Raw genomic sequence first — 60,948 nt, forward strand, 5'->3', positions numbered from 1 at the left:
AAATCCTCCAAAATGCGACAAGCTTCTTATCAGCTCATCCAAACCATTGCTGATATGTGACTGTGATAAACAGTTTTTTTTTTTTTAAATACGGGAATGGCAGGTATATCATAATAATCCAGACTAGGATACTGTTATGAGCATACACAGTAAATGTTCATTATCTCAAATGACACTTTCACCCAAGGCAAAACAAAAACATGGACAAATATTCCAGATCAATGATAAAAACACAGCATATTTAAAAATATTTTTTTTGGATATTATAGGACCCAGCTCTAGTCAAGTCCAACTTGTACAGTAATACTGGCAAAGATACCAAAGTAGAAGGTAAATGGGATTTTAATCTCATTTTTTAGAATACTACTAGAGCAAACAAGGCTAACCCACAGAAGTTCACCATTCTAAAACCAAAGCAAAGTGCTTTTTTTCCATACAGTACTTTGTGTTCAAATTATGTCTGAAAGGCACCACACAAATAAAAATACACTTAATACTTCAGAGACCCAATGCTAGGGATTTCACACAAACAAGCGATTTTTCTTTTAGAAAGCAATTATGGTGTGAATAAAGCAAAGGCGAGGAAAAAAATTGTGTTTATCTAAAACATCAATGTGTAAATGTTCTGTTATTTTGCAGGCGCTAAATATGCAGCCGTTCTTTACAGTCATCCGCGGGAAAGTGCTTTTCAAGAAAAGTTTTTTCTGATACGCTTTAGCACCATAAAGTGTTTCTGTTGGGATTTTTTTTCCTCCAGTTCCTTGATTTTTTAATTCCAAGCTCTTTTTTCTTTCTTTCAGAGCGAGCTGGCATTTATTAAAGGAAACTCTTCAAAAGGCACTTTTGCGCAGGCAGGCAGGGAGGGAGGCAGGCAGGCAGGCAGGAGCCCAATCTTGACAAGGAAACGGTGCTCATTTGACAGTTTGGCTGTAAAGCTGAATTCATGAGGCGCCATTATCTCCTAATTATAACAGATGTATCAGGGCTTTTACCCTGCGAGAGCTAGAGAGCACCTGCTGGCTCAATGCACACCCCTCAGGCCCAACCAGCATGCAGAGCAGACAAGCTGAATGGTGACAATTGGATTACTCCAACACCTGATTTCCTCCCACTGTGACAATTCAGTCCACTGTGATGCGCAAGTGCGTGCGTGCGTGCGTTGCATGCGTGTGTGCGTGTGTATTAAGATTGTAAAATAGGTTCTATAGGGGGGGAAAAACTGACCAAGAAAGGATATTGAAAAAAACAAGACTGCAGATTAGCTTTCATAAAGGAACAGGGCTACGGTAACTCCTCTGTTTTGCACTTACTGAACTGCTGCTTTGGTTCATTGTTTGGAATGATGTCATCATTTGGAATGGTCTGCATGGCTCACTGCATTCAGTCCCCACTCCGCTCCAATGCCCTTGCTCTGACTGACTTTTTCATTTATCTGCCCCTCCTATAGAATTTGAGGAATAGTCGGTTTGGCGGTAGCCAAAGGACACGCTCTGAACCGTGACAGGTCAACACGGAGCGTCCAACTAGTGACAAGAAAAGTGTTGTCTGTTCCGCACTGGCTGCTGGAAAGGAAATACAAAGCTCTGTGTAGAAGGGGGGGGAGCCTGTCAGGAGCTGTCTGTCTGGGGCAGCTTCGTTGATGCGAAAAAACACAGTTTGAGGAGGACGGAGGTAGAATACACGCCGTTCCCAGGTGGCGAGAGTGACAGAAGGCTTCCTGAATCTGGGGAAGCTTGTGTTTCTGCTAAGGGGAATGAAGCGACCTTCTCTCACTGGCGAGACCCAGTGAACGTTCTACCCGTTGTCAGTCCCGCCCTTGCGTCGGGCCGACACCTTTTCAGTGGGTGGCTGAAGAGGTGGCTGCAGCATGAGTGGGCTAGAGGCCGTCTCTTTGTTCCAGAAGCCTTGGAGAGTGAGGGTGCCCAGAGAGGGGGAGCCACACTCAGCCAAAAATCGCGTGATGAAACAGGCCTTAGAGAAGGCGAGTCTTCGCCTCCCTCAGGCTTATCACGCTTACTGGAAAACTTTGATTTGTTTTCACAATCAAAAGGATACTGCAGTAAGATGACAAAAACATTTTTACTCTTAGTGGCATGTAATGTGTCATTCTCAATCTACTTCAAACTAAAAACACATTCTAGAATAAGAAAATTCTGTCATGGAACAAACTATGTTAAAACAGCAGTTTCCCACATTGTTTCACTGAGTAGATCATCTTCCATCTAGTGGTGACTTTAAGCAAAGACTCCCCTCTGGGCTTTTCTATAAATTGCACCAGAGCATAACTATGTGCATCACAGCCTTCCATTTTCTGATGCCCAAATCCGTTTTAATCCCAAGAAGCCAATTCATCCTTCAAACCCCGGTATAACAAGCCAGCTCTGTGTAAATAAAGCAGTCCTCATTTAAATTGAATGAATGAGAGAGAAAGAAAGTTACAAACTGAAATAAACAATTATGTTTAGTGGGCGAGTACCAAGTGGACACTTCTTTTTCATAGCATAGCTTGAACTGTCTCATGTAGCCTGAATTAGCCTCACCTTACATCGGAAGAAGTCCTGCAGATCCCCAAAGGCTCCACTCACAGTTAAAAATACTTCAGAGCTTCTCAAAGCCTCCTCATCTGGCTTGATTTCAATAGGCATCTGTGAGACTTTTATGCTGAAGTAAGGTCTAGCTGCAGCGCAGCAGCTGAATTGGAATGACACTAGAAGGGAATGCTAATTCCGTATCCAATGTTTGGAGCCACATAGAGCCCGCCATCTGCTTTGCTGTATGCTTTGTAATATGGTTTCTGAGAATCTATCTTGACAGTCCCCTCCATCATGGCACCTCTGTGACTGAGTCTTCAGCAAGCTCAAATCTCTCATCTTCCTTGCCCTGGCCCACTGCTTCCCAACCCTCATTTGTTCTCTCAAGCCCTCCTTCATTTTTCCCCCCAAAGAGAAGATCATGGCTACGGCGGGAAGCCAAGTCACAGGCTTTGACGGGATAAACAGATCTCCGGAAGCGTGTGGGTTGCTATGGCAGCAGTCCTTTCAGGCACAGTTCGCTTCTGGATGTTGGATATGTTATACATAGGTTTTTAGTGTTCTTTATATGACAAATATGGAAATAAAGGTGTAACTGTAAGTGAAGGCTGGTCAGAAAGTGATATCTGAGTTCTAGAGCTGGAGGTGTTTCTAATTTTGTTCTCAATCCAAACCCAAACTACATACATAATAGCAGGGCTACTGAACTTCAGGTCCTGTGGACTGCAGGGTCTGCAGGTATTTGCTCCAACCATGCACTGCACCACGTGATTTCACTAACAAGCTTACTTTCTGAATCAAAAAGGTAAAACAATTAGTGAAATCAGGTGGTGTAGGGCACGGGTTAGTGTGAATACCTGCAGACGGCAGTACCTGTAGCTGAGCAGAGCTGCATTATGGCTTCATGAACACAGGTGCCACTATGTGCTGAAATTACTCTGCATTTCAGATGGAATATTCTGACTTAATAATCAATCAAATTGCAATCAACCTCAAATTAACAAAAAAATAATAAAAAATCTCTAGCAATTCAGGACTTGACTGCCTACCCCTGTCCTAGATGATACACATTGAAATGGATATAATGAGGGGATGAATGGGATGGCACTGTTATTCTGAATAACGAAGTGCTTCTTAAATTCTTCGGAAGCAGTTGCTACGAAGTCACAATATCTGCATTGGACAAGGGCATAACTTTAGTTAGAATATTGTGAGGGTTAAAATGCATAGACTACAAGAACTGCAACCTTCAAAGAGGGCCTGGGGTATATATACATATTACACTGTATAATACAACACATCTGATATGGGCTTAGAGCAATGTGAAGTGAAGAGTGCAAATTTGAGTGAAATCCCACAGTGCTGTCAAGGGTAATACAAAAAGAAAAACAGGCAGATAAAAAGAATCACAAAAATGATTTCAACCATTATGGCTTTACAAGCTAATAAAGTAAATTGTGCATGGTGTCCCCAATCAGCTCGCAGCCCTAAATAACACATAAGCATTTCTTAATATGTTATTAAGTCGTTTTATAGACCCGGATTCGTTTTTTTAAAGACCCAATGCCACCCTGGCAAGATTGAGCCAAATTGATTAAATGTACTACAAAAGTCTTTTAAAGGATTCAGATAAAATGAATGGTCTTTCTGGATGCCTGCCAAACTCATCCAGCTTGAAATCCTCAGTGAAGCCCATTTGGCAGGGAGGACATGGTGCCGGTCCGTTGATTTCTTTAGGAAACCGTGATGTCACTGTGATTTTTCACACTAACTTTCTTTTAATTGCATCACTGAGCATTAGGCTAGCAATCAGATATGGCATGCAGCTGCTTGATGTGACTACAGGGCAAGCTTTTAACTGGTCTCTTCCTGCTAGCGAGAAGCGAGGTGGGGGAGGGGGCTGCCTGTGTTCTGATCACTGAATCTGACTGTGCTTCTCAAAAGGAAGAATTCTTAGCTTTCGTCAGTGCACAATGAGATAGTCTGCACTACCTTTAACATGTGGCCCAAGTGCCACACTGCCCATTGGATAGTGTGCGTAATTGCTGTTCAGCCCCATAATGGACCGTTTCTCTCACCTTCTCTTCCTCTTGCCACCTCAGCAACGAGAGTACCTGCGGAGCCGCCACCCACCATGGTCTTCCTTTTAAAAGGATTCCCTCCACTGTAGCCCAGTCATTAAAACTGACAACACTCTAACTCCGTGACTGTAACCAAGCAATTAACAGGATTCTCCCTGCGCTATTGTAACCACCCTGCACAACCTTGGACCACTGGACCACCCTACTGGCACCATTGTACCAACTGACATAACTACAACATCCATCACAATCGTGTGGATATGAAAGGATCGTTTTGTTTTAATTGCCTCAGTTTTTTTTTTTTTAATTCAAGACTCTCTCAAAGGTCTTTTCCTTGTGTCAGGGATCCATTTTCCATTTTCCCCTAACTGGCTCAGGGTCTCCTATTCTGCAGTGAAAATAATTCTGTCCAGTGCTTTTTAATTAATTGTGAATTATTTATGAATTGACCTATCGATTGTGATATATTTCTCTGTTTTTTTTATTGTGGTCATGACTTGACATGCAGTATATTGTTCAAACCACTCATGACATAATGTCTACAGTCTGGTACAGAGATTTTTGACTGGACCACAACAGTGCCAGCCCTACAAACGCGAATGTTTGTGACCGAGTGACTGAGTGATAAAGTTACACCATTGGTTGGCCGAGTTATGAAGTTACACCATTGCTCGGCCGGATGAAGTGTGTTAGGTCCAGCCATATACTAGGTTTTGACCTGGTCTTGTTGTTGATTTACTTTATAGTGGAATAAATGCACAAGAAAATATATTATTTGTTTGTAAAAAAAAAAATTTTAATTTTAAAAACCAAGCATCTCAGCTCATCCATTTCATTAATTTTACACACCAAACCACAGATTCATTCACTTTCACATGAAAACTGTAGTCAAGCTCTGTTGCGTTTTGTGTTTTGCAAAACAATCAAAAATCTTGAACTACTTTACATGCAGTATGGGATGCTTACCAGCAGCTCATTTGTGGGAAAGTAATATCTTTGAGATTATTTTTTGGAAAGATTAATATTGCTCCTGCTCAACTTTGGTTAAATGGGATTTATCTACCCAGATCACACACTTTAATTGGCAATTCAAGCAAACACTGAAAAAAGACAGGAAACCATGGTTCACAACAAATATTCCTTTGCATTTGGTTTCACCACACACAGTCCATAATACTGTAAATATCAAGTATGAGACATTGCTGTCATCTTTAGAAATAGGGTTTACATGCACACCAAAGAGCACAAAACAGACAAAGAACTGGATGTACAAATTTAATAAGGAAAGGAGGTAAAAAATAAATGAAAAAAGATAAGTATGCTTTCTCATATAAATGAAAGCATTTTAGTTGTGAGCCTTCATCAATGCAGAATGGACCATGTGTTTATATTTTACTACCAAGTCTCTAAAACTGGCTGAACTTAAAATTCATTCAATGGACTTTGACAGAATAAAGATGTATTTACATATTCTGTATTCTTTAAATGACCAAATTGATTTTCCCAAATTGAACTCAATCTCACATACATTCTCTACAAAAGAAAGAAGAAAGAAAATGCTATGGCTTCAAACAAAATGAAGGCAGGTTTTGGATACACTTTCCAGTTAATTATTCACTTGACGTGCTGTTTGATGTGCTTGTTCCCATTCCTGGTCCTTCACACAGCCTGGGAAGTCTTCAGGACCTTGGACAGCCACGGCCTCACACACAGGCATGCTCACCACCGAATAATCTGCAAACAGCTCAGGTGCTGCCCGCTGCCTTCACAAGGCCCTTTATAAAGCCTTTATTTAGCCTGACACACGTTGGAGAGAAAGACTTTACCCCAATCCCTTCTGTGCTTACTTACCTCCTGTAGCTTTGACTTTATTCAGACTTCAAATCTACACAAAAGATGTCTTTTATTGACAAGCTTGCCTTCTTAAAATAAGGCAAACAAATGGAAGGGCGGTATCATATTCTGATTGCAGCACTGTGCCAAGCAGACCTGTACAGTGGCAAATAACTGGCCTTAGCCTCACCCGGGCAGGGTTTTTTTAAGTCGGTGAGATTTTTCTCTTTACATCATAAAAAGCAACTCTTCTGGTTGATTAGGCACCTACAACTTGCCTACACCCACCGCACACGAAGAGTGCTCCCCCAGTGGAGCCACTATGAAAGAGCAGCTTGTGGATAGCACAGTGAACTGAAGCTGTGGCTGACATAGCTTAGCGTGCTAATTTGCCCTCTTCAGAATCGGCAGAGTACACTATACTGATGAGATGGGCACACAAATATGATCAGGAACATCACTGGTTAAAAAACCAGCTATTCGCTTTTAAATTCATATTTGAATTTTTAACACATAGTTTTGGAGGTCAGTGGAAATGTTTAGCAGTTCCTGGCCCTCTCAGTAAATTGGTTGGTTTCAGACTTCATTCAAATTTAAATGCTTTATAATGGACTTATAATTTTTAGAGAGGTTTTAGATTCCGTAGACCCCTATACTGATAAAAAGATTCTCAAATTAAATAAGCAATTATCAATTGAAAATGATGCGGAAGTTTCATGAGTCAAAACAGTTGATTTGTAGTGAAATATTTGATTATGCTATGATTTAGAGCAAAGCACAATTTAGATATTTTGGATCCATCTGGATACATTAAAGGACACCAGGGTACACAGCTAACTTGTTGCTTCATAGACAGTAGTTCTGCATATCACCCTCAGATTTTGCATACTTGTGGTCAAGTCATACTTGTGGTTTCAGATATTTTGCACCTTACAATTGGAACAGTCTTCAAAAGAAATACTTGACAAATTATTTTCAATTGCTGACTTCAAACATGTAATTCCTGACTGTGTGACTGAAATATGTTCCTGTTTTTAACCTCTGCTCGGCTTTTAAATTACTGTTACATTACTGTTGTATTCCTGTTTTGATGTTTATAACTCATTTGTCTACGGTCTTACTTGTGTAACTTAATATAACTTTGTGTTTTATGTCAGATCCCCTTGCAAGAGCTTTCTCAATGGGGTTTTTCTGATTAAATAAGAGTTAAACAAAAATAAATGAAAAGGAGTTCATGATCTAGGACATATGTAGTTTTACCTGCTATATGTGCATATACATATATGTGATCTCTCATTATTTAATTTCAAACGGAATAACAGCTCCATTTTTGCATTTTCGCCAAAATAATTGAATTTGTGGCACTTTATTTCTACCTAAATTATGAATATAATCTAATATAAGTTAGTATTGTAAATGGTACAAGTGTATTGCTTCATTTTAAGCCATTTTCCAAGTCTCTGTAATGCTCACATCTGGAGTTTAAAAAATGTAAATTGATCACGCCCTTAAATGGGCGAGGACTGGCCAGATTTTGCATCTGTGCAAACGAAGACTGACACGCTTACTGACGAAAACATATGAGGAAGGTCCTGCATATCACTTCTACTGCCGACATTAAAAGGATGCTTGAAATTTGCTTCGAAACTCATCATCAAACCGCCGTGGGAGAGGGAACATTTCGAGCAAATTGCCTAATTTACCCAAAAGAAAAGGCAATGTAATTATGTAAACAAAAAGAGTTCAATTTCTTGATTCACTTCAATTAACTCAGGTCTCTGGACATGGTCCTCGGTGGCTTCATCTCTTTCAATCAAAGGGTTACTGCTGTGCAGCCCTGCTTTCTGGAGCCATCATTAAATTAGTATCTCAAATCAAGATAACTGCCTCTCCACTCGGAGACCAAGATAACTTTATTAGAGGATTGTAATATCTGATCTGTGTAATTAAACAATGGCGGTAACAGATTCTAATTAAACAGCTAATTACAGAGACCCTGCCGCTTTCAAGATAACACCGGATAATGCCGCACCTTAAAGCAAAGTGCAGGAAGGCTAATAAAGCGCTTCTCAAGTAAATTTTAAAATTCTTAAGCATCGACCGAAGGTCCCTCCCCACTCGTAACTGAACAGTGATGGAGAGACAAGAATTTAATCACGGGCCACACTGCAATCTTTTTTCATTTCATTTCATTTCGCAGTGCCTTGCAATTAGCTTTTTTTTTCTGCTCTCTTGCATTCAGTGGCACATTGTCAGCTCTCAAAAATCATTTGGATGAGTGACTGTATTTCTCAGACTCGGCCTTGCTTATATCTCTTGCATTTTCCTAAACCAGGAAAACTGGATACTGCGCCTGTCCTTGGTGCGAACTTGGAAGGCTGGGGTCCTCTTATTCAGCAGATGAAGGGATCTTGAAATTTCCTCCATTTGAACAAAAAAATCTAACTTTCTTGAGCATAATTTTAACAAATTTGCAACATCCTATTGTTATCAGAAATTGAATAGACTGAGTTTCAAACAAGGCTTCAGAGTGCCAGTTGCATACGGCTCCTTACATTGTTACCTTAATCAGCTATATTAGCTTTCCATGAACATATAAACTGCCTAGGGTTTCTATGTGTCTGCTGTTTCTGCCAGTCTTTCCCCCTCATCATCTCTGCCTATATTTTATGTTTCATTCATATTCTCTCCCTATACCATTGATGTTCAAACATGGGGTCAACAGCTTTGTCCTCATGGCCAAGTGAGGTCCTACTAATACACTGTAACTAATCAATATTCCAAATGCAATGCACAGGCTCTTAATACAACCCCTTTCAAACCCTTTCTGCTGTATGAGAATATATTCTACTGAATGAAAAGTAAAAAAATATATAAAAATATCAGAACCTTATTTTTTACAGCAGTATAACCCAGAGAAACCCCTAACTGTTTAAAAATTTAATTTTAAATGTAGTTTGGCAGCTGGATGTTTTGAACTAAGAAACCATTTATAATTTGTTTCCTGCCCTGCTAATTCCCTGTTTGGTAGCAGATATCTAGCAGACATACTACATTTGTTAAAGACCATAAGCTACATAGCAGGTTATCTGAAATATACTGAAACTTTGTTATATTAGGGCATGGATGCACAGTCTTTTTATCCCAGTGCTACAAAACCTGATTCAACTAATTCATTAATCACAGTCTTTAATCAAGACCTTATAGAATTAGGTGTCTTATTGCTGGGCTACAACAAAAACCTTCACCTGCATTTGCCCTATTTGGATAAGATTGGACACCCATGAATTAGGCTAATTAGGGGCATCTCTTTCCAAGCACAACAGTTAGTGTATAATTATTTCAAATGTTGCTAGGTACATAAATAACAGGATGAAGATTTCTTTTTTTTTAAATCTATGCAGAGAAATATGGGCAAGTAAATGACACCACAAAATAATTCTTACATAGAGATTTTAGACATCCCAACTGCTGCTTAGCAAACACTACCCATCATGAGGTAGTTGCAAAAAATATGCTATGTTATTTGTACAGCAGTTTTCAGGCCACTTCAGCCCAAGTACTTTACAGTAACACAATAAAATATAGAACAATACACATATTAAAACAGACTGCGGCTATTGAAGTGAGACTGAAGTCAGTAAATGGTTTATTGTATTCTGGGTATTTTCATTGGAATCATTTGGCCGAGCCTGTTTGATTTGGGCCACCTAATCAGGCACAGAGTTTGTAAGCTTGTTTTTTTTTCAGTCTCAGTGGGATGAAAATGGTGTGAGGTAAGGAGCTTATTCTCCTGGTAATTTGTGATTCTCCATCCCAAAAGCAGTTTGTAGAAAATAAAGTTTTATGAAAAGAACCGTGTGTTGGCATGTAAGCTATATGTGTAAGCAAAAGCCCAAAATGGGTGATTTAAACTAAAAGATAATACTAATATCCTTGCATTTAAATAGCACTTTTCCGAATGCTCAAAGTGCTTTACAGAAATGAAGGGGAACTCACTTCACCCAATGTATAGCACCCACCTGGGTGATGCACAGCAGCCATTTTGCACCAGAAGGCTCACCACACATTAGCGAAGGTGGAGAGGGAGAGAACATTTTTTTAGCCAATTAAATCAGGGGATGATTTGGTGGCAAATTTGCGAGAGCCAGATCTGGGATTTAGCCAGGACACCGGGGAACCCCCTATCCTTTGCGATAAGTGTCATGGGATCTTTAATGACCACAGTGAGACCTCTGTTTAATGTCTCATCCGAAAGACGGCATCTCCTACAGCACAGTGTCCCCGTCACTGCACTGGGGCATTGGGGTTTATTTGACCCCGTCACTGCACTGGGGAATTGGGGTTTATTTGCCCCCTGCTGGCCCACCAACACCACTTCCATAGGTTCCAAAGATCATAGGTTCTCTGATAAATTACGTATAAACACAGTGATGTTATGTGTGTAAAATAACAGCCAATAGTGGCAGATTTAAATAAACGGAAAAATTCAGAATTTAATTAAATGCACAATTAAGCAATACACTCTCAGCTCATCCCCCCTTTTAAATGTTGGTTGATAGTTGAGTTTTGGTTTAAAATTATTGCCCTAAAGCCTACATTTAGTGGTCACCAGTATGTGTAAAAAAAGATCCCCTTCCCCTACACAAACTCAGTCGTGCTCATTATTTTCCAGTAGGGGATACGCAATGGTGAGGAGAGGGATCATTATAATGTTTAAAAAATCTTTAGAATAAGACCTATATATATATATATATATATATATATATATATATATATATATATTAAAATACTGTTTATTAGGGTGTGTTTATAAAAGTTACTTTAATCTGGTGACAGTCTATGTAACCCTAATATGCTTAAACTGTGCATTCAATGGATTGGGGGCCAGCACTAAAAAAAGAAATACAGCTTTTAGGACACACAGTAGGCCTTGAGCACAAAACACAAGCTGCCTGCTAGGGACATATTAAGTCATAAATTTGGGGCTGCACTGTTTAATGCCTTATATGTCATTTAAAGAAAATTGAAATTAACTCTGGTTACCAATGATATCCAAGGCATGCCAAGGGATGAACAGACGCCAAGATTTGGGTAATGTCTCGTACTGGCTAAAGGTCTAGCAGCTGCATTCTGTGCTAGCTGGTGTTGAAACAGATATAACTAGGTTGTGACCCTAATACTGTAAAAGTTTTGGCAGTTTTGACAGTATTCAGTAAAAGAAGGGTTTTGGACAAAGTTAAATATTTGATGGACAGTCATCTAACACAGATTCATGATTTGTACCACCTGAATTAACTGATTGATTCAATGTCTGCATAACAGAGCATAACAGAGATTGTATGCCTACAATAGATGTCTCCAAGTGGCAGCATAAAATAAACTTGAACACAGAAAACCAAACTGGCCCTAAAACTGGGGACTCCAGAGAAGGACACTCCCTGATTTTAAGAGACTTCTCTATTTGAGGAATTAAACCACTATACCAGTCGCAGTGTCAATAAGTCCAGTGCAACATCTTAATTGCTCACTCAAAATAGAATGCTCAACAGTGTCAATTTCAGAAGTCTATCAAAATGAGAATCATTTGAATTTAGATGAAGGTTGTGACTCACACAAAGGCAGTCTCTGTACTTATGGTAGAAACAACATTCATCTTTTTAAAAGACACAGTTCATCTAGGAATGTGGTTTTTGGTTGAAAAACATGTTTACTAAGACATTAGAGATATAAGGTAGTTTGGAAATGGGCCTATGATTAGGATTAGGACAGAGGCAGCCATATTGCGCCTTTTCAGAATAGGTGAATCCGCAGCAGAATTAAAATATGACTTCACCCTTGGCAAGACAGCAGTTAATAATCTTAAAAGACATAGTGACTAATTGTATCATATTCAAGGACCCTTCCAGGAACAATGCATGCTGTTAAATACAAAGGTACTGGGACAGTGATACAATTTGTGTTTATTGGTTCTGTACTCCAACACATTGGAATTGAAATCACACAATGAATATGAGGTGCTGACTGTCAGGTTTAATTTGAAGGTACTTTCCATCCATATTGGGTGATCTGCATAGGAATTGGAGCCCTTTTAACGCATAGTCCCTTCATTTCAGGGGAGCAAAAGTAATTGCATAAAATGTAAATAAATCACTGATATTTACATTTGTTATAGGATGTCTGGTGTTTACCATCTTCTCAAGAAAATATGATACAAATGTTACACAGATGTCAGGAGAAATATCATGATTACCACCAGATGGTAGTTTTACAATGCTATTATGGTATGCCAATGTTATTAAATGCAATTGCAAAATTACTCTGATATAAGCTCTGGGAAATTTAACAGCCTCATTGTATTTCTACATGAGACCCAGCATTTTACTTAAGTGAATGTCTAATTTAGAACATTTCCATTATTATTCAGTTCTTCTACTCCCCCTTTATTTATCTGATGTCATTATTTATACAGGGGTGATTTTACTAGAATGATTGCTAGAATGTTTTTCCACTGACTTGCTCTACACTGTTGAGTTTTTCCGCAAAGACAAAAAAGTGTTTGCCACTTCATTAACACTGGATTCTGAGAAGTGAAAAAATGCCCTGAAATAAACTTGACACACTATTAGCAGATTAATATTAATAGTAAATTAGTAATACAATCTAGTTTTACTAATCTACTATTAGTAGAATGAACTAAAGTGTAGGCCCTCATTGTATGTGTGACCTTGTTAAATTAAATTTATGTAAACGTTTGAAGGAAAAGTACCAGCAAGATGACTGGCAGCAATCTTCTGCTTTGTTATATGCATAACAGTAAAGTCAAATGACAAACTGTTGGTTCAAATCTGTATTCATGAGATCTTGTGCTATTGCTGAACATGGGAGTAATGAGTGTCTATTTTGTTGTGCTGTGAGAGTATGTTCCAAGTGTTTATAAAAAAATAAATAAAAAATTCTATTTAACCCATCTCCAGAAAAGGCGTGATTATGTACTGCTGACTTTGCAGTATTCCTATTACTGTTTGTTGTAGATTATGAGTAGCTGATCATAATTTGTATCATAAAGGTTCACCTGTTCCTCACTCATTAGGAGAGAAATTAGTTTGGTAAGCAGGATGAGGAGGGAGCCCAGGACATGAAACCTATTCAATAGGTTCAGGACAGAGCTGACCAGAGGTCTACAGCCCTCCTTGATCCCCTCCTGAACAGACCCTTGGCCCACACAGTTTATGGTAAGAGCACAGGGAACATTGTAATTCAAGGGGCTCTCCAAGATGGAACACCTTTGCAGACCCTGGAGTCTGCTCTCGACAGCCTGATGCACTCCTCCAGAATGACAATCTGGCAGTGAAGATCATGATTCAGGCTGCATTGGAATTCAGGGTGGGATGCTGTTTCTTCCAGCATGATGTGCATCTGACTGGATTTGCATTTCATCACCTCGCCAGTGTTCACAGCATCCAGGCTTCTGTTCTCATTGCCACCGACAGAGCTCATCTTTCCCAGTTGGAGGTAAGGAGTCAGCCTTGGACTGATGACAATGGTCCTGGCAGACAGGACCAACACTGTCTGTGGCAGTGAGGGGCAGTGAGAAGAGCTGTATCTGATGGTGAACACCAGCTAGTGAGGGCCAACTGCTCCAGGACATGCAGGATGGATGATATAACGTTAATAGCTAAAATACAAAAACTGTAAAACAAATCTGAAAATAAAAAATAAAAACTGCAGCAAGTCAACTATATATGAAACCTGCATTGCTTCAGTATATATCCAGCTGTATACGTGAATGCAATGTAAATACTATGTATTTGTGTAAGTCGCTCTGGATAAGAGCATCTGCTAATTGCCCGTAATGCAATGGTACACATGCTTATTGCTTTTGCGTGCATGCATTGGGTGCAGCATTATAACATTGCTATAGCATTATAACGTGATAACCAGGGATGGTTGCTAGGATTTGAGACTTGACATTGGGGGCTTAGCCCAGAACATTGTAGGGGAGTCCGGGGCATCGTCTCCCAGACGGAAAAATTGTGATTTTCAACAAATAAATGCACCCTGATACGGACAATAAAAGCTTACATCAAATAAGATTTTTGTATAGAAAATGAACAGAATTATAATCTTTGTGAGTAGTTCAGACAACAGCCGGAAGGGACCCTTAAATGGAAATACAGTATGACCACCTGCCACACAAGACCTTGCCAATGCTTTTATCAGCAAGAGACTGCCTACGATGGGACACATAAGCCACATCTGTGGTGTATTACAAAATGGTCCACAGTTCACTAATTAACGTCTGAAAAAATTGACTCAAAGCTGTTTAACGAGCCACACTGCATAGCAACACACTCTCAAGTCTCACTCTCAATAAGTTTTTTTTTAAATTATTTCACCTTTGGTGCCTTACAGCCTAATATCAAGACAAATTACATTAGAATGTGCATCACGCATCTGCACAACCTACTCCATACTTTCAAAGTGAAAGAAAACATATAGTAAATTGAATTAACAAATGAAAAATAAAAATAAAAGTCTTCATTGCAAAATATACACACCCCTTGTTATAACAGCTCTTAATCCTTTCAAGAGTAGGTTTTTATTTTCTTCAAAATTCTTGGTCAGTATTCTAGAACCCCTTGCTTTCAATTACCAGTAGTGACTGTTACATTAGCATTTGATTGTACAGCTAAGAACATTTTAATCACATAGGCTATCTGTGATCTTACATCGTAAAGGTTAAATTGCTCCTGCTAAAAAAGTGTCTTAAAGTTATCAAAGAGCTTAAATTAGTTCACTTAGCAGGATCAACATGAACATTATTTGTTAAGTCTGTAGATGTCTTGTTTCGGTAAAGTGAAAAAATGTTTTTCACCTTAAATCATTTATCTATTCATTAATCATGCTAATTGTTTCTTTGACAAGCTAACTGTTTTGTTAGATAAGTGTATGGACAGTGTGTGGACTAGCTGGCTGGTCAGATATATTGTTAACTAGCTAGGTCGCTGTCTGGCTAGCGGAACTGAATTGTTCTATCCGAAACATCTGGTATTATTTAATGCAATGTCCCGTTGTGGATTATTGGCCACGCAATTCATTATGAGAAACATGAATTGTACACCATAGTATCATCCCTGGCCTGCCATCCCCCCCTGGGTCCGCACAGACCTGAGAAGCTGCAGGGCTGCTGCTGCACTCTCACTCTGACCCTGACTGTGTATCTGCCCTCACTGCCTTTTCTTTGTAACAGCTTCCTGGAACAGTCCCATATGGTATATCCATTTCATGTTGGTGACTAAAGAAACCAAAGACTTCTTTACCAATAGTATAAACAGTGGTGGTATTTTACCAAATTATTAACTCCAGTGTTTAGCGAAGTCCCTGCATCACTCAAGCAGAGCGATCACCGCGTGCAAGGGGAAGCTACAAGCTACAGTGATTACGCAGATCTGCGAGTGCAGAGTGCTGTGATATTGTGCACTACTTTGAGTGGTAAACAAATGCATTTTGACGAGGCTGGACAAAATATTTGGGGTTAGCCCTGAAAGCCCAGGCCTAACGACACCAGTGATGATAACATCAGGTTGGGTTATAACGCCGTGATACTGAATTATGATCATACCAAACAGTAGAATCTTGGGCAGTTGGGACTGATGCATACATCTACACTTAAAAGATGCATATTTTTATTTGTAACTATTGTATTTCTGTACAAACTGTAATTGTTACACCAAAAAAAAACAGGACGTGAAGATGTATAATCATAAATAATAAATAATTCAGCAAATACATTTTTTTGCTCGCCCCAAAAGTTAAAGCCAGGAAGTTAAAAGGTAAAGGAAAAAAATCATGACTTCAAGCATTTATCTTAATGTGCTATGCAGGAGCAGTGACATTACATTTTAAAAAATTTTTCCATAGAACCTAAATTTCTGTCACTTCAGAAGCTGACAAATCGTGTGAGGGCTTAATTTCTCAAGTGTTGTTTATCAAACTTCATGACACACAACGTCAATCAGACATAGTCATAGATCATTTTTAATTAATAGGCATGTTTGGCTGAAGGCACTTAGCATAACCTTGTCAAGCTCTTCAAACACAAAAGCATTAAAACCATCCTCCTGTCCATTTAGCATATTTATGGAATTAGGCAGTTACTTGACAAATTAACAGAATTAACAGTAAATAAGAGTGACATTCATTGGCAGCTACTTTCCATGAAATGAGCCAAAATACAGAATTTAGTCAAATTCTAACAAAATTTCATTAGAAAAAATGGTGTAATTCATGGTGACTCAGACTACTGGCAACAAAGATAGATAGACAAGTTGGGGAAAGTTAGTTAACTAGGATTTAGTTAGGAGTGCTCCTCCCTTCCCTGTGTCTTGGCAGGGCTTGCCATCTGTGTCAGTCTGTTTCGATTGCTGTGCAGCCAGTAAATACTTTCAAGCTCAACAAATTTTGTACAAACTAAAGGATGGAGCTCTCACACAGTGCTTTATGGCTGACATTGGGATGAACTGAGTTTGATGTTGCACCACCCTTGTTCCCTTGTTAGGCGTAGAGGGACATGGCTGCAACTGCGCTCACCACCCATTCCAAAGCACCACAGGAAGGTACTGCCATTTGACAGCAGGTAAGTGGTTTACAAATGAAAAGTGAGACTTTTCTACAGCATCGATGCTTTTGTGTAATTTTCTAGGCATATTACAGGCCCACTGAGATAAATGGTAAACTGTAAGCAAATTTTAAGTGACAATATATGTGCGAAATTAGCTTCAATTGTGTTTTCAGTGATTTTTCTCAATGCGTAAGTCATTCTGTTTCCAGACACATTCCTACCGTGGTAAACTATCAACACCTTCTCCCTATTGTCTTGTGGGTTAGGGGCACTGACCACAGAGCTCTGCAACAGAAACATTGACCATCTGAACAAACTGATGGACTGGGTTGTGGAATTGGGTTGGACCAAGTGAAATGTGGAACATCCTCTGGAGTGATGGGTTTGGCAGAATTCAGTGCCAACAGTCCTGCCCCTATTCACAAAGCAAGAATGAAATGGTTTGCTGAATTTAGTGAGAAAGAACGTGACTGGCCTGCAGAGAACTCTGACCTCTACCCCATCAAACACCATTGGGATGGATTGGAATGCCAGCTGCGAGCCAGGCCTTACGCCCAACATCAGAGCCTAACCTCACTAATGCTATTATAGCTGAATGGTAGCAAGTTCTGGCAGCCATGTTCCAAGATCTATTGGAAAGCCTTCCCTGAAGAGTGGAGGCTGTTACAGTAGAAAAAGTGGTCCAACTCCATATTAATGCCCATGGTTTTAGAAAGAGATTGCTAAGAGTAGGGGGTTCTCCCTGGTGTCCTGGCTAAATCCCAGATCTGGCTCTCGCAAACTGCCACCAAAATCATCCCCAGATTTAATTGGCTAATATATGTTCTCTCCCTCTCCACCTTCGCTAATGTGTGGTGAGCTTTCTGGTGCAAAATGGCTGCCGTGCATCACCCAGGTGGGTGCTACACATTGGTGTCGGTGAGGTGAGTTCCCCCTGACTCTAAAGCATTTTGAGCATTCGGAAAGGTGCTATATGAATGCAAGGATAATAATAATAATAATAATAATAATAATAATAATAATAATAAAGATGTTCATCAAGAACATGGGTGTGACATTCAGGTGTCTACATACTTTTGGAAATGCAGTGTATCTGAAAATGAGCTCTCAGGAGATTATTTAATTGAGCATAGGAAAGCAATCAGTGTGCCTTTATGAGCTTGATTTATAAATGCTTGGAAAGTCCAACAGAAAGTTATCCCAACATTCTGCTCTAGTCATAGTACCCCCTTGCTTCACTTTTAAGTAAATGCATATCATGGGTCAAATGAAGGAATTCTTATTTTAGTGGCTACAATTATGAAGATTCACAATGCTTTTCTTACCAGGTATTGGAAGCCATTTCAAGAGTGTACATCTTCTCCATATTTGCATCGACATGTTTCAAGTAATTTTTCTTTAACAGTGTTCACTGGGGATCTCCTGTGTGCAATGTCTACTCATAAGTGAAAATCAATGTCTTTCAATGAAGACAGAAAAGACATGAGATGCAAGCACACTGCCAACTGGAGCCAATTAGGATAATGACAAATAGAGTACTGGTCTAGTTTGAGCTGGCCTATTGCCCAGCACTGTATAACTTAAAACATGGAGACTTGTGCCCTCATTTACTCAGGCATTGTAGAGAAGCATGAGCCATTACTGATGAAAAGAGAGCATTTAAACTTCAGCCAGGCGGTTCTGATGACAAACGCGGATAATAATAATGATAATGCCTAACATTTATACAGTGCTTTTCTCACACTCAAAGCACTTTACAGTGATGAGGGGGAGACTCTCCTCAACCTCCTCCAATGTGTAACACCCACCTGGTTGATGCACGGCAGCCATTTGGCACTGGAAGGCTCACTACACAACAGATGAGGTGGAGAAGGAGAGGGATTTTTAGCCAATTAAACAGGGGATCTTTCGGTGACAGGTTGAGAGAGCCAGGTTGGGAATTTAGGCAGGACACAGGGGACCTCCCACACTTTGTGAGAAGCATTGTGGGATTTTTAATGACCACAGTAAATCAAGGTTTAACATCTGACAGGGTTCTTGCCCTTTTCACAAATCAAAATTCCAGACTTTTTCCAGAATTCTTACAGACTGATCCCACCCCCTTCTTTTTGTAATTTTCTAAGACACATGTGTTTCTGTTAGGATTTTGACCTTTTGTGTTTTATTTACCATTTCAATTCATAAAAGCATGAGTGAATTAATGAATACAGAATTCAATTAAATGTTATTGTTATAAAATTGTTTGCATTGTCTTTTCTATTTGTTACAAATAATTTCATTTGGAAATAAATAGGCCAATATGTTTGTTCACTAAATATAAGTTTACATTTTATTATATTTTTTGTGCAACTTTCAACCATTAGTCTGTTAAATTAATATAATAAATAATTTTAACAGGTCCAACTAATTGCAGTGTTTATGCTTTGATAAAACGGTCAGTCAGTTTTCTATATGATCTCTTTGTGGTTGTTTCGGACATCAATATAGTCACATCAGGTAACAGTAGCAGAATTGATTATTACCTGGACCGTGTAGCAGATCTTCTATGAAAAAAGGAGGACACTGGCAGTGATCTCAGAGTACCAGCAAACAGACAAACAGAAAACACAAAATGTTTGTGCCCTGCAGGTGGCTGACTAATGCTCCCATGTTGGCGATGTCATTTTCTTAGGCACATTTTGCAAAGCTAGTGTTTGATTATTGTTGTATACGGTCTTTTATATTACAGGTTTTCCAGCCATAAGTCTAAAAACAAACAACCTATTTTCACACTTCACTCAATTCTACAGGGCTACCGGTACCAACCCAAGAACATCTGGTGCATTTTCCCCTTGGTAGTTAAGGCAGAATGAAATTGTTTATTTTTATTCTTAAAACGCTCAAAGACAACCCGTTACACAGTTTTTATTTTTAATAACCGGCTATAACTGCACCCTAGACTAAACGCAATTAATATCACAACAATTTTTCTTGAATTAGAAAGTTCTTTGTTGCTCAGGTTGAAATAAATGACATCCAGGCAGGTAGTCATCTCGAACAAACATTAGAATGCCTGTGTGGGCAATTATCTTTTTTCTTCTTCTGTTTTTTACAAAGCACACAGCGTTACTTTTTATTCATTTTAGTATATTTTTGAGCTTTGTGAATTTTCTGGTGTATGTATTACTAAGAGTAAAATTTACATACTTTTCAAGGCCTGGAATTAATAAGTAATTCATAATTCCATACTATTCAGACCTTTACAATAACCCTTATCTCATCTGAAACACATCTGAAGCACAGTGTCTTTATTTATGTAAAGGAAAGCACAAAATTCTGTTTTTATTGGTGGGGGGGCAAATGCACGTGTTCTAAATATTGAGGGGGACGTATCCCCTGCGTCCCCACCAAAATCTAAGCCTATGGTCCCCATCACTGTACAGAGACATTGGATTTATTTGACCAGTGGGAATTATTACCAAGTACTGGCCCACCAACACCAATTCCAGCAGCAACTTAGTTTGCCCAGGAAGTCTCTAAGTACTAACCAAGCCCAGACCTGCTTAGCAGCAGCCATTCAGAAGGAGCAGGTAACATAGTGGTATGACTGCTGGCTTGGGGAAAGGGAGCAGAGGCCAGCTTTGAGGAATGGGACCCGGAGTCACACTGCTGTCACTTTTTACTGTGAGCGGGAGCTGGCCAGCTAAACACCTGAGACGCAGCTGACAAAGAGCACTCAGACAGAGTCATGGTTCTGGGCATTGTTCATCACCTCTGGGGACACTGACACAAGGAGGACCAATTTTGTGAGCGACAATAAACCCAGTGTAACTTCACCGAATGGAGGGAGAAGCTTCCCGACTGATTACCGCCAATAGGCACACTACATCGGATAGTTCTGAACATTCACACAAAGGATGGGCACATTGCTTTCCATCAGCAAATAATTTGCTGCCAAAGTATAGCTTCCAAAATTTGGCTAAGAATCAAGTAGATGAGTATGGGGTTAGCAATGGAGGGTGGCAAAACTCAAATTCACAGGTGTCCTTGCATAGTCTACCCTAGATTGGAGTACATGCATTGTTGGGATGGTTTACATAGATCAACAAGACCATACTTGATTGACAGTGTGTTTGTCTTAACTTGTAATGTATTTTTTATCTTTTATTCTTATTACAGTTGAGAACAAGCAATTGCGATTATTAGCCCGTTTCAAGCGTTACGCCAGACTCAGTAGACCACAGTCTGGTAGGGTGCAGACTGCATGTACCCAGCCAATGCTTCTTTATTATATTGCTTATATCTGTGTCCAGCAGCTGTGCTCTGCAGCCTCTACAGTAGCAGACTATGCTACCCATCCAACCGCTGCTGGCAGTCTGCAGGCGCTTAATTAACTGCTGCATGGGTATGTAGATTTCCATTAGTCCCGTATCAACATTCTGAGGGCAAACACAGGCACGCACGATTCTAATGGAAAAGGCAAAAGGCTTCTTAAATAAACATGGTTTAAAAGGGAAGTTCACCGACTGTTTTCGGTTTTCTGGCACTTCTGGGAAATCAGACAAAAGCCCTCCTCTGGTGAAGAGTACTGTTTTTGATAGGGCTCCATGTTATGGGCAAAATGCGCGATGCGCGATTAACGTGTTGGATGTGACGTGCATCCGATGTGCGACATTAAATTCGATGAGACAAACAAGTGCAAAAGATCAACTTATCTTCTTACATTTTATATACACAATAAGCATAAGAATATTCTTTGGAATAATGAAACAGATTCATCAAATTATCTTACTTTTTACATTCTCTAATTTTCGATGAATAAAGAGAACACTGCCAGATTATTAAGAGAACTTTGGAATCGCTTGCCAGCAGATTCTTAATTAATTCAAAATAAATGAAAGCAGGCTGTGAGCAACGATCAGTTAAAAGATAAAATATCTGCCCATGAATTCCTGCCCACCAGCTGCCGCTGTGCGCCAGGAGACAGCCTGCGTCTCAGTCCACCCAGATGCAGAGAAGTTACAGTCTGCATATGCCTCATCCCTCCCCATCAGTGGTGAAAGATGATTCCGTGCAGGACACTTGCAGATTGCTGGAAGCTCTCCAGATTAATTATAAAATGTCTGACAATAGGGAGGGCGCATTTCTTCTCCCTTCTGACAGGCGCCTCGGCTCCGAGGAGGAATTTATCCGAGGATCTCGGCGCACACAGGACCTTACTCAAATAGCCTGATTTATAGGATATAATTTCGCTCCCAACCTGCTGAACCTGTAAACCGCATTGATCTGTCCCTTACAGCCTTACGAATGGCCACCATTTACAAAAATGACATACCATTAGCACCAAGGCACGGGTCACTAATATGGAGAATCATAGCTGCGGGGGAAATTAATGAAGTGAGTTCTTTTTACGAAATAAAATCTTATTTTCATACATAAACATGACTAAAAGTACACAAACACTGTGATGGCCATTAGAAATGAGAGCAAAAGCTCTTGAGTGGTTCACCCAGTTGAGGCACTTGTGTGAAGCACATTGGAGAGCCAAATGATCCACCCTGAATATGGAATGTAACACAGCTAACCGGCCAGGAGTCCTGTGGAGTGACACATAATTGGCAACAGGGCCGTCATGAGTGGTAGGGTCCCAGCCAGCAGGGTACTCAATGGGGAATCCATTCTGCAATCTGCTTGCACCAGCCACGCATTCCTGTGGTGCTGTAACTGCAGTGTTCCTGCTGACGGATTGCAGGGTGAACAGAGCATTCACCTGGCTGCAAGTTTCAGAGGATGCAGGTGCAACTGCATTGAGATGATGCGGTAGCAATGGCACAGGCCTTATGGTGAGTAATTGGAAGCTCGGGAAAAGTCGGGAGAAATTACATTTTTCAAACAGGAGAGCAAACATTCAACCTTCCTTTTGCTTTATTCAGACAAATATAAATCTGAGAAGGTACCAGTTAGAGAAGGAAACAGAGCTCAGAGGATGCCATGGCGAGGATCGAACCCCTGACCTAGTAGGGGGACTGGTATAACGTACCTGGGCCAGCCACCCTACAGACTGCGCCACACAATCAAATTTTGATTGCACCAAGCCATTACATTTTAAAAAGGCAAATAAATAATGACACCAGGTGTGCTTTTATAAGCATTACAATGAACTGCTGGTTTCTAACACGACTGGGTGTACAAAGCTGTAACTTCTTGTTTTAAGGCCAATTTTTTTTTTTTTTGTTCAAGTTAGTATCAAGCTGCTGTGATCCATCATGGATGATAACAGGAAATTAATGTTGTTTTGACATGTTATTGGTTCATTTCCCATCTTTTGTCAATATCTGTGCAGGATCACAGGCAGATAATTGCACTAAGCAAAAAGTGCTGTTGTTTTTGTGGTTTAAACTAAGAGCATTTATCTAACCTTGCTTTAAATCTTGACAGTTGCTTAGCTGTGCCAAATTTATCTATAAAAGATCTTGGTATTACATTGACCCTGGTCTCACTTTTGATACCTATATTAAAACATGTACAACGTGGCTTTTATTCACTAGCAGAATAGTGCTAATATCAGATACTTCTGATCAATGCCAAGGCTAGGTTATTGCAATGCTACCAACAGGCTGCTCTAATATTTCATTAAAGAACCTCCAGCTGGTTCAGAGCGAAGAGATGCAGCTGCTCATACTTATACTATAATAAACACGTATGAATATAAAGTAAGTATGGGCTGATTTTAAGGCTCTGCTTTCTTCTAACTTTCAAAGTGTTGCATGGACTAGCACTGGTGTATTCGTCAAACAGGGTTCTACCTTACAAGCTTACAAGGTTTCTTTGCAGGTTATCTAGTTGTCCCAGATAATTCATGGGTAATGCTGATTTTCTTAGAGCTTCTCTACTATGGAGTCACTTTACAAAACTGGACACAGCCTCAATATTTAAGTCTAGCATTTACAGTGAAGCCTATAATCAGTTATAGTCTGGACACAGAGCTGCAGAAGCGTGCAAGGATAGAGTATTATGGGCAATAAAATTTAGCTGTCATTTCTCAGCAGCTGTGACCCCTTTCTCGCAGACAGGCTCTTGAGCAGTGGGTAGGTTTCTAGCATTTCTCATGCCTGTGCACATCCTCTGTCTCTGCCCTAGTAGTTACACTGCCATAGAAAAATCTTAGCAGGGTCAAATGTTACCAACTGCACTCCGTATTTTTGTCTTCCACCCATAGCACTTCTCTATTCTTGTTTCATGTATCCCATTGATGATGTGCCTGTCCTATCTCCCTAACCACTAGTGACCCTGCTGTCTTGCCCTGCCCACTCCCCCCCCCCCCCCAATCCTCCACTCCAGCCCACTACCTCATCCCAAGATGTCTGGAATGACAATTGAGTTAACCCAATAATTACCAAAAATCTTATTTACATAACTGTCAGTCATCAAAGAAAAAAAACGCTATATATTTCTGAAGCCTCAATTTTTGTTGATGGAATCAGGGGAATATCCGTGCTTACTTCAAAATTCTGAGAAAATAATATTAGTATAATCCCATGATCTCTTCAGTGAGGTTGTGATACCATGTCTCCAGAAAACAGAGATGGTTTTATAAGGAGCTGTGGACTTGAGTCACATTACTTGGAATCAAGTCTGACTCCGCAATTTTCATAACTTGCAACTCGACTTGGCAGAGAGGGAAATGACTCGAGACTTGACTTGGACTTTACATTAACTTGTGCTATGATGATTCAAAAATGACTTTAAAAACTAATTTTAAAAGCACTCCTACTTTCCAATTTTATAATAAATCATAGTCAATCTGACAGTTTTCTTTGTTTCTGAGCAGACTGTGCTCAGGAACAGGGCCGTGCACAGACATTTTGGGGAGCATTCTAAAAAGTGAATCTTCTCCATGCAAGCAATAGTTCTGGAATCGAGCACATTATACGATCACTCGATCTGTGAAATAATTGAAAATCACAATCCCTAATATATCTAGCCTACACTCAGGCATTCCTCTGTCACACACAGGACTAAACAAATACATAATGTGCTCGCTCTCTGTCTCTCCACCTCTCTCTCTCATTAGCTCGCTTGATCCCTAGCTAGCGAGAGTGCCAGCAAGAGAGATAGACAGTGATCTACCTCTCACGCTAGCTAATACATACACAGGAGTAAATAAATACATTAACTCCAGTGACCAAGGAATGACTGGGTATAGGCTATATGTATTCACAATAGTCTAGCTAACATTGACAATGTTAAAGAGGCATTCCTTTCCACAACTATTGATGCTCTGATATGATCAGTTCATAGAGTTCAGTGGGTATCATGCATTAGATTCCAGTACTTCCAGTCACACAAATAGACTGTTCTTTCCAATCAAGGACGAGATGGCTGGTACCTACTGTTTTGCGAAATGTTGATTTGTTTCTAGTCTTGCTGTTGTGTTTGTGAATTTGTTTCGACAAATTTAGTTTTGATTTACTTTTTGTCATTGTGTTCTCTAAGTTGTGAAAGTGTTTCATGAAATGTTGTGTTTTCGAAGCGGTGTTTTTTGGGACATGTTGTGTTTTTGGGTTTGTTATTTTGTTTCGTGAAATGTTGTGTTTCTACGTTGTTGTTTTGTTTTCTGAGTTGATAATGTACTCACTGCCTTTGGACAGAGGGACTACAAAGTGCACAAAAACATGTATGGTATGCAAGTTATGTGGTGCAAAAATCACTGGTTCAATTGCCACAAGACTGAACATCTTGAGGCGCTACAAGTCTTCCCACATGGTAAGGATGGTAAGCCAGATGTGAATCAGTTAGGCTAAGTTGGCTGGCTCTCTGGTCAGGTAGTTGCATTCTCCTGCTCTTACCAGCAAGCATCCCGCAAGTGCCCCTCCATGTGCAGATTTGGCAATAACTGATCTTCATTGTGAAAGTAGCAACACTAGTGCAGGCTACACAGATCACTCCCCCTTGGTCCACAATCGCTCCTACCACTGCCCTCCATATCAGATGTAAATTACAGTTTACGTTCCTTAATCCAGTTGTTCGCAACTTGTAAACTGTGTACTGACATAGAAAGTGAATTTAAAATACAATTATACAGAATTCCCTAGCCCTGTATCCTATTTGACCTAGGAAAATGTATCAGTTAAACATATGTTGTTTTTTAATGTGTTTGCAAAATGCAAAGTGACAGCTTTGTCTAATAGCCTGCTCACAGGGTTTAATATTGCGTAGACAGACACAAACCCCTGAATGTCCATTTGCTCTGCAGTCAGAAGTGAATTTTGATTTGTTTCACTTTTAGGCAAGGTTTTCTGTTGAAGAAGGCTTAGAGAGAGTAACAACATTCAGCTACACAGAAAGAGTAGCCCATTTAAAAATAAGGCACAGGTAATATGAGTAATGATTCCAATCAATAATTCAAATTCTTCAAAATCTCTAGGCTTTATTTCAATGTCGGTTTCATTCACAGATGACCTTTAAAATAATAATTAAACAGCGGCTTGACTTTAAATGGAATTTAAATGTTTAATGGAGTTAAAAATGAAAGAATCACAGTAAACTGGTGATAAAAGAGTCAAGAATGTCAACCAAGGACAGCTTGGTAGCGCTGTACTGATTAGAGGGGGCATGCCATGGCTATGGCACGTTAAGTAGAGTGAAGGATGGGCATCTGGCAGTATACAAATCAGACATTATCCTCATTCCAAAGATCAGGACAATGGAACCAGAAAATGCCACATCTCTCCCGCTAAGGAAGGAGACGTACCACCATTATGATATGTTGGAGGACAGTGCAAACCTGAACATAGCACACTCTGGGAGGATAACGCAGTGCTGCGTGTAGCACAACGTAGGAGAATAACACAGTGCAGAGTGCTGCACTGTGAGAGGATAACGCAGTCAAGAGCATGATGCACTGTGGAAGAACAGCACGGTCCTGCATTTAGCATAGTCTAAGACTACTACACAGGAAAACACAGTCTAGATGATGATGCACTGTGGGATAATAGTGCAGTCCTGCATATAACACAGTGTAGGAAGACAACACAGTCTAGAGCAGGTGGTAAGAAACCCTGTTCCTGGAGATCTACTGTCAAGTAGGTTTTCATTCCAACCCTAACACAGCACACCTCATTCAACAGCTAGATATCTTGTGGAGCTGTTAATGTGTCGGGTCAGGTGTGCCAAATTAGGGTTGAAATGAAAATCTACAGAGCGGTAGATAAGCAGGAGCAGGGTTGGTTACCGCTGGTCCGGAGCATGACGCACCGCGGGAGGACAAAGCAGCCCTGCGTGTACCATCCGTGCACGAGGAGAGTGCACGGATGGTACACGCAGCGTGAGAGGATAATGCAGATGACAGCTCCGCGCTCCACGGGAGGATAATAGTTCTGAGAGTAATGCAGTGTGGGCGGATGAGGCAGGCAGAGCGTAGCGCGTTGCGAGAGGATAACTACAGCACAATGCTGTGCAGAGGCAGAATAGATCCCTGAGAGGAAAAGACGGTGTGAGAGGTTAACACGGACCAGAGCAGGTAGCACAGCCCAACACTCAGAGCTCCTGTCAAGACGTTTAGAACTAATGAAATTAATTCATTTAATGCTCATGGTTACAAAGGTCAGCCATGGTTGGAAAAGAAACACACAAGTTCTGTGTTAAATACCATCCCTCAATGGCAGAGGCCTTTTAGGTTCAATTTATTATTTTATTATTCAGATGGAAGTCCCTTTCAGTCTGAAGCAGTGTTGCATTTTTTAAAACCCTATCAGTGGTTTGTCATTGTACAAAAAAAAAATTGAAAGCTGTGTCAAAATTGAATTCACTTTAAGCAGAGTCATTTATAAAATTGGCAAAGCGATTCTGGACATCAGGGGTAAGGCATACGCAAAGATTAGTGGATAGGTCAAAGAAATATGGGCGCGTGCGAGTCGACATCGGTCTGCAGTCGGCTTGCCTGACTTAGGCGGAAATTACAAAAGTCCAAGGAGATCGAATTGGGACAATTTTCTAAAAGAAAACAAAAAAAACATGGAGGAGTTAGCAGTGCAGTTCATGGTTACAGATGAGTTAGAGGCAGCAGGGATGCTCTTTTTAAAAAATCTTGAAGAAATGCAGAATTACGAGAGAATGGAGAACGTTGTTTTAATTAATACTAACTTACATTACTTCATGACTTGTGTTGTTAGGGTGGTCAGTATTTATGTTCAGTGAATCTACGCCACTTCAGCTAAGTACCCTGAATCGTGCCACAGTGAAACTCCAAACTCATCAAAGTTCTTAAATAAATACATATATTTGCCATTGGATTTAAAGCCTTAGCTATCGTTTTAATTGTCGAATAACTAAACAATTTAGCTAAACTGTCACCTGCTGTGGTAAAACCTTAGGCTGCTTATGTTCTTCTGCTCATATTCAGTTGTTTTTTTCATCTGTAAACTTATAACATAGCCTAAACCACACTTTTCATCTCTGTTTAGACAAGCTAGCATGTTAGGAATGCACGCTTAGTCAATTTAAGACATCATAGCCATATATTGTAACGTGACAATCTGTGTAACCACATTAAGTATCCTACATGCATTTTTTTATAGACGTGTAAGTGATGGTTCTAAAGCATAACACAGAATAGCTTTACCAATATAAAGCAAAAATTCTAACAGAAGTATAAAATGTTCCCCTATTTTAAGGATTGTCCCTAAAATCACAAATTATGTATCTGAGGTGATGCCTTTATACAATTCAGCTTTTCTTCATGCCTTTTTGCCTTTTCATGGGGCTTCTTTACAGTTAATGTATTGAATGCATTTCTAGTGACATATAGGGAAAGTGTATTCATCCTAAGCATTCATAATTTTGCTATGATATAATAATACTTGGTTGCATATCCTTTCCCTGAAAGGACTGCATGAAGTCTGCAAGCCGCAAAAATGACAAGATGCTGGGTATGTTCCCTGGTGATGATATGCCAAGCCTGCAGTGCAGCCATCGTCAGTTCTAATATGGATGGAAATAGCCTTAAATTAAGGCTTAGAGTCTGCACTTAGCCTCAAAGTCATTGTGTCATTTCACATCCAATGTGCTGGAGTAGAGAATGATCATCAAACACAGGCTTTTTTTCTCCATAAAAGTTCCAACCAATACCACCAAACTATAACATCCACCCGCATTATCACGAGTTGATTTATCAATACAATGATCTTTGTGAAATGAGGGGTGATGTGAGAGAGGGGTGTTGGTGTCATGACCAACACCCCTCTCTCGCCAGTCCCGTCGTCGGTTTGTTTGAAGGCGCAGCGATGTTGATGAAGGTGTCCGTGACTAGCAAGGCGACTGCTTGACCTCGTGTTGTCATTTCCACCTTAGTTGACGCAACTCCAATTTTTATTTTTGGACAGTTTTAGACGCAATCCGACACAGAGTCGATGGAAATTAGGCCGTATGTCTACAATAGTGGATAGGAATATGGGTGGAGTCCTGGATAAGAGTAAGATATGTGTATGGAGCAGCGCACAGAATTAAGGGGTATGTGTGGAGTAACAGATAGTATTAAGGTGTATGTGTGGAGTAACAGATAGGATTAAGATGTAGGTGTGGAGTAACAGATAGGATTCAGGTATATGTGTGGAGTAACAGATATGATTAAGGTGTATGTGTGGAGTAACAGATAGGATATATGTGGAGCAGCAGACACGATTAATGGGTCAATGTTCTCCTTTTAGATTAATGGCAGAAAAAGTTATTTTTTTACCACAAACTTGCAGATTTAATTTAGCTTATTCAAACACAGGACCTTCTTCTGCCTACACCCCGGAGAAATTTTAAATGGGTAAGCCCCTCTCCCAGTATCACACTTTATTCCAGAACTGCAAATGGGGAGAAGCCTCTGGAAGCCTACTCCTCAGCACCCGAGATAAGAAAATCATGGAATAACATCATCTCCCTGTGACATGGCAACCTCCAGTGTCTACTGCCTGCTATGCATCTAAATTGTCTGGCTTCAACTTGTACCAGCCCGCTGTAAATGAAGACAGAAATAGTGCCAGTTGGCCTGTCAATTTACTCCTCATACCTGGAGACAAAAGGGTCCCCAGATGTTCCAGGCTCAATCTGTTAGCACTACTGAACTAATCTGAATCAACTCAGAGAGACAAGAAACTGTTAAATATGCCCAGTCAGTCCATAGACCTATTTAAAATGCTTCTCAAAAATGTGCCTCTTCTTCCAGGAGCAACTATAGGATGTCAGCATTGTTTAGATGGGTGAGAGAGAAAGAGCGGATGGGGATATTAAGCATGCAACTTAAGCACAACGGCTTGTTTATAGGAGTAGCTGTTCAGTTTGCCAATCCTGTCACGAGAATTTCCATTTCATTTAGATAAATGTTCCTGTGACCTCCACAAACCAGTAATCTTTATCATTTTCCACATCATTTAGGAGGCTTTATTGCTGTTAGCAAATGGAAACAAAGCGCGGGCCAGAGGAAAAATGCGAGCCGTCCAAGCGGCTGATAGAAGCGAAGGCAGTAATGGAGCCGTTTCTGCGTGCGCTCAGACCGAGACACACGCCAAGAGATGCCAGACGGGACCCACATTAAGAAACAATCGGCTACCGCGCAATGCCTTTCACCTTGTTTTGTGTAAACTCGTTCTGCTGACAGACAGTCTATATCGGCCAAGATTAAATGACTTAATTCCACCCTTCCTCGGGCCTTCCCCTGTAAATAACACTGGTAAATAATTACAGCTGCGAGGTGTCATTAAAACGACGTCTGAAGTCTTCGCCGCGGCCTTTTTAAACAAGATAAGTTTGTCTCAATTGCTTTTTCTGACGCGAGGCATTCCAGATAAAGCGAGTAAAAATGACGCCGCCTTGAATGAAAATGAACGGAGGGGCAAACTAAATGGTGATGGCTGCAATGAATCAGCAGTTGAGAGAGACCAATGAAGAGCGCATTAAGCAAATGCGGTCCTTTAATGATGATGCCTAAGTCTAACAATGTTATCAATGACACTTTATTACTGATAGCAAAAATATTAACAAAAATGCTAGTTTTCTGTTGCAGATATACAGACACTGGCCTGCATAACCAACTGCAACATCCCTTGCCTTCACACATAAGACACAAATGTTTCTGTAAGGCACGTGCAAGTGCGTACGTTACATTTTCACATCCACAGTTTTCAACTTCCACCTTCCTCTTCCTCTCACACTTTTCCTTAAGCACACAAAGTACTGAAAGCCTGCCAGTTTCAAACTCCTCTGGAAAACATTTTGCTCATTCGCCAACAAAATGAAATGACACAAATAAGGAGATGGCAGCTTCTTCCTGTTTTCAGATGCCGAAGCTCAGTCCCCTGGGCTATCTCCCCGCTCCAGGCCTTATTCTCTGTCTGGCAGCAGATAGACAGGACAGGTGCCAGCTCTCCTCCCTCAGTGACCAGCAGCCATCTCCTCCCTTGCCTAGCAGATCCATCAATGCATTCTCCTACCTTGCAGGCTGTATTCCACCGTATGCTAGTGGAGGGCAACAGGTCTCATTTGGCAAATCCACAAAACTATCTGAGAAATCAACCTCTCCTATCGTAACTCTGGCCCCACTGCATCATATTCTCAATGTGCTGAACTGAGGGCAGAGCTACAGCTGGAGCTTCAAATGGAGCTTATCATCCTTCTTGCTTCCAATCAGCCATACATCTCAGTAGCTGTTGTCCTCAGTAGTTTAATAACAACCATGTGTAAGAGAAATTGAGTCAGGGTTAAGTTAGGCTATCACCTGACATTTGAGCTGTGTTAAATGTTACCTATGCTACTATTCAAAGAAAGAGGGAAAGGGCAAGGCCATTAAAATTTTGTTAATAACAAGGGGTTATGACAGACTGTGACATGTCAGAGTATAGGTTAAAAACTACCCATGTTAACAAAGGGCTCTGCTTAGTTCTGGTGCTGCATCAATGTGCCAATATGTCACAGTCAGTCTTAGTCCTATTTTAATAACTCTGAGAAAGATTTTTGGGGGAGATTAAAAAAAGAAGCAGAGGAAAGACACTGCTTGTGTTCGTCCAAGATGTTCAGAGTACCCAATAAAATTAATTTCCAGTGTCACTGACCCCGCATGCTCCAGAGGGCCAATACATGTAGGAGGATCATTAGCTAGCTAGCAAGTTACTTCACGATAACATTTGTATACAAATAATCTATTTTTACTACATTACCCAGGTTTCGAGAAGTCAAAGTAGCTAGATAAATAGCAATACTCCCAAGCTATTTGCCCATCAATTGCTAGAGTCTTCCATTCATGTCTGAAGCTGAGTTAACTAAGCACAATTTTCATGGTCAAAACAGCCTCATTCCAGTGAAGCTTCCAAACAGCACTGCTTCCCAATCGCTTTTTAATGAATTACAGTACTTGTACTGCCAGAGACGTTCAGTAGTCAGAGAGATTTACCTAGCCATTTAGCCACAAGCAACCATAGCTTCCATAAGTTTGTGCAATAGTAGGATCTGATAGCATCAGTCCACTCCTAGAATAGCCCCCTCAAGACTAATAAGGATATATTGCCTTTTCCCTGCAATAACAATGGTTAAAATGCCTAGTTTCTGTAATTTTTCCAACTTATCTTTTTAAGTATATATTTTACAATATCCCAATATTAATAGCTTGCAGTTGGTTAGCTGTTAGCTCTTAATTAAAAGCTCTTTTATCTGGAAAGATGTACTGTACATGGACAACTCACACTCAGTTATGCACACATAGGTAAAGCACGGTTAATTGGATCTGAACAAAGTTTCAAGCCAGTGATATCTAGTGGACTCACTATGGAATGGGCCCTGGCTGCCATCTTGTCCACTAGAGGAACCTCTGGTTATTCCAGGCTACCTCAAAAAGGTAGAGTATGATTAAGTTCTCCATCACTACAGATGCATTTACACCTGGTATGATATTCAGAGATGTCCAAGAAATAGCATGGAGAACAAGGCAAAGAACTCATTGACAACAATTATATCAACTTCAGTTGGGCTGGTTAGAAACAGGGAGGTTGCTCCCAGTTTATCCCAATAAAGCTCTCTTAGTGAAGCATGACAGAGGAGCTCAGGCAGGCTTGGGTTCAACAGAAGTCTAGGCGTTACTAGTTAGCCAGTATTTAGCAAACGGCATTTTCCAGTGTGACTTACAAGGCAAACACAAGTGCAAGACGAGGTATTCAAGTGGGGAAAGCCTAGTACCAGGGGGGACAGAAAGTGCAAGAAGTGCACACCCGATTGACAGTAATACTACTGAACATTAAATAAAGTTTTATTTATTTAATAAGCATAAAATAAGCAAAAGCAAAGAATCACAGGCTCTGAAAACAAAAAAAGAAGTTGCACCTAATCAGGTCATAGGACCGGTGCATGAGCCTACACCGGTGTAGTTATCTCCATGCTGTCAATAGCGGCATTTTGGAATTACATTTTTTAAATAAATGTAAAAAATAAATAACTGTGCATTTGCAGATCTTCAACATAGCCGTTATAAGATTAATATTAAGCCTGTGTGTCCTAGTTATCAGTGATCAATGACTGCGTTAAAAGACTTGGTGCAGGGAGGGCCGGCCCGTGGCATAAACGGTCTATGCGGTTGTTTAGGGCCACAACCGCTAGGGGGGGCCACACGACCACGAGGGGGGGCCACACGATGTTTATCTAAGGTAAATAACGTTATTTTCATAATTACGTTATCCATCCCCTATCGCGGAACTAGCGGTATAAAATTTAAAATCGTAACACTGTGACAAGCATACAGCACATGTGACCAGGAAGTGAGGGTCATATGTTCCGAAGCTGCAGAACAGAGGGATCGGTGACATGTTACGTAGATATATCTTCAAGATATTTAACGGGGCAGTATCCTTGGTAACCTGGTGAGCTGCAGATGCCTGATGGCAGAGGCATGGAAGCCCATGAGGAGAGAGGTGCAGTGGTCCAGACAGGAAAAGACCAAAGTTTCTTCTCCCAGAGGTGGGCTGAGCAGGTGGGGAAGAATGGGACAGATCAGCATCGGCTTTGGACCAATATCATTTCCATCTGCTGTCTTTTGTTTGGTCCTGTTGGCCCGGAGGAGTAGGTGGGTTTTCCTGTTCACACTGAGCCAATCAGAGCTGGCTGATCTGATCGATAGGGGTCAGCGTGCATATATAATTCTAGAAATATTTGTCAATATTTAGTTCTTAAAATTGTGTTGCCTCTTATTCTAATACATAGCTCTAATGATTAAAACAGTCCTAAATTAAAATTGTTGTTCATAGTCCCTCTAAAATGATTATCGTGTATGATAAAGGATTAATGGTGCCGTATCAGCCACTTGTGACATAGAGAGCACAGAAGAGTGGTGTGACATGAAATAGCCAACACCACTGTACTAAATGTGGAGACAAAGTTACCAAATGTGTCTCAAGAATAGTAAATCAGTCAGTTGAATCAGGAAACTGGCCTCTGGTATGTGAGCATGTGATGATGTTATCACATTATGATTATATCACATATCATTATACGACTGATCTAATGCTACACAAGCATATGTGGATAAGCACACTGGCCACAAGGGTGAAATCCTGGAGTAGTATTTTGTGCAGTAACAAACAGTGTCTGGTGCTAAGCTCTGCTTTTTAAGTGTACAACACCTAACTGGTTTAAGCAGGGAGAAATGCCATGGCTCAGAGGGCAGAGGATTCAGGTTTGAAATTATTCTTAACTGCCACTTCTCTTTTCTGCTTTTGCTACTGCCTTTGTGTTCCATTCTTTTTCTTCCCCCCAGTGCCCACCTACTTTCCCATTCTAAACATGACACAAATTTCTCCAAAAGGAATTGGATTTCAAGTCTTTAGTGGCTTTATTCGCTGAGTTCTGGTACGGGCTCTCAACACTCTGCTGCACTCAGTAATGGCAGCTCTTAGGAGCCGCGTGGCGCTGATGGCTTCTATTCAAATCTGCCCCTCGTTATTTGTTGTATTCACACCAGTGTCTCTAAATTATTAGCAGCTAAATGAGGCACGAATGGCCCACTGGGTAATGACATGTGGTTTTATTGTGGCACAACAAAAAAGGGAGGCAGGGCAGTATTGTGCTTGACACAAGCGCAGGTGTTAATGCATTCAGCTCGCGCGTCATAACAACACACGCTCTAACAGGAGTGGAGGTACAAAAAAAAAACATAGTTCACCGGACATATTCTGGTATTAATTTAAAACAGCACATTGAACCCACCAATATTTAGTTTGACGACTCCAACACCCTTTTCTTTATAGGTTTCATCATAATAACATAAGCTGGATATATGTGATTTTATATGAAGCTGCATGTGAAGTCTGAAAACATTTACATTGGCCATTATGCAGTTTCCACAATTTAGACAAATAGATAAAAATTATAGTCTTTAAAATGTGCATTACCATTTAGGACAAAAATATACACCAAAACTATGTGCCTTAAATGTTACATGTGGAACTGAAATCTGCAATGGACAATTAATATGGGGCAATGGCTGTACAAACACATACACACGTAAGTCTTACACTTATACAGTAATAATAATTGTAATAATTATAATAAGCATAGTCTTTAAACAAAAAAAATAGTACAGTAAGAGATCTGGCCTCTTGAATAACACATTTATTCTGTGCATTAATATGTTTGATACTGACCTGAGAAGTATAGCAGCTGGAAATGATTATATGCCAGTCCGTCATGATAGTCTTACTTCACCCTGCCCAACAGGTGGAGCCGACACCAAGCAGAGCACTGCACTGCCAATTTGCCTGAGGTGTGCAAACACACCAATATGCTCCATCGCAATAAGAACCGAAATTCATTTGTGTTTAGGGAACAAAATAGTAATTTCAATGTCAATATATTTCCATTTTAAATTATCATTTAAATTAACAGGAATGTTTCACCTTTAATACACTAATTAAACTATTAGAGGGGAACAGAAATTCATTTTTGAAGTGCGATATTTGATAATAATGCACTTAACCCTCATCTAATGAAGCAGCACATGACTCAGCAAGGATCATAAAATTATGGATATTGTCACAATTTGTATGCTGCTGGCAAAATCAAAATAATTTCACAGTGCCACAAAAACAACTTTGCAAGCACAGCCTGTTCTTCTTTTCAAATCAGGAAGTGGTTTTGCTCAGACTGTATAACATAAAAAAACATCTCAAAGTGATGTCATTGTGTCTGTAATCTTCCACTGAAACATTTCAGCCCAACAAATAAAGACCCTTGCATCAAGTTTAAAAAAAAAATCCTTTCACAAACATCTGTAGCTGTTCTAAAAGCACTGTTGCAATTTGTTAACTACTGGTGCAATTTAAACAAAGCGTGATGTATTCAGTAGGAATTTGTAAGTGATAAATTTGTTGTTGACATTGTTGCTGCACTTACTAACTCAGCTGGGGTCTAGGGATAATTATTTTTGCGGTATTGTGGAAATACTGTCTTCAAGGGGAGCCGGAGATCTTCGATGACTAAAAATGCAACCCTGAGTATTTCACCACGTTTACCAAACGGATGTAATAAACCACCAGGTGGTTTATTACATGCATTTGGTAACCCCTTCACAGGGTGCCCACGTCCCCTTTCATTGGGTGCCCACGTACCCTATCATAGGGCACCCATTTACCCTTTCACACAGTCTAAGCTCAATAATCCCAATCAAAACAACACTTCCCTGGTTTATATTTGAATATATATTGCACTGTTCCAGGGGAGAAATTTTAGCTAGCATTCAAGCATCTGCTTATGCATAAAGTTAAAGTAAACAGTAGCAGGGTGAACACATAATAATTATTCATAGAAATAGCCGGGCTGTGCATTGGCTGAGGTGTTCTCTGCTAAGTTCCCATATGAATCATACATCTCTCACTTCCATGTGCAGCTGACCTCAGGGCAGGTGGTCATAATGTTACAGGGCACCTCACGTCCCCAGGGGGCGTCGAGACGCCGGGTTCGGGACCCGGGCGCACGCGAGAGCGCTGTATGTCACCGCAGTACAAAAAGCCAGCCCCGGCTGCGGAACAGGGGCAGGGCACCGGGAGCAGACAGCGCCACCGCTCTTCTTCATTTATAATGTACGGGGGAAAAAACGATTTTTCCATGACCATGTACGATATATTAGAAAAGCACAGAGCGCTAATTCTTCCTTGACCTCAGAGAGAAGCTGGGAAAAAGAAGGCGGAGCCAGTGGGAAGACGGGCGTCGTGAGGCGGCGAGGCGGGGGGAGACGCGGGGAGCGCTCGATGTTCAGAGCGCTCACGCCGCGAGGTGACTCTCCTGGCCCTGACAGTCTGTGTTCATCCACTGGTGGGCGAACAACCGGAAAATCCAATCAGCGCACCTCAAAGACTCCGGGTCAGGCTCAGTCACCTTTTCAAGAGAGATTTCACCTTTTCAGGCTATTTCACCTTTTCAGGGCATTTCAAGAGAGTTGCACGAACATTTCAAACCGAGATGCCCCTTTAACAAAAACCTCTACTCCCTCATTTGTTTTAATACTTCAAACAAATTATGCAAATGCCTATGGAAAAAATCTATATATCCAATCTTACTATCATTGTCATTCACAGTGATAATTGTGTGCTTCATTTTCAAGCAGATGCGGTATTGCTGCTTTTTGCAGTTGTGTTGCTTTTGTATGTAAAACAGTTGTCTACTCGAGAATATGTCACTGCCATCTGGTGGCTGGTTTGTGTATGGTATGGGATGCAATATACTACTGGTTTGGGAAAAGTATGGGATGTGATTGTATATACTGTGAGATATGAAATGCAACTTTCTGGTTTGGGTATGGTGCAGGATATGATATATAGCTGACTGGTTTGTATATGGTGTGGGATGTGGGGTGTGGAATATAGCTCACTGGTTTGTGTATGGTATGGGATGTATAGGTGACTGTTTTTTGTATGGTGTGGGATGTGAGATATAGCTAACTGGTTCATGTATCTTGTGGGATGTGATATATAGCTGACTGGTATGTGTATGGTGTAGGATGTGATATGTAGCAGAACATGTTGTGTATGGTATAGGATGTGATATATAGCTGACTGGTTCGTGTATGGTGTGGGATGTGATTTATACCTGACTGGGTTATGTATGGTGTGGGATGTGAAATACTGGGTGCTGTGAGGGTGGAGCAGACAGTCCTTACTCTTTCCCTGTAATATGACAGCCCTCCAATCCAGAACAGTCGTAAAAAGATGCTGCCCTATGGAAGGCTTTCACGTAATGCCTCGATGTTTATGAGAGCCGTAAACAGTATCATGGCCAGTGTGTCCCCTCTCTACTCCCTCATTTGAACGAATCATACTGTAGCCCCTTTTAACTGTTAGATTCTGTACAATGGTTTAAATGAAAATCAATTCATCACTCGTGGTGACAATGATGTAATAAAATAGCACACAAGTAAAGAGCCCAGCAGGGCCTGCGAGGCAAAGAACATGTCAGTGGGGAAATGCTTGATTTCAGAAACAAGACTACTGACTTTCAAATTTTGGCGGGTTGGCTCTCACACTCGAAAAGAACCACGCCCCAGCTTCAGTTACATGCCTACCATCTCCTGTGGTTTCAGATGGCTCACCACAAGGAGGGTAAGACCAAGGTTTAACAGCTCTTCTCTTTCTCTCTCACTCACTCACAAACACACACACGCACACTCACCAACACACACAAATGCACACACGAACACACACACACACACACACACACACACTCACCTACACGCACACACACATACATACACACCTACAGACAAACACACACACAGCTACAGACATACACACACACTCACCTACACACACGCAGACACACACACACACACACACACACACACACTCACCTACACAGAAACAGACGCACACATACCCACTCACCCACACACAGGGACGCACACACACACACATACACACAGACTACCTTTCTGAGTTGCTATCAAAAGACTTGTACAGATACAGAGACCTGACAGTATGCCTTGTCTCATTACTGAACGCAGCACAGACAGCACTGGGATCTGACCTGTGCACACCTGTCATAAGATCCTCAAAACAGGAATCTGATCTGTGTATATGATGTGTGTGCAACAGTCAACATATTGTTCGAACAGGGATGTGATATTGCAGGCCAGGGGCTGAACAAATTAACTACATAGGGAAGTTTAACTAAATTACTTGTATATCTCTCTTGCCCATGCAGATATGGTTTGAATATTGTAATGAGCCAACAGAACAAATCTAGATGCAATTTTTGCTTTTTGCTTAGATCTCGCATTCTTTTACTGATCCCGGCATAGCACAGTCACACAAATGTTTGTAAATCTATTCTATTGAATTCAGTCTTTCAGTGGCAGACAGTCATGCATTTGCCCTGATTTCTCATGCAGTCTCTCTCATTTCATCGGACTTTAAATCTAAAGAAATAAACCTGTGCCCATTTATAGATTGGAACGGATTAGATGAGGACTGCCGTAGTGTCGCCTTACATTACTCTCTATTTTTCATGATGCTCACACTTCACTCGGTGAGGGACCATTTACATCCTGAGTTTTGTTCCCCCTTAAATGAAATCGCATTTCTGTCAGACAAATAGAATATGAAATGAAGACCATCTCAACTTTCCTGGGCTGCACTGCTTTTACTAAGACACATCGCTTATCATTTACAAGCTCCGCTGTTTCCATGCTGCAGCGGATTGAAGCTGGCTATGAATCATTTATTTTTGAGGGACTAGAGGAAAACACTTTAAGAGCAATGCTATGTATGGCCTATAAAACCTGGAACTGAAATATCACCAGGGTGTGATATCTCTGTAAATAACGTGAAGATGAAGCCGTTAAACGATTCGGCTGTTAAGCAGGGCTGAAAATGCTGCCGCGACCAATGCTATCACGCTACTGTTGCGTATTGCATGCGTTAGGCACAAAAAACACGACGCTACGCCATTTCAAAAGCGCGCTACTGTCGACACCCAACACGTGTTCGGACTGGGCATTCTGTCTGGTCAGCGCGCTACGAGCACCAGCGACGCAACAGATGCATTTGGACAACTGCCCGGTAAACACCCCCAACAAACGCAGATGGATTTGGTGTGAGAGGCCAACATTAAAACTGCAGCCCTGCTGCAGAACTGCTTGAGGGGACTTTGATGTGCACATTCACCTGGGAGATGGCCAAATGGTCAAAGTCAATTAATTTATATATGACAGATGGGTCTCTGTGGTAACCTTTATAGTCATATAATCAGTGGCAGCTGGTGAGCTGGAAAGAGGAGAGACAGTAATCTTACTTTTAAACTGGTTATTGGGCTCAACCGGCTTTCATTTATTTTTCTTGATTAACAAGCGTGTCAAATAACTGAATAATCCATTGGCAAGTAATCCCAAAGCTTTCTCTTAATTGTGTTTCACGACATAATGCTCCTTGTCTTCTCTCCCTTTATTTCTACCTCTTTCGGTTCAGAAAAAACTATTTAACAATTAAAGAATTATTTAAAGAATAAGCAGTGTGTCTTACAAGTGTTGTGCGCACCATAGAAGGCGAGCAAACAAACTTGATAACATCAGGTGATCTTTCATGAGCATTTAAACTGCACAGTCTGAACAGATCAGATCAATGGATCTTTGAATCTTAGATTCTCTGTGAATCTTAGGAGATAAGGGTATATTCATCCACAGTATAATATAACAGAATGTTATAGAATAATTGGCTATACCTACTGGTATTGATTACCTGGATAAATAATAACTTTTAATTTACCAAGGAAAGTAAACAGAAAGAGGGTGAGCGTAACAGCAGGTTTAAAGCTAAGGTTTAAGGATCCCATTTCCGGTTCATCACTACAAATGACTTCTAAGACCACATGGCAAGGCCATCAATAAGTGTCCTCTTAGTGACAGCACTAACAGCAGCTTATGTTACGTTCCTAATGTAATGAAACTGTATAATTGAAATGTTCTGCAAAATAGAGGCAAGTGAATGTCGAATGAGACACAGGGAAAGTGTTCACTTGGACAGTCAGTATCGTGTTACATCTAAAATCTCTTTTGGCATCCAACCACTTCCTCTCCCTGGGTTTATCCTCTGACAGTAGCAACCTGTGTGTTTTAGCATAAACAAACAGTCTTAATTTCAACAGAAAAAAAACAATAATATGGCATTACTCTTGAAAAATTGAAAAAATTGTCTCAGGTCAGGAAGGCTCAAGGCTACAGTGTTCCACATATCCCATGTTCTACCCTCGCATGTTTTCCTAAAGCCAGTGCTCCCTGGACTAATGTTCTGATTGGAGGGAATTCCCTAAGGCCGGCAGTGTCTGCCACACCGTGACCGTATCCAATTCACCACAAATGCTTCAGAGAGGGTATGTGGGTCGGTCCTTGAGTACTGAATGGATTTCTTGGGATCGACAAGCGACACGACACAAATCAAGCCCTCGTGGATAGAGAACGTGGCGGTGGGCTGCAGGGGGGCAGGGAGGTATTACAGGCACCTTCAACTGTAATAGAACGTGACCGTTCAGAGGTCAGGCTGTTCCCCCTGGCCATGGTGTGCTGTATCCCCCCCCCCACACCACTCCTCTGAGCCCTATCTCCTCAGGGCGGGCAGCCGTCTGTCCGTCAAAGATAACAACGCATCAGAAGTACAGAGCAAACACAAGAAGTTAGGACGATGTTGAACAGTTACACAATGCCTTAGTCTTTAAAACAGAAGCTTCGAACGTCAGCCAGAACTCCTACGCACTGAGGGGGGAAGGACCTCAGCGGTTAAGAGTCTGGTACTTCGGGAACCCGCCCTGTCACACTACGCACTTTAAGTGCCTACTAATTCAGGATTGACCTTTATGAAAGTGATGGAATCGGCTTTGTCATCCATTTCGTCAAAGCGAACTAGTTCACACCGGATTTTCTGACCGCGCAAACCCGCTCTCACAGGGCTCGATAGCATGTGAACACCAAGACGCAATTCGGCAGAGAAGACTGCGATCTAGCACGCACGCAAAGAAAATAAAAACGAATCGACACTTCAGGTTTTTGGTTCTCACTTTCACACAGACCCTCGGAAAAGGGAAGTAGGAGCGCGCCCAAGCCCGCGTGAGAGTGACTCATCGGTTCACCTTATTGATCTCTGCCCCGGCCCTCCGCCTCTCAGACGTCCGCTCTGTTATTGCGAGTGAGGCGACGGTGCCCATCGAACGGCGACGGGGACGCCCGTCACCCGGGCCGGGTTCAAGCCGAGTTCGCTCTTCGCTTCAGAGCGCGGGGAACGGGTGCCAACCGACGGAGGAGTTATGCGAGAGAGCGCGAGGCGGCGGAGGGGGGTTTTAAAGCGCACGCCCGCCTCCTCCGCGGCCGTAACTCTGTGCTTTTTAATGCGTTTGTGTTTGTTCGCCCCGTGATTTAGAGGAGGGGGCCAACAGCAATGCTGTTTCCACATAAAGCCTGACCACCGCAAGAATTACGGCCTTAAAACTTTTAAGCCGAGTCCTTTCCGCAGAAATGTTTTCCTTGCTCCATCTCCCATAAGCCATCATGTTTTCATCCCTTCGCTTCAAATCAAGATAGGATCGAACGGACCGGCTGCCCATTTCGTTTAACTTTGGATCAACTCACCGTTTCCCTAATGCTACAGATACACACATTTCACAACACACATCTCACTTTCCAATTTTTGCCCAAAGTGGGGTTACATCCATGTTAGTAGGCGATTAATCAACTCATTTATCTAAAGCAATTTACACAGGACATGAGCTTTCATCTCAAAATGATTGCCATGAGGATTTTTACTTAACTTTGTCAATTGCCTTGGTATCAACCGTGTGGGCAAAACTGTGCTGTCACGTGTCTCTATGCGTGTTCACATTCAGGAACCACATCACGAGACAGGATAATTTTGTCCTCTGTTGGCACCACAACTACTTCAGCTAAAGGAACACAGAAGCACATGTTCACGGAAAAAACATCCAGCTAAAAGATATTTCCATTCTATCCTTCCAGCATGATACCAAAACATGCCACCATAACAAAAGGCTTTGCGCATAGCCTGCATAATAGATGGCTTTAATGAGATTATTACAAGTACATGTGACATAGAAATCGCATAAAAATGAGTTTTGTCATATAGTTTACACAACTATCTGTAAGATAATTCAAACAGGCTTCCAATAAATCTTGGAGCTGCTTAAAAATAGCCTAATTTCTACAGTATGGGAGAGCAAGATAACCTGAGAAAGAGAAAGAGAAAGATGGCAAGAGAAAGGTGACACTGTGGCAGATTGCCTGTCAACGGTGAAAGACATTAAGCAAAGACAAGTTATGACAGGTTATAGACAGTGACCAAAGCCAGGCAAAAACAGGCTGTACCCTGGCTACCCAGACAGGACAGGCTGTGCTCAGACTGTAGAGCAGAGAAGCAAGATGCTTGCTGTGCTTCCTGCAAATAACACAAATAAATCCCAAATTTTCGGCCCTGCAGGGCACATACAATTTGCCCATCCTTTTCTGAGAGGACCTTAGTCGTACGGTACTTGGCCTGCCATAGCCTGAGGGACAGGGAGTGAAACACAAACCCAACACAAAGCGCCCGTATAAAATGCTGCGTTATGCTACACATTTACCATTAAAAGTTTATATAATTGCCTTTATTTTTATATCCGTGCTTTTGTTTAATATTTCTTGAATGACATTTCAAGTTATTAGATGCAGCTATTGTATAACTGAATAATTCCAATCTTGGGGCATTTGTACACTTGCTTATTTGCATTTTCCAGTTTGACGCAACTGGACAACTGTCATTTTTTCATTCTACAACACCAAACTGTAATGGTAATTAAACGGAAAGGCATGAAACCTTCATGATGACTTTAACAGGACCCACAGGAGACAGACAGGGTGTAACCGAAGACGAGGCGTGGCTCTTTCTGATTACCTCAGAGCACACGTTAACGGAAATGCGATGTCTCAAGAGGTTCCCTGCCAGCATTTGAAAATCATAACTGAATTAGAAGACTGAGTCACAATGAGGCCTTTCCAGGAAATTCTACACATCAAAAAAAAAATCCCCCCCCCCCAAAAAAAAAACTGTACAGTATGTTTAACGGTTACTAGGGACAGATGTCAAACAACCTGATTGTTATTCACTTGAAGAAGAATAGCATTTCATTCAGGTAATGCCCACAAAATACCATTTCACTGGGGTATTTCCACTGTTAGTTGAACTGCTTTTCTAATAATAACTTTCATGATATGACTGCATGCAGATTTTAAGACAAAAGAAAAATACAGACGGGAGAACAATTAGGAGCTGTCTAACATGTCGGTCCAAAATCTCCCATAGGTGTTCAATTGGGTCGAGATCTGGTGACTGCAAAGGCCATAGCATATGATTCACAGCATTTTCATACTCATGAAACCATTCAGTGACCCCTCGTGCCTGTGACTGGGGGCATTGTTATCCTGGAGCAGACCACTCCCATCAGGATAGAAATGTTTCATTATAGGATAAAGGTGATCACTCAGATTAACTTTGTATTGATTTGCAGACCCTTCCCTCTAAGGAGACAAGTGGACCCAAACCGTGCCATAAAAATCCCCCCTCTTCTCTTTTTCTTAACATATCGCACAAACGCGCTTTTGACCACAAATTCCAACCCTATTTACTGATGTCTTTCCATAGATATAAATGCAGATGTCATTTTAGTCACTGCCATCCATGCCCCAATAATGAACCCTCTTTCAAAGTCTCCTATCTTTTCCTTAATCCAAAACCAAGGTCAACTGGGCCTGCTCAGCATTTTTATACGTGCCGCAGAGCATAAGATGTTAATTATATCACGTAGTAAACCTGTATGGAAGTATCTGCATTCGTTTTGTTTCATCACTCATTTATTCAGGTTCTTCTTTTAATTTGTCACCCGTCTGTATATGAACAAACGCTGAGAGGAAAGCTAATTCTACAACTGCTAACATCCTTCACTTTAGGAACGGAATGCTCAAGATGAATTATGCGCGGATTGTGCCTTTATAATTGTGTACAGAGCACATGCAAAACACACTGCAAGTGGAATGAAGGCACAGAGCTCCGCACTCTCAAGGCATTCAGTTTCCCCTAAGAGCCGCACAGCGTCCGTTGATGTATTGGCCAGCGACGTCATCTTGTCACTTACATATGAACCCAGATGGACGCGGCCCTGGGGAAATGGCCCGGCTAATTGAATTATCCCGATTCAACAGAACCCAGCCACAGCGCCGGATATGGGCAGCTACTGCACACCCTGCAGGCCCCTGCTACTAAGATTGATCAGACATTTATTTCATTTGAAGTGACAGTAAGATGTGGCATATGCTGCCTGTTTGAGATCTGAAAGGCAAGAGATATTTAGAGAGGGGGGGGGTGAGGGAGGGACCTTTTGAAGCCTCAAGCAAAACATAATTTTACTTCAGTTTGAGCAGCAAATTTTAAAGTAATCTACATTTTGAGTTTGATGGTCATGAAAATTAAAGAAAGAACTTCAAGAAATGCGAACTGTTGCAGTATTGCTCAAAGTTAACCCCTTTGCGCAAATGCCAAATCTGGCCAATCCTCGCCCATTTAGGTAGGTGTTCTATTTAAGGCTTTATAACTCCAGATGTGAGCATCACAAAGACTTGGAAAATGGCTTAAATGATGCAAGACACCTGCACCATATACAAGTGTATTGCTTCATTTACAATACTTAGATGAATTTATATTCATCATTTAGGAAGAAATAAAGTGCCACAAATTCAATTATCTTGACAAAAATGCTAAAATGAAGTTGCTCTCCTTTAGTTCGAAATGAAATACTGAGAGATCACATATGCAAAACAGGTAGAACTATATATGTCCTGGATCATAAACTCCTTGACCACAACTGTGCAAGATCTGAGGGTGAGATGCCGAACTACTAAAGATCTATGAAGCAAAAAGTAAGCAGTGTACTCTGGTGTCCATCAGTGTATCAAAATCTATCCAAAATGTCTAAACTGTGCAGTGCATTGTCATGCATCATCTAATAAAGCTAATAAAGCTAGCACATAAGGCTTGCTGTTTCCCCTCATAGTTTGGTTGCAGGAGCATTTAATGTTTGAGTTAAGCAATCTCAGGATGCAGGCATCTAGCCACAAGGGGGCTTACAGGAAGGGGTTAAGAAAAAACGTAGTGTGGTTTATGTCTGTGGAGCACAATTTCCCATAATGTTTAAAAAAAAATTTCAAGACAAACTTGTGTATCATTAGTCGCCCAGATGCATCACTCCATGAGCAATCCACAGAGTCTACGTCAGTGGTTCCCAAACTCGGTGTTCCAACTGCAAACCCATAATTTTAAAAAGCTGGTAAATGTTCTTAATTAGCTGCTTTTCATGTTTAGAGGGATTATTTGCCCTCTTAATACACATTATGCCAGAAATAGCTGTATATGTCATGACTAATAAAAATCCCAAGTTATATTGAACATGCAAGTTGTTGAACATGCATTTTATTTCTTTAACAATTATTAACATAATGCAAATTTTCTTTGTCTTTGAATTCTTCATTATCTTCCAGATGGTTAGTTTCATTGGCCAGGTAACTGTACTTTCACCACTTAGGTGTCTATTGATTCATCCCAATCTTTAATTTGATCAGTTAAAAATAATTTATCTCTTTTCATGCAGTTGTTCTTCATGGAATGCATAGTGATTGTTTTATATAATGTGGTGTAAGAAGGTAAATAATCCTTCTAAACATGAAAAGCACTAAATTTCTTAAAAAATTAACAGCTTCTCAAAACTATTTGCTTGAAATTGTAGTTGAAACAAAAACTAGCATTCACAGGGGGTTCCCAGGACCAAACTTGGTCCGGGGAACCCCCTGCGAATGCTGGTTCACAGTTAATGAGGGTGTTTGTTTTGATGCTATATCATGTGTGAACAGCGTACTCACTCTGGAGAACAGTTTGCACTTCTCAGCGATGATATTGGTTCACTTCTCCATCTTTATTAAAGATTAAAAGAGAGCAAAGAGTCGCTGTTGTCCATTTCTGCAACAACATTTACCATCTATTGACTTTTGTGCTCGCCGAGCCAAAGTAGACTGTCAAGGGGGGTGATATCTTGGCGACCGCTGTCATAACATTCAACGCAGATAAGGTAAGTACACAACCCCTGCAATGACTCACATGACCAAGGTAACTCTGGGCACCTGCTGAAACGCTCAAAATGCGCATTGACAATGGCCTACTAGCAGTTCAAGCTTCGGCTACCCATCCATACACCTCTAGCAAACACTAAAGTGTTCAAGTCCTTAACAAATACTGAGCAGCAAGACGGACTCTGCTTCACAGCACATGCCTGTGTGTTTTGCTTGTTTTTTAAATTGGTACACCACCACTACTCCCCCCCACCCCCTTTGGAGCATATGATTGTTATAGGTTTCATATTTTGCAATATACATCCCGAGTATCATCTTGGGTATTGGGTGGGAGGGGGGGGGCATAATCTTGAGAGCCATATCAGGAGACAGAGGGATGGCTACTGTCCACAATAACTCCTATTGCTGACACACTGTATCTCCTCCAGCTATTTAATTAACAACACCTGTATGAGGCTGGGACTCATTGCACCAGCCTAGTTTATAATCCCCTGTGGTTCTCAAGTCTAAACCTGCTGTGAGCTTAAAGAGCTAGACTGAGCACAGAACGTAATCCAAACCGATAACAAATATCTAACTCTGCAATATGTAAAACAAAGGTATCATATTCACAAACGGGTAACTGATCTGCAGTCATTCACCTATAGCCTCGATAGGATGGGGAATTCCGGCAGGGGCCATGTGAGAAACATTCATGTCTAACTTCACTGATCAACTGTCAAGTACAATGACTCATAGATTCTTTCATTGCATGTGAGTATGAAGGAAAGTCAATGGTGTTACATTTATGCCATTCTAATACTTTCACAGACTAATGACCTAAGCACCATGGAGTCCATAGACAACATACCTAAGCATAATTTTCTTATAATAGATATGTTTATATTGTTTGTTTTTTTTTAATCATTATTTCATTAATTATGGTGATAAATAACCTGAGTAAATACCTGTAACAATTTGTTCATATAGCCTTAAATTGAATGTGCTGCATTAAGCGTGATTAAACATTCTAAGGAGAGGCATTAGAATAACATATAAAAACAAACAGGAAAATGCATATTGGAGGGCCATGGAATGGAAGACAAATATTGGTCCAGGTTCAATAAAACTGAAATGCATTTTGTCCTTTTCCTTGTGCCATAACTTCAAGGAAATGTTATGGTTCAGTCATTCTTCAACACATTTAATTCATTTCAGTAACCTCCAAGCCCAGTACTGGACATGAATTAAAATGCTGTAGCGCTTGCTTTCAGTTAAGGACAGATAAGGACATATGTGCAAAGCTGTGGTTTGGTCAATAAGAGCTGGAAGCTATAACAGCAGGCATCTGGATTTAAATTTCCTATAGCATGTTTAATAAATAATCACAAAGGCTGTAAACAAGATGGTGGTAAGGTCATGGTAAACCAAACTGAATTATTCATGCCAATTGCATCATTTGGTCAATAGAAATCCTTTCGATTTTGAGGAGCAAATGTCCAAGGCAGCTAAAATATCAAGACTTGAGGGTCCCTAGGAAATTAAAAAATCAAATGTAACAGAACACAAAGAACTAATCCTTCAAGAAAACCCAGAAGCTGCTTTAAATGTCAACAAAATTCAGTCACAGGATTAGGGAGAAATCTGTTTGCCTTACTCTGAAATCCTCCAACCTCCAAGGAAATTTGAGAGAGCCCTTTCCTCGATTCCTTCTCTTTCTGTAATTGCAGGGTATCCGGAATTTCTCCTGTCCCAGTGCCATGCGACTGAACCAGCAAAGGCCTCTGCTTGTTATTGTATGTGCGAACTTACACATTGTAAGTACATGATTAAAACAATTACTAATTCTAGCCGTATGTTCTTAAAGCTTAGAAAGCTTAGATTAACATAGAAATTTCTTTCTGAAACAAACCTTTCAACATTTGCCAACAAATCTTAAAAATACTATATACTTCAAATTAATTGTGTAGTCTTATAGCCTGAACATGATTTATATTGAAAAGGTGCTTGACAGTGGCAGCATTCTACAAATGGCCTTTCACAGGTTTCTACACTGTGTAAACTCACAGCCCTCCACATCTTCCTCCTTTCACTTTACCATCGGGAATTCATGCTAACACTGTATCACCCTCAAGGTACTGTTGCTATATATTCATGTCCACTCTTGCAAAAATAAATTCTTCATTTGATTTATGCCAGGTTCCCAGCATAATTCAACTGTAACTACCCTATCTTTTCACGTGGTCATTGTTACATGGCTGTTTCAATGCAGAAATGATTTTCATTGGTTTAAAAAGTGTTTCCAAGTCATGAACTAGCCCAAAACTAAAAACCAAAGGTGAACCAGACAAATAACAGCCTAAAATCACATACAGCTGTACTGAGCATCATACAGTAAATATACAGTATTACTCAATAAGAATGATTTTCTTTTGTTCTATTTCATGAGAAGTGGGGAACTATACATTTCTGCACATATATCAGCCACCTTTGCTTTATTTTCGAGTGGACAGACACCCACGTGATGTGAACACCTTGGTTTCAAAGGGTAATTACTCAGAGACAGCTGTACAGCTTTCCACAGAAACCATGGTGTTTTAGTGCAATTACAGTGTAATTGCCCCCACATAATATATGCACTTAACTGTGTGTGTTTTTTCTCACGTATCCTGCTAACTGCAGTTTAATTAAGTTCAATATAGCGTGCACTGTCTCTACATGTCATGGGGTGATACTTGGTGATACAGAAATTTCTTATTATTGGGATCTATAAAGCACTATGTCTATTTACTACGACTGTGCTGGATTTCTGTTGTGCTCTTCATCACCGTAGTGGAGAGAACTGGAGAAAGATGGATTTACATATGCTGGGTTGTATATTTTATATGTGAAGTCAGTGTTTGGAAAAAAATTGAAAAAAAAAATCAAAGTAACTTAAAGGAATTGCAGGAGGAATAGCACATGTCTGCTTCTATGACATTGTGATTGACGAACGATCATTTCAAAGATTCAGGTTAACAATACACGGCATAATATTGACTTCCTGTCCATATTGAACACCTAAAGGTGAGCTGAAAAAGGACCTAAATGCAGGTTTATCCACCTGAGCTAGCCTGGATCTCCCTCTCAAAACTCTGGTTTTTCCAACAACCAAAACATTGTTGCTGGGTGTCCCAAACCCCATTCATATTCATGTTTCCAGAATGTACAAATGTGCAATTTAGATTCAATTCAACAGACTGGGCATGGTTAAACGATACATGGTTGCAGTATAAATTAGTACCATGTTTTTAAACAGGTTATCCTTAGAATGGTATAAATGGTACGACAACACCAGGCTCGGATTGGGAAACCATTAACCATCTATCAAACACATTAAGTATACTGACATGGATATGTAGCCTAATTATGCACTGATGATAGTGACTGTTTCATATGTGCGTCAATGTCTCATCATATAAAAGTTTGATTTGAACATTGGCACCAATCAGTGTGGGAAAAAAAACGGCTTTTTATACAAGTCACATAAAAGCCCAACTGTGCACTGTGCATGTAGAGAGCCGTTAATGCAACTGTAATTATGATGGCAGTTTCACTCGTAGCCCATAATTATAATGCACAGCCTTGAAACAGAAGAGCAATCACGAGTCGTGTTAACAGGTGTTCTTTTTTCTTTTTTAAAGCTATCTTTTCTAAGAAAAGACCCGGCAAGTAACAATTTGTTTGCTACCAAGTACCTCAGCGGTACCTTTCAGACTTCTAGGCACCAGGTCACCCAAAAAAGAGGCCCCTCTGGCAAGGTAAAACTGAGGCATGTGGGCTTTGTTCTCAGTCAGCAGTTAAGCCCTCTCTGCACATTCTGTATGGCTCTGCATGGCTCTTCTATATACAGCAGAACACCTCAAAGAGAACATGAGCAGTCCATTCACTGCCGGTGTGGTGTTTAAATTAATGTTAAATGATCAAAAAATGACATCAGCAATTTATGCACCGTGATTTAAATGTGGAACATCTGTTCTAGCTGATCCGAACACGGTAAAGTCTACTGCTGGTCTCATCCAGTCTTACGCATCATTGTGCATTGCCAAACGTTTCACTGATCTGCGTTGCTACAGATGTAGAGCAGTTTGTCTGTGCTGCTTTTCTACGTTATCATCGTAGATAATGCGATAATGGCACTGTCTGGTCCAAAGAATGATTCTTCTACCCAGAGCTACACAGCAGTTTAAAAACAATTCCGCTGTTCCCTGAGTTTCCAGTTATGGCGGATGTTTTTACATGGATTTGGCCCCTAACTGGCTTGACCAAAGTACACACATTCCTCGGTCTGCCAGCTGTACTTATGGACCTCGCCACTTCAACGGGGCACTATAAGTATAACTTAATAATGCCAACAGGTAATTTGGTAAAAAAGAATATTTCTGCAACTTTACACAACATCCGCAGTCCATGCAAACCTGCAGTGATGAAACAATATTGCAGCCAAAGTCTAAATCAACTTCCCTAATTTCAGATGCATAAAACGGCAAACACAATATTGAAATATTCCTTTGAAAAATTAGTATTCTGGCAGGTCAGAGCATTAATGCATTTAAGAATGTTGCAACAGCTGGTTTTTACTGCATTGTCTTTATCTATTGTTGAGCCTTGTTGAGAAAGACGAATCCCCTGTGGCACTGTAATGTGTGTGAATTGAATCAGAATGAGCTGGTCCACCACTGGTTTCTTTGGCAAACCTTATCTGACTTTATCTGGGACATTATCCCCCTTATCTTGCAGGATCAAGGCAGACCTTCCCTGCATGCCACTTTACCAAGACTATTCCATTGCTGCCCAAGATGTTTCAGGCCATAAGGCTACCTTCAGATCAATGAAAGCTTAAAAGGAATCCTACAGTGCTGGAACTGTTCACTACCTGCTGTTACTGATGGGTGAATTGTCTGCTTTCCAAACAATTCACAATGGTAAGTGTGATGCAAGAAGCAAAGAGATTCAGCTCCTGAAGGCACATTGCTAGCCATCCAAAAAAACCCAATATCATGACCCTGTAGCTATTCCAGCATTCACGTGTATTTGACAACCAACTCATACACACAAACATATCCCAGTGCCAGATTCTGTGCCTGTGTGCCATGGCACAGCAGACACTAAACCACAATTTGTACGTTAGGAAAAAGAAACCACACTGTTTTATCTTATGAACACCGCTGCACCGCTGAAATGCTTCAACACCATTGTGATGTTTCACTCATTCTAGCGGTTTCCTCAGGCCTTGGGCCAATTTTGAATGCAAATGGGCATCGGCGTTTTGATTCTTATTGGTTCTCTCCTTTTTCCGTCTTACGTAAACGAATGAACCCGTGTAAGGACACGCGGCAGCAACAACATGTCATAAGAGCAAAGATGTTCTAACACCAACCGTCTATTTCCTGTTTTCACTACCATCTGAACATACACAAAAAAAACTACTCACACATACACTGCGTTCAACTTTCTTTTTTTTTTTTTACCAAGTTTTACCATTGGTACAGTGTGGAGACACACCTCCTCATGTCACACCCCCTCTGACGCACGGTCTATACATATCCACTATATAGCCTAGTCATGGACAAGTGAAATGAGAACCTCCCCGTGGCCTGAACTGACAAACGTCCTTATTTTGTTCTGTTCCCTAAAACGCAAAAACGTAAATTTAGTGCTGGCAATCATCAGAGGTAAACTCACATGGTAAAATATCCATTCTATTTAAAATTGTAGCACACGACAGGCCACAGTTGCTCTCAATTTTGAACAGAGTAACTGAGATCAACATCACATGAAAGCCAAATGCAGTAAGAGGCAAGTACATATTTATCGGCAGAAACATTTCATGTGGAGGTTTTTTTTTGTTCATTTCGAAGAAAGGAAGTAGTGGGTAGCTCATTCGCAGGGCACTGTTCTAACGTGTGGATGAGCCCCACAGTCTGGTCCTGGGGCAGCAGTACAGCATACAGTAACAGTCAGGGAGCTGGGCTTGCAAATCAAGGGTTGTAGGGTTGACCACTCCAGGTGGTACACTGCTACTGAGTGAGACATTTAGCCATATATATAAAGGGATTGCATGAAGGAAAAAATAAAAAAGTGATGCAAGCTGTGTTTGTAACTGGATAACAACGTCTGCTAAATAGCTAAGATGTATATGTAAACTGGTACTGGATCCTGATCATCCTAGCGCCAACTCTGGCCATCAAACCCCACAGCACCACCCAGGAAGGGAGGGACTGAGTCATCCAAGATGACCGGGTCTCATCACAGTCACCAGCAACAGGAGAATGAAAATTGTTAACCTGGATTTCAAACTGGGAGAAAAGAGGGCCAAAGAATGTCTGAGAACCACAATGTGCTGAATATTTTTCAGTAACAATCAGAGCTGATGTAGAAAGTATTGCTCTGTACATTAAGTGTCATTCCCTTTGACTACTTTGAAATAATCCCTCTCAATCATCACATATAGTGTCATATATACTGAACAACACATCATATAACAGGGACTCTTGGAGTGCTTTTCTTGAAAACCAGTGGTGGTCAAGTCAGCTAATCATACATATGTGCAGGTCTGTTTATACTTGTATCATAACAATGTCTTTACTCATTTAAGCCTACAATTTGAGTGATTTCAGTTGGTAAACAATTCTCAAATACCGGTGAGTAAACCAAGACAGCAAGAGGGCAAGAGTAAGCACTGCTCTGAGAAGACTCAATTTTAATTACATGTTTTGCCATGATTGTCTTAATTCAACAAGAATTTAAGATCCCTTTCACAATCGTGTGGTCAGCTTGTAGGAACTGGCCCCTGTTTATCACGTGGGTGCAGCCCATTTTAAAATGGTTGCAGTATTTTGAGATTTGTGAGAAAATAGAGCTACATAAATCCATTGCTGTACTGCAGAGTGTGTGGAAAGTTTACACTATCTACATTTCTCATTAACATGTTCTCCAGTCCAATCAGGTCAAGCTAAGTGTTTTCTGAGAGCCAATAGCTTCACCCCTATATCCAAGCAGGAAGTGTCCAACAGCCCAAGATAAGGCCAGCCTTTGTCTTTAAGTGGTCCCCATTGTTTGAATCCCTTGGCTGTCTTGAAATGTAAACAGAAAAAACTTACATTCCAGGGGCTTTAAAATTCAGTGCCCAACGAATGCAGAATGAAAGACTTTGATTTACCCTCTAAAAGTGTTGAGAACCAATTACTCCATGTGCACTAACACACTGTTTGTGCTAGAATTTCAATCTAATTTACCCACAAAGATGGCTTGTACAATTGAAAAATTTAGCCTCTGCCGTACCACTCCGTGTAGTATGATGTTTTGTAAGATTTGATTAACAAGGACTCATCAATTTACACATCATGTGAAGAGAATGAAAGCAAAAGGCCAGAAGTAGAAGCACAATCTCTTATTTCAGCACAAAGGCTAAAAACAAGGTAGCAGGCCTGTAACAAACACACACGCTTTCAAGAATGCATGTACGCACGCACACTCATGCGCGAGTGCATGTGCGCACACACAAACAAAGATCACACTTGGACACACACATAAACACGCACACACAGCAGTTGTTAGATATGATCAGGGCAGAGAGATTGTATCTCTGTTATTTGCCTGCAGCCAAAATCTTCAAGCTGAACTCCATTCATGCTCAATTCCTTGTCAAAAACACCATGGTTTTTACTGAAGTAACCCCAAACAGCAAATACCTCAATACAGGGTGACTTGAATTGCTCACACTACTGACGCAATTCAGGTTGAAAACCTTCAATTGTTCCAAAGCCTGGTCATCTGGAATCCTAGCCTGAAAACACGTAAATAAAAATCATTTCTGTATCCACCACAACACAATGCTGCCTCTTGAAATGTTCAGCATTTTTACACACTTCCAATCATTATTTTTTTGTAATTATCTAGTAGTCTTCCCTGAAGAAGACTGATCTGTCTTAAAATTTAATGACTTAATTGTCATCAAGCAAATGTTTGATGACCTGCTCTTTATCAATCAAAAACAGACTGAATACTGATATCGAAGGACCACAAGTAGTAGGAAGTGTCCACCTTTAAGGTCAAAACAATCAAGTGGAAATCCAAACTGTCAGTAATGAAGATAAAGCATCATCAGAGAAAAGGGGGGAAAAAAACTGTCAGACCTAGTTCAATGCAATAACCCTCAAACACCCACACGTGGTCTTGTGAATAACACGTTAGTCATTTTACAAACTGCAAGCAAAAATGTACAAACAAAGCTGGCTTTATAATGAAACAACTTCCACTCTAACTTGATGAAGTCCATGAATATGTTGGAACTGGAAAAGGACTATGGACACAACCTGCAAGTATATTGGCAGATTCCTCTTTCCATCCTCTGTGCATTCTTTCTCTTCATTTTAATTGCCATTGTTCACATTCAATCCCCACAACTTCACACTTTGGACCTGCATTTTAAGTAGCAAACACTCTATTGCATTGTTTCCACTGACTGCAACCAGATGCACGCAATGCAATAAGTCTTCCCCATCTGAGCAAGATTGGTTCATACATTCCCTTCATGAGCTAAATGAATGCTGGCAAACAAAAATAAAAGACGGTCATAATAAACAGTGAAATATAAATATGAAGAGAATATGATTCAAAGTGGGGACAGAATGGGTTGTTACTGTGTGTGTACTTCTCCTCCCATTCATTTGCATGTCTAAGCCTTACAGCTAATGGCTAATGCAGAGGAATGGGTGTAGAGGTCAACATGGATCACAGTGAGGCCAATTACCCCCATCCCACGCTTATTTTACAGTAATTTACCAGCAGGCATTAGAAGTTTAAGCAGCCTATCAGTGTTTTGGGAAGAGCTTGGCTGAGCTGAGGAGGGGGGTGGGGTGGGGGGGTGGGGGGTAATGAACAGTTTTCTTTTTTTTTTTGCAGAAGAGGGCAGGAGGTGAAACACTGAGCACAACCTTGACACGATTCCTTTCCATCTTTTCAACACAAGCACAAATAGCAGAAACTGATTTGTCCAGCCAAAACACTTTCAAGAGAATTTTTCTGGTTTATTGTGAAACAGGTCTCGTTCTTGTAATGGCCAAAAAATCTTTTTTTTTTTCTAAGCAAAACACCCAGGATGTTTTCTATTTTGAAGCAGGGAAGTATGATTTTCAAAACACTTCAAAAGTGATAAGTAGCAATTATGGCAAACGTTCAAAATTTCATTTATTGTTCAGTAAAAAGGGATGCAGAAACTCAAAGCATAAACTGAATGCATAAACATGTCTGCACGTCTTTCTGTTCATGTGGAATCCAGTAGTAGACAAGACTAAAAGCCAGAGCCAGATTAGCCTCTTTTCCTCCTCATTTACATGGAAAGCTGATGTGTTTACCTGTGGTTCTTCTTGAGATCCTATGTTTGAGCCCAGCCTCCTTCGGTTCCCACGCAGCATGCTTTCCCCATTCCTGTTCTGCTTCAAAGAGTACAGACAACAATTACTTGGGCATTCTGAGGAAACAACTGCCTAAAATGGAGACTTTGGTTTTGCATTTTGTTTGGTCTTTTTTGTGCACTACATAACGGCTGCTGTTCAACAACCCCAAGGGAAGGGAAGTGGGGGCCAGGGCCACATAAAAACACATGGTCATATTGATACACTTGCACAAGAACATAAAAGAGGCAGGGAATGGAGTCAATCACTCAATCAATCAATCTCAAATTTCAAAAGAAACACAAAATGCAACCCCGGCACTCGGGGTTCGAGCTGAAGAGGGACGGCTAACGACCACTGCGCCGCACACAAAATAACACTACTCTGGCTTTGAGAGCTTTGAGAGTCTCAGGTGACCAGACCCTGTTATCACCCTACCCCCTATTTCGAAGATGGGAATTAGTGACACCAAAGGCTGAGTGGCTGAAAATGAGTGAATAAAGGTAAGAAAAGACGGCTCAACAGCTCTCGACACTATGAGGTCTTGACCTCTCTGACACAAGCCTAAAGCCATGCTGAGCCAGTGAGCTTCCCTTAACAATCTATCCAGTCCATCAGCACCGGCGGATTTTAGACAAAACAGTGCTAATGTGATGACAGGAGGTAGCATGAGCCAAAATTAAGATTAGGGTTACTTTGTAAGTAGTAAGTGATTTCAAAAGCATTAGCATGCATATATCTCAAAAAAAAAAAAAAAAAACATTTTCCCAGCTGCAAGCGGCATGGTCCAATCAGCGTTAAAATATAAATCATGCACGTGCATAACAATTTACATTTCAGTTTCCTATCCTTATTAGATTACAAAGTATTAATTCTGTTTGATCACGGGATATTTCTGTTGTCGGGGTTTTGTGGATGATTACATTTTGTTGAGTTGTGCAGATGTGGCCAGGAGAATAATTTGTTAGTGTAAGTGTGAAAGAATTTAAACGAACACTAAATAACTCTTAACTGCACTGAAGTTGTGCGCACTCGTGCGTAAGAGATGTATCCTATGCAGGGAGCTATATTTATGTTTAAATATTAGTGTTTAATACACGTATTTATTCTGATAACATATAGTATATCAGATGGTAGAATATAGTAACAAAATTTATACTGGTTTAAACAGACTGCGCTATTACACTTGATTACACGTGTTCTGGTAACAGGCGCCTCTGTCACATCGCCGGATTTGCAATTTGTCTAATGAATTTGCCAGACACACTGTTATATTATCAATGAAAAAATCACGCAGTTCTCAAAATGTGATGACTCTAACTGACATAATACCCACACGCATAATTACTATAATATGGCTGAAAAACCCCGTTGCTAACGTTCGCTTTACCTTCGAGTTTTATGTGTTTCTTTTGCGGCAGAAAAAAATACGTATCTTAACGCATCACAAACAAACCTGTTTTATATATTCTGTCCATAACATTTGTTTGCTTTCCTCCTGCATGGGAAAACTAGATTTCAGGCAGGAACGAAGACGCTGGGTTGAGCAAGCTGCAAACTCCTCCTGTGGGAGGGGTCTCAACTGTCAGCGCCGCGCTTAAAAGTCCTGCAGGTTTCAAGACGCACCAGAAAGCAGACGCTCATTCAAGCAGTTTTTTTCCTTACTGTTCATAGTCCATCATGGAGAATCACGAGGTAAGCGTTGCTGAGAAGTTTTAAGAGCTTACAATGCTTTCATGCAAAGGGGTACATTTGTACATTTCTTCGGACAAATGAAATAGCAGACAGCGTGTAAGCAGTTAACATTGTGCAAATAAATGCTACATGTAATGCTATTTTGCTTACATAAAAATATGGGTAATTATTTAGCTTGAAGAATTATTTCATAGAACCATACTGTTTCCAGCAAAACCTTTTTTTAAATTATTATTATTCGGTCGGATTTGAAAAAATGTATTATAATTATGCCAGCAATTACGACTGCAGTTATTCTCTGTATTATGAATGTAATGCTAACCTGATTTCTTTTTTTTTTTTACAGGAGTATTTTTATGAATTTGGTGACGATAATAGCACTGAGTCTGGATCAGGGCTACCCGATGAGTATTTCGCGCAACCCTGTGACAGAACTCACAACACTGGTTTTCAAAAGATCTTCCTACCGACAATATACGGAATGATCTTTGCTTTGGGAGCCGTGGGCAATGGACTGGTGGTCACTGTGATGGGCTACCAGAAAAAGTCAAGAACCATGACCGACAAATACAGGCTGCACCTTTCCGTGGCCGACCTCCTCTTCGTGCTCACGTTGCCATTCTGGGCTGTGGACTCAGTCAGCAACTGGTACTTTGGAAGTTTCCTCTGTGTCGCCGTACACATGATCTACACTGTCAACCTGTACAGCAGCGTGCTCATTCTGGCCTTCATCAGCTTAGATAGATATTTAGCTGTGGTGCGTGCGACCAACAGCCAGGCGCCCAGAAGGCTCCTGGCAGAGAGGGTGATCTACGTGGGCGTGTGGCTGCCTGCCGCCCTCCTCACTGTGCCAGATCTGGTGTTCGCTAAGGCGAGGGATGCGGGAAGCAGGACAGTCTGCGAGCGCATCTACCCGCACGGATCTAGCTCTATCTGGAGAGCCATTTTCAACTTCCAGCACATCTTCGTGGGCTTCGTCATCCCTGGCCTAATCATCCTTACGTGCTACTGCATCATAATCAGCAGGCTGTCCCAGGGCTCCAAAGGCCAGCTGAAGCGCAGGGCTCTGAAGACCACAGTCATCCTCATCCTCTGTTTCTTCAGCTGCTGGCTGCCCTATTGCGCAGGCATCTTCGTGGACACCCTGGTGTTGCTGAACGTCATCCCCTACAGCTGCACCCTGGAACAGAGTCTGGTCACATGGATCACCATCACAGAAGCGCTGGCCTACTTCCACTGCTGCCTCAACCCAATTCTCTACGCTTTCCTAGGAGTAAAGTTCAAGAAGTCGGCCCGGAGCACATTCATCACCAGTCAAAGCTCCGGCAAGAAAATGCTGGCCAAAAAGAGAGCTGGGCTTTCATCCATCTCCACGGAATCAGAGTCTTCCAGCTTTCACTCCAGCTAACAGACAATTGCTATCTCTATTCCTTTCTAAGGACTTTATTATGCTTTATTATGAAAAAAAGAGTGATTGTACACCTAACTGTAAATAGTTTGTATATATTTATGTGTTTGCTTTTATAAAGAATTTTCTATCCTCAGATTTGTTAATTTAAGTTTTCTATCCTTTTAAGTGTTTTCAAGTAATGTTGGATTCATCAGGCTGTGCCTGCAGGCCACTGATTGGCAGCCTCTGATTTAGAAGTGAGTTTTTAAAGGTTGAGCCTTCAATAAAGTTTGCCAGGATCTCTAACAACAAAATGAGATAGTGTTGTACAAGTATAGAGCAAGAGTGCAAAATATCAAAGCAGTTCAAACTGACCAATTTTTAGCACTTAAACCTAATTGTGTACAGAGGAGCTGCCATATGTTACACAGTGTTTGTTTTGTGGAAGGCTTTTCTGCAGGCTTTAAAAATTGCTGCGTCCACTGCTAACCTGTTGATAATAAAATCTGAAAACGATCCGCTCCGAGTGTGTTGTGTGTTTTATCAACGCTTTGTTTCCCCTCGGGCTAACCTTCCCTTTGGAGAGGGGTGGAGGTTCTTTGATGGTGAAGGGGGGAGGGGCTGTGGAGACTCTAATGCACCCACCTGATCTGACTGAAAGAAGGACTAAGAGCCTTTAACATTGCTGGAACATCTGTGCCGTTTGCTCCTTTTGCATTCATTCAGGGCACAATGGCACAAAAACGGCGCCAGATTGGGGCTCCCCCGAGGCCTTCCTTATCTGACTGACGACCTTACCATGGGTCCAGTTCAAAATCAGCCCAATGAAAGATCACAAGAGGCTTTCAGCCTCTCCAGTAATTCCATATGCTCTGACCAGCTTCAGCAGTCAAACACAGAGCTCACCTGGTGCATCTACACCTTATTCCACTGTTCAACAAGACCCCGTCACACTGTTTAGCATGAAAATATGTGCTGTCCAAGCACTGAAAACTGATGATGAGCGGGTGTGTCATTAAAATGGTTTTTTAAATTTATTAATGACACTGAGGTCAAAAATAAAATAAAATTACATTATGTTAATAGACTCCATTGTCTAAGGTTACTTATGAATTCATAAAAGAATTTAAATAAAGTACCCTCCCCCCCCAAAAAAAAAAATAACTTAATTACTGGGTAAGAGTAAGATTTAAGATTACGTAAACTAAGCTACAGGATTGAGTGTAGCACAGT

General features: G+C 40.8%; 1 protein-coding gene and 1 long non-coding RNA gene across 3 annotated transcripts; one reads left to right on the plus strand and one right to left on the minus strand.

Moving 5' to 3' along the window:
- Positions 1-34,599: 34,599 nt before the first annotated feature.
- On the minus strand, positions 34,600-58,192 carry LOC135250835 (uncharacterized). Of its 2 annotated transcripts, none has more exons than XR_010329026.1 (3): positions 58,087-58,192; positions 56,592-56,669; positions 34,600-37,445 (listed from the first exon to the last, which is right to left on the minus strand). It is a non-coding gene; the product is annotated as an uncharacterized LOC135250835 (long non-coding RNA). The 2 variants fall into 2 exon arrangements; XR_010329027.1 differs by lacking the exon at positions 34,600-37,445 and adding an exon at positions 51,574-55,021.
- cxcr4a (chemokine (C-X-C motif) receptor 4a) lies at positions 58,168-60,231 on the plus strand. The gene is made up of 2 exons (XM_064327594.1): positions 58,168-58,325; positions 58,672-60,231. Exons 1-2 carry the CDS (start codon positions 58,311-58,313, stop codon positions 59,731-59,733), a joined length of 1,077 nt encoding a protein of 358 aa, XP_064183664.1. The 5' UTR covers positions 58,168-58,310; the 3' UTR covers positions 59,734-60,231.
- Positions 60,232-60,948: the final 717 nt, after the last annotated feature.

This window comes from Anguilla rostrata, chromosome 3 (genome assembly GCF_018555375.3).
Source record: "Anguilla rostrata isolate EN2019 chromosome 3, ASM1855537v3, whole genome shotgun sequence".
Lineage (NCBI taxonomy): Eukaryota > Metazoa > Chordata > Actinopteri > Anguilliformes > Anguillidae > Anguilla > Anguilla rostrata.